Here is a 61974-nt window from a genome sequence, read left to right on the forward strand (position 1 = left end):
AAATTCAATTAAATCATAGCACATAATTCAAACAAGAGCAAATATTCAAAAACATACGCAATCATTTTATTTGTGTATAGACTCAAATGCCCTAGACTCTAATTCGAGCATATCTTAGTTAAGCTCTGATACCAACTGTGGGGGCCCGTGCTCCTGATTAACGTTTAATGACCAAACAAACAGGATTCATTAATGTAAACAGCGAAAGCGATTAAAAATTTTCCTTTAGGGCCAATGGAAATTTCGGCATGACCTCTCTGTAAGTAGGACATCCCAAAAATTTCCAAACAACACAAACAACATTTATATACTCGAAATAAAGTCATAATATCAATTTCAAAAACCTATAGCCGTACTGGCCAGACTAACACATACAGAGCCGATAAGGCTCAATCACACAACTATCAATCCGAAATATCGTAAAAGTAACACTACAACTACGCAGGGTATCCCCTGGCAAATATATAACTCGATAAGATAATGCATACATATATTTACTTATATAGATGGGAACTATCAACAACAATCCAACTACTGGGCACCGCTACCTGACGCTCCACCAGAAGCGTCAAATCCTCCTGGATAATCTGCTATGACATCAAAAACAACCACAGCATAAACAGAAAAGAGGGGTCAGGCCTGATGAAACTTAAAATTAATAATTTATTATATGTTAAAACATGTATTTTAAAATTTAAGTTTCATTAAAATTATAAAATTATGTTATTTTAGTATTGTTTGTTTATATTTAATTGTTTTATTAAATATGTTTTATTTTCAGGTTTTCTACGTGTTGGTAAAATAATGATAACTCAAGCTAGAAAATTCAAATGGAGGTGACTCAAACATGTTTAGAATCCTTGAGAAATTATCTACAACTTTGCAGAAGACATGATTGCCTGAAAAGTTCATTAAGATGATCAAATTGTGCAAATATCAAAAGGAGGACAAATTTACTTTTACTATGACCAGCATATAGTAAAAAAATCATAACTATTTCAATATTTAACCAAATGAGGTGAATCAAGTGGCCAAATTCATCTACAGATAATTCCCCGCATGTTTACCGTTTTGAGCAGATTCAAATTCGGTGATTAAAGTCGTGGAACAAAGCATTGAAAGAAGGGACATGGAATTGAACTTGGAGGAGACAAAGAATACTATTGCAACTACATGGCATTAATAAAAATTTTGATCCTTTCTCTCATTTGGCCTATAAATAGAGGCCTTGTGCTAGCTTGAGAATCATTCTATCTCATTGTAAAATATAGTGTGAGTGTGTATCAAAGTTCTAAATTCCAATATATTTTCTTTCATGTTCTCAACTATGAGTGATATTTTAGTGTTGATCAAAAGTAAGCTTATGGCAAGCTAAATCTATTATGTCAAGGTGAAGAGGATGCATTCTTGGTGAGTGTTTATATTTTGTATATTCTTTCTTTATTTCTTTTCATTTAGCTAACTTATTTTTATTGTAGGTATAAAAATGAATTATTTGTTGTTCTCAATTTACATCAAATGCTTGATACCATTAAAGTGATTATCTTGATTTGTTGTTTAATTTTGATACAATAAATATTTCATCACTTATTATTATATATATATAGATATATATATATATATATTTATATAATAATATCATAATATTTCATTTAGACGATAGCGTGGCTCTGCCGGTTGTTCTAAATGAAATATTATGATTTAATACTAACATCTAACAATCTAACATTTACTTTATCGCAACTAACTTTTATTTTTCGCATCTAACTTTTACTTTCTCGCAACTAACTTTTACTTTTCCGCAACTAACATTTACTTTATCGCAACTAACTTTTACTTTACCGCAACTGACTTATTAAATCAATATATTTCATTTAGGCAATAACGTGGCTCTGCCGGTTGTTCTAAATGAAATATAATGATTTAATTTAACATTTACTTTATGCAATTATTTATTTATATAGTTATAATTATAATCATAGGTACCATATATAAAATATCGGTTAATTCGATATTTTCTATAGTGGGAACTATATTATATTATGTGTGTGTTTAATTTTCTTGGAACCATTATTTATGGTGGTTTCTTTTGTTTTACTTTTAGTTAAACAATATTACATAAACCAAGAATAAATCCTCAAGCTTTGACAAAATTTATAATTTTTAAACTTCATTCTTGCATTTGGTGATCTATAAATTAATAAATTTAAACTCAAAATAACCTCTCTGAGGAACGATCTCGTACTTACGAAATATATTACTTGCAAACAACCTACACTTGGGTGAATTATTATTTAAGTAGTAGCAAGTTTTTGGCGCCGTTGCCGGGGAGGTATAAATTAAGTTTATATTTGTTAATTATGTTTTATTTATAAGTATTGTGTTTTTTTTTTTATGAGTATTTGGAGTCGAAAAAAAATTGGTAGACTTATTCGAGTATCTGAAAATAATTTAAACATGGATGATAATTCAAATAATCAAGATAATGATAATAATAATAATAATAATAATAATAATAATAATAATAATAATAATAATAATAATAATAATCAAGAACATGATCAATTAAGAACACTTAGGCACCATATGAACCCTATTAGAACTAGTGCCCCATCTTGTTTAGTTTTTCCTCCTGATGCATCTAATTTCAAATTCAAACCTCAAATTATTCAACTTTTACCAAATTTTCATGGCTTAGATTCTGAAAATCCATATTTGCATCTAAGAGAATTTGAGGAAGTTTGTAACGCTTATAATGATCAAAATTGTAGCATGGATATAGTTCGATTAAAGTTTTTCCCTTTTTTCTTTAAAAGATAAAGCTAAAACATGGCTACAAAATTTAAGATCAAGTTCAATAAGATCATGGGAAGAAATGCAACAACAATTTCTCAACAAGTTTTTCCCTTCCCATAGAACAAACTCTTTTAAAAGACAAATTACAACTTTTTCTCAAAAACAAGGAGAAACGTTTTATCAATGTTGGGATAGATATAAAGAATTACTTAATACATGCCCACATCATGGTTTGAAATATGGAGAATAGTTTCTCACTTTCATGAAGGTCTAATACCTAAAGATAGGCAAATGATAGAATTCATGTGTAATGGAACTTTTGAAGATAAAAACCCAAATGAAGCTATGGAATATATGGATTCATTAGCAGAAAATACTCAAAATTGGGATAATATAGGCACAATAGAACCACCAACAACTAAAAACAATAATTCAACAAATGGGGGTGATATCTATAATCTTAAAGATGATATAGATATTCAAACTAAACTTGCATCTTTAGCAAGAAAAATTGAGTCATTAGAAATGAAAAAGAGTGGTCAATTAAAAAGTATTCAAAAAATTGTTTGTCATATATGTGATACACATGATCATGCTACAAAAGATTGTCCAACATTACCTTCATTTAAAGAATGTCTCCATGAACAAGCAAATTATGTTAACAATTATAAAAAACCAATACTAGATCCTTTTTCACCATCATATAATCCTGCATGGAAAAATCATCCTAATTTTAGTTGGAGGAATGATAATAATGCACAACCGTCACAACAATATTTTCAAAATAACCAAAATCATCAAGGTTATATTCCTTATGTTACACCTCCAAGAAAAAACTTTGAAGATGTAATTCATGCATTTATCCAAAAGCAAGAGTATCAATATTCAAAACAGTCAATATATGAGTGATTTAAAAGAAACTCTTGCAAAATTTGCATCTGCACTTAATATTCATGAAAAAGGAAAATTTTCATCTCAACCTCAACCTAATCCTAAAAATCAAAATCAAGAATTAAAAAATGAAAAAATTGATCAAATAAAATCTGTTATTACCCTTAAAAGTGGTAAAATAGTTAATGATCCATATAGTAATGAAAACAAGGATCATTTAAAATCAAAGAGTAAGGATGATAATCCTGATACTTTTGAGAATGATGATACCTTAAATTTTAAGAATAATATGGTGAATGATAAATCATCTGGAATAGTAAATAAGTCAAATAAACCTCCACCATTTCCTCATGCATTAACAAATCATAAAAAACAAAAAAGTGATTCTGATATCTATGAATTTTTTAAATAAGTGAAGATAAATATTCCATTATTAGATGCTATTAAACAAGTACCTTCTTATGCAAAATTTTTAAAAGACTTATGTATTGTAAATAGAAAATTGCATGTGAAGAAAAAAGCATTCTTGGCTGAACAAGTAAGTTCTATTCTTCAAAATAATTCTAGTTTAAAATATAAAGATCCTGGTTGTCCAACAATTTCATGTATTATTGGAGAAAATAAAATTAAAAAAGCTTTGTTGGATTTGGGAGCAAGTGTGAATTTACTTCCTTATTCAGTTTATGAAAAATTTAATTTAGGAGAATTAAAACCCACTTCTGTTACTCTCTTGCTAGCGGATAGATCAATCAAAATACCTAGAGGTATTGTAGAAGATGTGTTGGTTCAAGTTGATAAATTCATATATCCTGTAGATTTTATTGTTTTGGATACACAACCAATAGAAGTACATAATGAAATTCCAGTAATATTGGGACGACCATTTCTAGCAACTTCAAATGCTTTAATTAATTGTCGAAATGGAATAATGAAATTGTCTTTTGGAAATATGACTCTAGAACTTAATGTGTTCAATTTATGTAAACAACCAAGTATTAATGAAAATGAATATGATAATGAAATTGAAACAATTGTGGAAGAAAATATACAAGAAGAAAACTTAAATCAACAATCTGAAGTTTTTTCAATAGAAAGTTTTGAGTCTAAAAATAATTTTAAAGAAGATGATAATACAAAACTTGAATTAAAAGTTTTACCATTAGAATTGAAATATGTATTTCTTGGTGAAAATAAAACATTTCTTGTTGTAATTTCTTCCACTCTTTTGCCAAATCAAGAAGAAGATTTGATTAAATTACTTAAAAAATATAAAAATGCAATTGGATGGACTTTGAAAGATATAAAAGGTATGAATCCTTTAATTTGTACACATAAAATTCACTTGGAAGAAAATGCTAAAACATATCAACAACCACAAAAAAGGTTAAATCCACATATGAAAGAAATTGTTAAGAATGAAGTATTAAAACTATTAGACGCTGGAATTATCTATCCAATTTCAGATAGTAAATGGGTAAGTCCAACACAAGTAGTACCTAAAAATTCCGGCATCACTGTTATAAAAAATGAAAAGGGAGAGTTATTACAAGCTAGGATTCCATCTAGTTGGCGTATGTGTATTGATTATAGAAAATTAAATGATGCAACTAGAAAAGATCATTTCCCACTACCATTTTTAGATCAAATTCTAGAAAAATAGCAGGAAATTCTTATTACTGTTTTCTTGATGGGTATTCGGGGTATTATCAAATACCTATATCATTAGAAGATCAAGAAAAAACTATTTTTATTTGTCATTTCGGAACTTTTTCATTTAAAAGAATGTCATTTGGTTTATGTAATGCTCCGGCTACTTTTCAAAGATGTATGTTAAGTATTTTCAGTGATATGATTGAAGAATATGTAGAAGTTTTTATGGATGATATAACTGTTTTTGGAAACTCATTTGAAAATTGTCTTAAAAATCTAGAAGAAGTATTAAAAAGAAGTGAAGAAAAAAATCTTGTTTTAAATTGGAAAAAATGTCATTATATGGTTAAATTTGGGATTATTTTAGGACATGTGATATCTGAAAAAGGAATTGAAGTTGATAAAGCCAAAGTTGATGTTATTGCTAATTTAACATCACCAAAAACGGTCAAAGAAGTTCGATCATTCCTGGGTCATGCAGGATTTTATAGAAGATTTATAAAAAATTTCGGCATAATATCTAAACCAATTTCAAATCTTTTAACAAAAGATACACAATTTGAATGGACTCAGAAATGTGAAAATGTTTTTTAAAAAATTATTAATCTTTTAGTTACATCACCTGTTTTACAACCTCCAGATTGGTCTTTACCATTTGAATTAATATGTGATGCAAGTGATTATGCTATAGGAGCTGTGTTAGGACAAAGAAAAGAAGGAAAATCTTATGCAATCTATTATGCTAGTAGAACCTTAAATAGTGCCCAAATAAATATTCAACTACTGAAAAAGAATTACTTTCAGTAGTATTTGCATTAGATAAGTTTCGATCTTATTTAATTGGTTCTACTACTATTGTTTACACCGATCATTCTGTCATAAAATATTTATCAAATAAACAAGATGCTAAGCCAAGATTAATACGGTGGATTTTATTGTTACAAGAATTTGATATTATAATTAAAGATAAAAAAGGAAAAGAAAATGTTGTAGCCGATCATTTATCTAGAATAATGACTGAATCATCTCATAATGAAATACCAATAAATGAAAATTTTCCAGATGATCAGTTGTTTTATGCTACTATTATGCCCTGGTTTGCTAACATTGTAAATTTTCTTGTGACAAATAAAATGCCTTCTCATTGGAATTCACAGGATAAGAATAAATTTTTGATAGAAGTTAAAAAATTTTATTGGGATGATCCTTACTTATTTAAGTATTGTCCTGACCAAATTTTTCGACGATGCATACCCGACAATGAAGTAAGTAATGTTATTAAATTTTGTCATTCTGAAGCATGTGGATGTCATTTTTCATCCAATAAAACAGCTACAAAAATCTTACAATGTGGATTTTATTGGTCGTCTTTATTCAAAGATACGCATTTATTTTGCAAATCTTGTGAAAACTGTCAGAAGATGGGATCAATTTCAAAACGAAACATGATGCCATTAAATCCAATCATAATTATTGAAATATTTGATAGTTGGGGGATAGATTTTATGGGTCCATTTCCATTATCTTTTGGATATACGTACATTTTAGTCGCTGTTGATTATGTTTCAAAATGGATTGAAGCAATTGCATGTAGAACTAATGATCATAAAGTTGTTATAAAATTTTTAAAAGAAAATATTTTTACCCGATTTGGAATACCTAGAGCAATAATTAGTGATGGGGGAAGTCATTTTATAAATAAATCATTTTCTTCTTTGTTAAGAAAATATGGCATTACACATAAAGTTTCTACCCCATATCATCCTCAAATTAATGGTCAAGTTGAACTTGCAAATAGAGAAATAAAACATATTTTAGAAAAAACAGTTAATCCAAATCGAAAAGATTGGTCTTTAATATTAACTGATGCATTATGGGCATATAGAACTGCATTTAAAACATCATTAGGGATGTCACCATATAGGTTAGTTTTTGGTAAGCATTGTCATTTACCGGTTGAACTTGAACATAAAGCTTATTGGGCAATTAAAGCATTTAATATTAATTTAGATGATGCATCTAAATTAAGAAAATTGCAAATAAATGAACTTGAAGAATTAAGAAATGATGCATATGAAAATTCAAAGATTTATAAAGATAAAACTAAAGCCTTTCATGATAAAAATATTATGAGAAAACCATTTGAAATTGGACAAAAAGTTTTGCTTTATAATTCTCGTTTGCATTTATTTTCAGGTAAACTAAGATCTAGGTGGTCAAGACCATTTATAGTCAAATTTGTTTATCCTCATGGTGCTGTTGATATTGAAAATCCTAAAAATAATGACGTGTTTAAAGTTAATGGGCAAAGACTTAAGCCTTTTATAGAAAATGAAATTCTTAATAATGAGTTTATGCCTTTATATGATCCACAATAGTTGTTTGATATTTTCATTTTTTTTTTGCAGATTCTAGTTCATTTCCCGGTTAAGTGGCGGATAACGGTACTCCGTGACTGTTTAAGTCGGTTTCTTCAGTTTTTCCAAAATAATTGAAATATATATAATAATAATATGGATGCGTGTATTATGAATCTTCGTAAATATTTTGCTTTTTTACCTGATAATTCGTTGAAAAAAATTTATAAAGCTAGATGTGAGCGGCTAAGGTTGATGATGTCATATGGCATACCGAATGATGTCCGTTTGATAATTGAAGCAAAAGTTCGATTGGTTGGGGAAGCAAGTGAATTAATAATAAGACATATGCCAGGATTTAGTAAAAGCACATATGCCAAAAAGCGAAGAGCTAAACGTATAGGTGGATGTCATAAATGTGCAAGGTGGACTTGTAAGGGAAAATGCAAAAATGTTGGAATGACATCAATGAATAGAGAAGATAAAATTTTATTCATTAAGAATGGTCTGAGTAAAGAGCCTTTGGATAATTTTCTAGAGCTTCTTGATACGCATTCTAGTGGGTACGTGCAAAATGAACTTCTTAAACTATGGTGGCAATTTCAACAGGAGGAATATCAATATGGACGGTGGAATCAGCCTTACAAAGATCCTACTATAGTAACGCATATCTATTTAGATAAGTAAATATATATACACAATTCCGTCTTGGGAATCTGACGTTAAAAGACCATGTTTGCCAATTTATAAGAAAATTGGATGGGAAGCATATCCTCGACTCATAGAAGGCGTTGAAGCCGTTACTGAACGTAAAATCAGAGGAGATGTGAGCCACAATCACAACTACGCTGTATATATTTGTTTTAATTTTGTCATTTTTATTTTCTTTTAATAATAATAATTTCATGTTCAAATATTGACTTTTGGCATGTTACGCTTATAAATTCATATGCTGTGATCTAACAATTACAAAAAACATATTTCTCAACATGTCAACGTCCACGGTAAGTAAAATCAAAAATATTTGTGTATTTTGTGGATCTAGTGCAGGAAAAGATTCAATTTATGAAGAAGTAGCATAAAATCTTGGAATAACACTTGCTAAAAAAAGATTCATTTGGTATATGGTGGTGGTGAAGTTGGCCTCATTGGAAAAGTTGCAAAAGCTGCGTAGGTGGAAGTGAAGTTTTAGGCATTATTCCGATTACCTTAGCCAATCTTGCAGGACCAACAATAGGAGAAGAAATGAAAGTGGACAACATGTATGAACGAATTACTCAAATGATTGAACATTCAGATGCTTTCATTGCTTTGCCAGGAGGTTTCGGTACTTTGGAAGAAATATTTCATACTGTTTGTTGGGCACAATTAAATATCCACAATAAGCCAATTGGTTTGTTAAATGTTAACAATTATTATGATAAACTGTTATCGTTTCTTGATGATGTTGTGGAACAGAGATTTATTTCATTAGCTTCGCGAAGGATGTTCGTTTCTGCTACAAGTGAAGGTGAACTTATTAATTTACTGCAAGGATTTAGTCATGAACCAGATCCATCCTTATCTCAACTTAATTGGCCAACATCCAAAAGTAAGAAAAGAAAATTCATGTGATTCTAAACTTGTGATTCAACGGTATGTTTTAATGTTTTTCTTTAAGGTATGAATAATTTCTTCTTCTTCTCCTATTAGTTTTTTTTATATAAAAATTAAAATATATACTTATATATAGTAATAATAATAATAATTTTTAGTTCAATGTCGAGTAAGGTGTCAGTAAAATGCACCTGAGACGCATTAATTAATAATTATTGGAAAATCATAATACACTAGATTTTAATATTCATTTTATTCAAAATACAGACTAAAAGAAAAATTAGTTTTTCATATGTACCAATTTATATATATATTTTGATTAATTAATATAAAATATATAATAGATGTGTTCATATATATATATATATATATATATAATTGTATGTATTTTCAAATAAAATAATTTCTAGGCCCCAGTACAACGAAACAGTAAAATTATGACAATTATAACTGATATGAAATAAAATCAAGTAAAATTCAATGAAATGCAATGCAATGCGTGTCGGTAACAACGAAATAATGGATACCAAAATGGAGTCCAAATGAAACGCATCAGCAACAGGAACAGTGGCCACCCGTGCCAGGAATGCAGCAACATAATATCATGCCGCCGCTCATCCATGCACGTAGCATCGAGGGTCCGGTAGCCGCCCGGTCAGTCCTCGTGCAGTCATCAAGAGTGTGCTAATCCTATCACTCATTCAATCGATGAGATGTCAAGAGTGATCTAATCCTATCACTCGCTCCATAGATTACTCAACAGCTCAACAAATCAGTAATGATAGCAATCAACGGAGTCAAGGCTCGAAATGTTAGGTACTAATAGTATCAACTCAAATAAATGCATGAATGCAATCACGTTATTTACAGAAGCATATAAAGCATATCACAACTCATTACAAAATATTTAACGTCATTTCACGTCACTATAGACGTCATAATAATACAGTTCATGCGTACCTCAACTGAATGCCTAATTTACCATCGAAATATCTTAAGGATTTCTCGAAGATTCCAACTCTGTGGCAAATAATACATTTCATATCAAATTCCATTTACTTTTCCAATATTCACTAATTTAGCCTAAAATTCCAAAAATTCATAATTAGGCAATTTAGGCTTTAATATTTCTAAAATTAATATACGACAATTCTATAGCATCCAAACACCTAATTTTTTAACACTAAAATTCGAAAACTCAATAACATAAATCTGAATTTTCGAATTTAATCCAAATAACTTATAGATACCTCTAATTTGATTCGATATATCACCTACAATCAATAATACAATATATATTAATTGTTGGAGCTCAAATAAATCAAAATACCCAAAATTCGAAACCCTAAAATCTGAATTATACCTCTGAAAATTTCGAATCTTGTTCTAAGCTTCTAATTCAAGCTTCAAACAACCTAAATCAAGGTTTCCTCCTGATTTTCCGACGAAAATAGGCGGCGGTCTCCGACGGGTTTACGGGAGTCGCGATATTTCCTAGCAAAAATGGTATCAAAGGATAGCCCTTGTCGAGAGGTTTCTAAATATGTATTTACTTTAATTTTTCGTTCACCGGTGTGGCAAAAATCGACGGTCAAAACTTCGAAATTGAAAAAGAGAAAAAAAAACGAACCTTGCGGCAGTTACGGGAGAAAGAAATGGAGATGATTATCATTTCATTTTTCATTTTTTTTTACTTAATTACTCAAATTGGGCCGGGATTGGGGTATTTATTTGGGATTTGGGGATATGGGCTCTCACAAGAGAATTCAAATTTTGAATGATGAATGTTATGTTTAATGATAGGCTCACATGTCCTATTTATAATTAGTCACCAACCTCGTTTTGTTTACTTAGTAATTAACTTGGACAAGGAATTGTACACTACAAGTCCATCAAAACTTTCCCCATGTTTTATAACCTACTTTATATTAATTTCATAATATTGATCGAGGATTCAATATTATAGATGTGCAATTACAAATCACTCTAATTAGCCACATACTATGCATTGACTCCATGATCATAATAATGTTAGAATTCATTTTTTGTTGGACCTATCGAATAATAGTAAGAGCGTCTAATATCATTGTCTCATGATTCTCTAGATATCACTGATATTGTCTATAAGAACCAGTCGATTGTTGTTAGATTACAGTATGATCCCTTCATCGCATATATCATGGTTGAATCTACAACCAGTGGTATATCGAATGTTGATCAAGATTCATTAACAATGTAAAGCTTCGAGTGTGTAACTAGAGAACCTTCTCTCCAAAGCACTCATCTTGCTTTGGCTAGATGATCCATACACTATTATCTCTTCAAATCACATACAATATCCACGTCCATAGGGAAGTGGTTAATCCCCGACTACAATGCACTACCTCCTATATGTTTCATAACAACACCCAATTTCGCCAATTGATTTTTTAGAATAGATTCCCTACAAGCTGATTATTGGCCGGAGATTTATTGACTCTTTGTAACAAAAGATCTTTATTATACTATATTTTACATTTTATTCATTATAACATTTACTTTATTAGTATCCTATGTAAGATGCAAAGATAAAGACCTTGAATATATTATAGTGCATTTAATATGAGTTCGTTCATATGATCCAGCCACTTAAAAGAATGATAAAGGTCGCTCGAGTTATTGTATATTCTAGTTATTATATATTCTAAAAGAAGGGTAAATGTCATTATTGAATTTAATTTAAATATAGTCTAGTTATTGTATATTCTAAATGCATTCCTAGTCAATTAATCAACCTAAAAGAAAGATAAAGGTCACTCGAGCTAGAGAGTAGCATTTATGATATTATATGTACCACGTTTCATTAATATGGACATACAGATAAGTTCTCATATGATGAGTTCACTGAACTACCCTCACTCGAACTTTGCAAGTGGTTACCATTAATTGAGTGGATAAGTATACGGTAGTGGTTGTACATCATTAGTCCTCATGACCGGGACAACACTAATGTTCTACATACAAGTGTTACACTTTCACTCTTTTGCCAGCTCCATGAGGGTTGTAAGGTGGTAAGTTTTTGTGCAGTGGGACACATGGAGGAGCCATTGCATTGTAGTCAGAGAATAACCACTCACCTATAGGTATGGATATGCTATGTGATTTGATGAGTTAATAGTACATGGAATCTCTGGAAAGAGTATAAGATGTGCTTTAGAGTAAAATGTTTCCCTAGTTGCACATGCGATGCCACTAAGATTATTAAAAGATATCAAATCTTTATCAAACTCATGTGAAACTCTCGATATACCAATAGTTGCATATTCGATCGGGACCCATAAAATGAAGGAATTTTACTGTACGTTAACTGAAACAACCCTACTTTTAACTTCATTTAGTTTACACTAGTTTTTTTTCTTAAACCATGCATAATTAATTCATCATAAATAAACTAGCATAAATAATCAAATAGCAAAACTCCATATCATTCATAATCATTCATGGGGAATAAGTAAAATAAGCAACAAAAGTCTAAACTATAACTCAATAAATTCTAGCATCCTAGCGGTCTATAAATAAAAGCGATAATCCATAAAATCATCAACGGTTTTTAACATATGCGGAATTTCTAGGTTCTTGGGTATGCACTGCACCTCCCGGATGACTCGATAGTCTGCACCTCATGGCTCAACATCATCATTACCTGCAACTTATTCAAACCTAATGAATCTAATAACTCAGCATGCTCAAACCTAATATAACAAATACTTACATATAAAATCACATGCATAAAAATTTACTTTTACTAAAAATAGTCTTTTTCATGGAAGCATGAAACTTTCAAAAATATGCAACTTTTGAGATCATTCGTAGTATGAATATTTCCATTTAAAATTTTCATTTTTAAGCGAAGTCCGATCCTTGAAAGTGACAATATTCATTCGATTGGTCAATCTATAAACCATAGTACTAGGCCACCGGGTTCAACGTCCACTTCTTCGGCGATCCCTCGGACTATCATAAAATAACTTTACCGTTCACTTTTTCAACGGATCCATTATCATTGAGATTCATGCCCTCATTTTCGATGGTTCACCCCCTTTTCTTTTTAAATTCATTGATTCCATTTTCAACGGACCCCTTACTACTTTTACGTCACGATCAATTCACATTACTCAAAAATATTTTTCATTTCCTTATATTTATAACATATCCTATCATTCAAAAATTGTAAAATAGCTTTTTTCGAGAAAATCGTACAGTTTTTGCATATATCATAAAAAAAATCGTAGATTCAGCATAAACATTTAAAATATCATTTTTCCACGTATTATGAAACTTCGGCACGCTGCCAGACCTTTCTAACTACTCAGGACGTAAAATGACCATTTTACCTCTTGACCGAAATTTCCCAATTTTAACTTTTTCTCACTTTTATTGACTCGAGCCTATCCAAACCATCGTACAAGCTTAAATTTGACTTCTAATATTTTTTTCTTAGACATAAACCCGAGCCTTTCCATTTAATGTCTTAATAACTAAACAGTGAAGCGTTTTATACACGAATAATTTCAAAACTTAATATTTCCTTGCCAAATTTAAACCTATCCTTTTCATCTCTAGTCTACTATCCAAGCCCCTAACCGAGACCCGAATCATGCTCGAACCACCTAAAACGTGAACCCACGGCACATGAAATAAACTGCTGAAAGAGACGCATTTCGACACATAAACGCTTCTAATGACTTCATGCTTAAACCGACTCGAATAAGACCCGAACCAGGCCCTATACCCGACCCTTAGACATAAATTAAGACCTTGATCAACCTCTTTCAAACTCAGAACCAATGCCTAAGCCCCAAAACAAGCAAGAGACGTGACTAGCTTAAACCGACTCCCATCTGCATAGCTGGTTGCTTCCTGGTCCAGCCACCTTCCCTAGCCAACCCAGCCCTGAATCAACACCACCATGCCCTCCCTAGGACCCTAAGGCAAGACCCAAGACACTGACCCATGCCCTGGTCCCGTCCAGCAACTTCCCCAAACCCACTGCCGCGACTTGCTCTCACGTGAACAAGAACTGCACAGCTATGGCTTTCCTTGCTCAGCCTCTTAGCTGCCACTCCAGGCCATGAACCACCATAAAGAGACTCATCCTAGGGCCCTTAGACATGTACCAGACCCTAGCCCCCGGCCCCCGGCCGACCAATACACCAAACCGTGCAACAAAACCATCACCGCGACTGAAAACCAAACCTCACACGTGGATGACTTCCCACGACCTCTTGGTGTTCCAGATTCGGTTCCAATCCTTACCAGACCCTCTACCACCATCTAGACACACTCCGTAATCTAGCCATACACCGTAGCAACAAGCCAGAGGGATCCACCAAAGGTTCAAATCAAGAAAGCCAAGAAACTCAAGAACAACGACAGTTTCATGCACAAGAATTTTCAGAAAACATTTCCATGTTTTAATCTTAATTTTGCATATAACTAATAATTTCATGCATAATTCGACAATCACAATAATATGGAATGAATGGTGCATAAAGAAATGTTTAAAAACATTCCTTGTTCCTTTATTCTTACGAAATATGAGCGAGGCACGACGAGATATAAACGAGATGCAAAGCTTTCTTCCTTCCATTGATTTGAGACTCACGGCCACCTAGAGTCCTAGTGTGTGCTGGTAGTGTGTGAGAGACGTGTGATTCGGTGGGTGGAGGGTAGGAGGGTAGGGTTTTAAATAAATAAATCATTAAGTTGCTAAGTGCGCTTCAGGATAGTTTAAAGACCCTAATTATTTTAAATAAATCCTTGTTAATATAGGACCATTAAGGAATTAATTAAATATATAATTATTCCACTAGAATCTCAAACAATAATTAAAAATATTTGGTGCCCCTCATTTCTAGTATTGTAAAGCCGAAACTTCTTATTTTCTTAACAAAAGCTCGTTATCGATTAAGTTCGTCCCTTGCTATAAATAAATTTGCTGCTTTCCTATTTTGGATTAGTAATCCCAAGTTTCCTATTTATAAATTTCTAAGAATAGAAACTTTATCAAAATCATAATCGATTCTTTCGCATTTTCCATACATTGCGTATTCGACTGCAAAAAGTTCACATTCATAACAATTGGTTAAAAATACATTCAATCATACCGATATTTAAACATACCTTTAAACAACTTTTTAAATAAACTTCTAATTATTTTTCATAAATGTATGTGGTTATTGTGTTGGGGTTTTCGGACGTTACAGAATCCAGATTCGACGACTGTCCTCACTGTACCAAGACGAGTCTTTTCAGCATGTTTATGTCCTCACTTACACGCACCCAGGGAGTCACCCATCCCAGAATTTCTCCAAGTCAAGCACGCTTAACTTTGAAATTTTTCGTGATGACCTCCCGAAAAGAAGATGCACGTTCATAATAGGAGTAGTACCTATCAAATCTTTTAAGCCATCCTCAACTGCACAGTCTCATGCCTGAACAGTTTTGGAATCCCTCTCTTTCCGGTGTAATATCAGTTCATTCATGTTCCATTCGCCTGAAAGCCTGCTAGGAGCCGCTCATTGTCCGTGCAACCTCGTGGCACCGGCGATCACTTCCCGTCCTCTTCGGCCACGGGCCTCACATGCCCACCAGCTTCCGCTTGGTTCGTCCCCAAACCACACCGTACTAGGAGAGGTCGGCTCTGATACCAACTGTAACGCCCCAGATTTGACGACTATCCTTACTGTACCAAGACGAGTCTTTCTAACGTGATTATATCCTCACTCACATGCACCTTAGGAAAATTTCTAGGGGGCACACATCCCAGAATTTCCCCAAGTCAAGCACGTCTAACTTTAGTGTTCCTATGTGATGAGCTCCCGAAAAGAAGATTCACCCTCATGATATGAGTAGTACATATCAAATATTTTAAGCCCTCATCAACTGCACAGTTTCATACCTGAACAGTTTTGGAATCTCTCTTCTTCTGGTGTAAGATCGGTTTCTTCATGTTCCCTTCGCCTAGAAGCCTGCCATGAGCCGCTCATTGTCCGTGCAACCTCATGGCACCGATGATCACCCCCGCTCTCTTTGGCCCCGGGCCTCACATTAACCATAATCTATTGATTCTTGTAGGCAATATCAGTGATACCCAGAGAATCATGGGATGATGCTACTATGCACTATTATCTTGATTAGATGAGTGCATTCATAAATGAGTTTTGAAGTTCTTATGATCAGTGAGTCGATAAATAGAACGCGACTAATTATGGTAAGCCCAAATAAAAGATAAATTTTATCATGAAGCACAATGAGTTGTGAACCGACAATTAGTTGTATCCATGAACAATTGAGGGTCACACAAGTTTTGGTTTTTTTGTTTTTTGTTGAGTTGTTAAAATTCAAAGACTTGAATTTGGCGATTAAATTTTGATATGATCAAACATTTTATAGCTTATAAAAGGAGTTTATAAGCATGTTCCATTTATGAAAATATTAGATATAGAGTACAACTTCTAAAAACGGTGTGGAGAGTATATTGGCCTAATTTGTGTTGAAGTGTTCCAAAATTAGCAGCTTTTATATTAAGATCAATGATTTTCAAAAAAGTAGGACTTTGCATCACAATAACGAGCATTTTATAATCTTCATATTGGTAATATCGAATCATCAATCAGGATTGTGATGACACCACTATGATAGAATAAAGTTCATGATCTTGGAGTGTACAAGCCCATCAAGGAACTTACTAGAATCCTACAAGGAATCTATAGCCCATCATCCTAATTATAAAATACAAAGTTTTGACCTATATTTCCATTCTATTTTTGACAATTGATGAGCCTCCACAATAGACTTGCAAGACAAGAAAACTATCTCCTCCCTCTCAAATATTTGAGCACACGTCCCCTTTCTCGTCCTTAGGGAGTTCACGTGCCTTGTTGTTTCCTCATCCTCTTAACATTGAAATCTCTTTTAGCATTCTAGTGAAACTAGAAGAGAAACAAATTCTCATTTCGTGGACTTGATAGAGGAGTTTTAAAGAAGATTCAAGGGTATTTCGAAATTAAAAAAAATAAAGAGTTGTTTCTTCTTCGTCATTCTACCTTTGGAAAGCTATATTCGTTAATCTCGAAATAGTTGAAATCATTATCAGACGTTTACGTTTGGAGGTAAATTTCTAATAAACACTCTATTGTTGATATTTAATCATATGAGTGTCCAAACTAATATTTTGATTCTCAAAATAAAAATTTAAATTCTTTGTTGCGTCTTGGACATGGGAAAAACACACACCAACAATGATTTCAAAGTCTAGATTCTCTAAATCATATGGTTTTTGCTTGTTTATTGCATATCATGTGGAGTTTTTTAGTTTCTAACCACATAATAAAAATTCAGAAAATTACTGGTTGCCCAGGAAAAAAGTTTATTTTCAGAAAACAAAAACAATAATTTTGTTGTACGCTGCCCTCCAAATGCAAAGCATAAAATATATTTCTTTTTGGTTTCAGGCATGGCTGTACGTGCAACCCTACCCAAGAAGGGCTGCTCGAGAATTTCGGGCACCTTGCGGCGCATACAAAGGGTTGCTCGAAAATTGTTTCGTGCAATCCCTAGCCCACGGACCCAAAACTTTTTGGGCCTGGGAAATTTTTTTTTATAATTTTTAATAATTTTTGGGATAAAATAAAGTTATACTGAAAATTTGAATAATTTACCTTTAACTTTGATTTGTGGTAAAATTATGGATATTTTCACATAAAATAAATAATCAGAATGTGATTTTAATTATTTATAGTAAAATATGATTTTACAAAAAATTTGTTATAAATAAATTAATTAAAAATTAAGTAATAGTATTTTTTAAAAAAATATATTGTATAATTATTTTTGTTAGTGATAAAATTACAAGATACATGATTTGATCAATTAGTTAAATTTAATAATTAATTGATCATGACATGTGATATTATATGATATAAAAGATTATCGAGAGTCATGACCAATATGTTTGGTGTATGCTTGGATATTTCACAGTTTTTAGTTTATAAATATTTGATATTGTAAAAGTGGGTCTGTTTTATGACATATTTTCCCCCCATGAGATATATCTCTCATGTGTCATGGCTATTAAAATATAAACCATTAGAATTAGTGAGAGATCAAGATTAAAAGATGATGAGGACGATGATATAGAGTTTGAAGACTGAATATATGTAAAATATTGGAAGTTTATATAATATTGCATTTCCATCCCTATATTTACCTAAGATTTGGACTTAGATCCGTTTTTGGCTCACATGGATTAAATAGATCTCGAAGAACGGTCATCTTTGTTATATTATTTATGACATATGCGATATATAATAAATAATAAGTATGTGTGTTATTTTATAATAACAAACTTGCATGATCCGACAAATATAAAAAAACATGATGTGATTTTTAAATTGAAATGACGAGATAAATTTTCGAAATTAATATCTCTCATTCTGAATATAATTCAAATTTTATTTCAAGAACAAAAAATTTAAGGAGTTTAATTTTCTTGCTTTCTATCGGCGGTAGTTGTATGATAAACACTATCTGTGGTCAATGTATGATTCATATTATCGAGGAAGCCTGGAGGCCTAAAATTTGTGACTTCCACTAACATATGTGACGTGAATTCAGTGGAACACACATAACTTTGGCTCATATTGTTGGGAGAACTCATAGCGGTCCTCCACTACAGTTCGACATTGATGGGTCAGCTTGAATCGCGACGATAAATGACGTTATATTATTGAGTTCTTATCAAACGTGGGGTGGATTACTTGGAAGTTTCATGTGATGCAACTTGGATCTATCTTTTTGAAATTGTGATTAACTGATATTATTCGTGATCATGATTGACTAATTGGGATCAAATTACTCATTAAGAAATACGATTTCTCGTTTTCATTAGAGAGTGGTGTAAATGTCAAATAATGGGAGGCAAATTAAAACAAGATAACCAGATCAAACTATAATTGTGATGCAATATATTTTTGATGTCGTCACATAATCTAATTTCCATTATTCTCGATCAAAACAAGATAACAGGATCTAACTATAATGATTGGATGAGAAATCTGAAAATTCATTTGAATTCGGAGAAAATTGCATATACACTTACAAAAGTCCTTCCAAAAATGCTAAAGAAAATGCTAGTGCTGAGGAACTAGCTAAGCTTGATAAATGGGTGAGACCATGATATCCAAGAAAAGTGTTATAACTTCGATATCAAATGAACTACAGAGTCAGTTTAAAGATGTAAATGTTTCTGACATTTACTTGCACCTACAAAAGTTGTATCGTGCACATACTCGTCCATTGAGGCACTTAGCTATCAAGGAACTCATTACTACATGCGTGTGAGATAAGGCTTTAGTCAATGATCATGATATAAAGGTGATTGAGCTCATCAAAAATCTTGTGGGCCTAGACATAATCATAACGAGCGAATTGTCTATTGACATTCTACCGTTGTCGCTCCCAACCTCGTTTTATGGATTTTTGGTGAATTTTAATATAAACAAGGTTGAAACCTCCCTTAAAGAGTTGGTCAACATAATTACTATATATGATGCCACAATAAAGAAGGATAAGCTTGTTTTTTCTAGTGGGATCCTCGTCTGGATGAAGAAGACGTCAAAAAATAAGACAAAAGCATTTTTCCCCTTTAAAAAAAACATGCCCAACAATAAGCTTGCTTCAAAGCCCACGGAAGGACCATAAATTTCGACAAGTCAGAGAAAATTTGTTTTAACTACAAGAAGTTCGAACAATAGAGGCGCAATTGTATGGATTGTCTGGCCCATTAGCATTCTAGAAATAGTATGTTCCATATTGAACTAAATGTTTCTATAAACGCTTCTTCTTATACATTGGATACCAGATTTGGATCTCATGTCATTTTGCAATGATTTGTGGGTTATAACAAGAAGTAAGAGGCTTAGAGAGAGTGAGACTTTCTTGATGATGGGAAATAAAGTAAGATTTGCTGCAAAAGCCATTGGAGACATTTATTTAATTTTGAACAATGATGTTAAGTTATTTTTTAGATATGTTTTATATGTTTTCGATTCGGTTAAAAACATTTTTTCGATTTCTATGCTTGATATAGTTGAATATTTTTGTTTTTTCTAATAGTTCTTGAGATATTTATAAGAATGAATGTTGAATTGGAACTAACTTATAAATTAAAAACGATATCTAAAACTTAATTGAAAGATATTCAATTTAACAATGTCCAAGCTCAAACGATTTAAAAAACCACGAAAACAAAAGAAGATAGTCAAAACTTGGATACATAAACACACTAGACTAGGCCATGTTTTCCAAAAAAGATGTGCAAACTAGTGGGAGATGACCTGTTTTACTTATTAAACATAAATTATCTTCCTACTCGTGAGTCCCGTATGAAAGAAAATATGACCAAATCTCCTTTCAAGTGAAAGTAGAATATGTTCATGACATATTAGATTTGATCCATACGGATGTATGTGAGTTGATAATTGCTGGCAAAAAATATGGATATTATTACTTCATTACCTTTACTGATGAGTACTCAAGGTATGACTACATATATTTGATGAAATACAAATATGAAAGCTTTGAAAATTTCAAAGAATTCAGAGCTGAACTGGCGAAACAATTGGGAAAACGTATTAAGACACTTCTATATGATCAAGGTAAAGAAAACTTGAGCACTGAATTCTAAGACTATCTAAAGGAGAGTTAAAATTTCTATCTTCTATATTTTGTTTGTCTTATTTTCTTAAAAGATGACTCTAAGTCTTAAGATTTGGTGTCCCTCTTTTACGGCTCACAAAGATGAACATATCATATAACATCGTCAGCATGTTGACGCAACCTACTAAAGGAGTTTACATCGTGGTCACTCATCTCAGTAGCACTCTCACGCAAGCACACTTAACCCCTAAAACATTATCGATTTCAAATCTCAATCCATATATGATTCTCATTTTAAATGTACCTAAAATTAATATAATTTTAAATTTAAAACTAAAACTATTTCTCTAAATTAAATCCTCCAATCTATATTAATTAAATCTTTTTAATTCAAGCATAATCTTAAAATTTTTCTAAAGTATGCATTAACTTTTTAAGGAGTTTTATTTAAGTATGAAAATTTGCGAAATATATCATGGTTACAAAATTAACCTTTTAAGTTGATACCAAGATTTTTTAGTACTGTGCATTTGGAAGTCTAAATAAAAATTTAAAAAATTGATCTAAAGATTGGTACTTTATTTGAAAGTCTGAATAAAAAATTATAAAATGAAATTTGAAATTCTCTCCATATAATTTTTTCGAAAATCTTATTAGTTAAGTTACCAAATTAAAATACATCATCGGATTCCCATTATAATGATGGATAATTACAGGAAATCTACGCACTCAAGCACATAATTTGTGTTTGCAAAATAATACAATATAAATTTATATGTATTAATTGAATATTTTATAACTCTAATTAATTTGAAGAAAAAATATTTTTAGACATAAAAATAAATTAAAATAATTTAAAATATGATGGATTATTTAAACTACAATTTCAAAACCAATCATTTATCCTTGACAATATGATTGAATTGGATAGAATTAACATGGTATTTGTTGTTTTTGTGTCGTGCAGTAGATAAGCTACTATTGGATGATTGATGACGATAAGGGGCATTTTTGATGTCACACGGTCGATGGACTAGAGCCACAATGCCAAGGAAATAGCGCAGCAACACTAAGGCTTCAAGTAGGAAAAGAAGCGCCTAGGCGCCACACTGCAACACCGCAGCACAAGGATATTCGAATCACATATGCCGCAGTGCCACAAGGAAGCGCCGCAGCGCCTGAACCACCGAAAAAGAAGCGCCTAGGTGCTAATGCACAAGCACCGCGACACTACGTACGAAACTGAGGGTGCCTACGGCGGTGCCACGATGCTATTGCCTACGTGAATCAACAAATGAGCTTTAACTCACGGGCCGAACAATGCATACAAAGAAAAGATAGGGTTTTCAGAAGGAAGCAGCCAATTTTGAAGAGAAAAAACATGAGAGACGAGAGTACACGCTTGGAGACGATCTGGAGCGCAAGGATTGATCGAAACGACAAATCTGGGGACAGAGACGCCACTTCTAATTTGCTATTTAATATTTCACCTTTTTATTTCTTGTGTTGAGATGTATAAACTTTCAAACATGTGTTGTTTTTGTTATATTTCATCATGAACTAACTTTTCCGTTCTAGAGGATGACATAGCTTTGTTAACACGATAATTTTGACTCAGCTGTTTATATGATTGAATTCTCTTTTGTTTAATTGTGCTTTCTAGTTTTTATCACATTCAATTTACTGGCCATAAATTGTTTGTTATCTGATTAATCAACTCGGAAGAAGGATTAGAATTATGGATCTTTGGAGACACATCGCTAAATGTTTATATTGTTCGGAAGGCGTATAACTTTAGCGAGGCCTAGGTAAGATCATCGTATGCATATATCATTGGAACTTAGATTCTTATTAGGAATATTTGAATCGAAGTCAGAATGATACACTTTAGGCGTCACTTGGGAAAGGGGTAATAAAATAATTATGTGGTCTTGGCCATTAAATGACTGAAATTCTTGAATATAAATGCAACATGGAATAATTATCTTGGAAACTAAGTGAAAAAATAACTCCTCTAGATATTTTCTATCATTGATATTTTCTCAACTCGATGATTCAATTACTATTTATTTGCAATTAATTCGTGTTAAATAGACTAAACCTGTTATTGATTCTTCTAAATAAAGTCGTGACTATTTTAATTACAAGCACTGATATACTTTTATATATACACTCCTCGTGAGAACGATACTTTACTTTCATGTATTAAACTTGAGGATCGTGCGCTTGTGAGCGGAAAATACGCAACAAGTTTTTGGTGCCATTGCCGAGGAGTGTCAAATTTAAATTTATATCAGTATTTTTACTCATGTATTAAAACTTGACGATCGTGCGCTTGTGAGCGGAAAATGCTCAAAAAGTTTTTGGTGCATTGCCGAGGAGTGTCAAATTTAAATTTATATCAGTATTGTTACCAATTAGTCTATTTTAATTTAGAGTTGTTTTTATTTTATTCTATAATCACTGATTTGTTCATTTTCTCTGTTTGACAGTGCATGCCAAAATTTCAAAGTACTAACTTGCTTATCTTTGATCCTGAGATCGAAAGAACTGCACGGAGATTAAGAAAAGCAAGAAGAGAAGATATCCAAGCAATGGATGAAAACAGAGAGGACGCTAGACATAACCCACCAGACGCTATACCTATCAAAGATCACTTCAGATTAGTGATCAACACACATTATTCTGTCATTGCTCGGGGGACAATAAACGCAAACAATTTCGAGGTGAAGCCTACACTGATAAATAAGGTTCAACAGAACCGGTTTGCAGGAACTGCCACTTCAGACCCTCACGTTCATTTGAGAACTTTCTTGGAGATTACACATACGGTAAAGATTAATAATGTACCTGATGATATTATTAGACTGCGTTTGTTTCTGTTTTCTTTCATGGACAAGGCAAGAGGATGGCTCCAATCACTTCCCTTGGGGAGTATTATGACATGGCAGGAGTTGCCAACGAAGTTCCTTGCTAAGTATTTTCCCCTTGCGAAGTTTTCAAAGTTGAAGATTGAGATCAGTACTTTTAGGCAGACTGACTTTGAGCAGTTGTACGAGGCATGGGAATGGTATAAGGAGTTTTTGAGGAGGTGCCCGAATCATGGTTTTGAAGACTGGGTACAAATTGAATTATTCTACGATGGTCAGAATGGGCAAACACGAGGAACTGTGGATGCAACTGCTGGTGGCACTATCTGTGGGGACCCGGACGCTAACTCCATCTTTTCAATCATCATTGGGATAAATGGATCAATTAATTAAACTAGGTCGAATTTTTTTTTAACTGTTGAACACTTAATACACAAATGTTCAAAATACGACAACAAGTTATGCTTCTTCTTATTAATTACAAGACCAAGTGCAATCTACAACCTGATCAAGATACACATCAGTTCAAAATAAAGTCATAACAAACTAGTGTTTATCAACTACATTGTCATGTGTTGAACAGCAGCTCTATTTCTAAGCGCGGATCAACTCTCTAATCTCAATCTATCATGCTCTTCTCGACCCTGATCCTGTTCCACCTGTTGTCATGCACACATACAAACACAACAACAGTCGGATAACTCCGGTGAGAAATATATTTCCCAGTATAAATAATGTATACATGCATTTCATACAATCATATACAAAAACATATAACATTTGTAACACAATATGCATCGTAATCTACGAAAACATAAATCAATACAAAGTTGTAAATCAAACTCTTTAACTCTTACTCTTTGACTCGACTCTTATCTAGGGATCCTGGTTTGAATAAGAACGTAACAAGTCTCCCACCTACTCTCTCCTTCTAGATGGTGGTACGTTCTTATTCCCGGACTTCGGTTCACTATATCGAATCTCTACAATAGGAGTCGATCTTCTCCTAAGCACATCAATATAAACCAAACGTTCAGTGACTTGGCACCTCTGTCAAAGACTCACAATACATTCTTTGCTATAACTTAATAGACTAAGCATATCAATCTCAAGAATTGTAAACACATCAAAGCAATAACAATATAGTATGTGGTTTTGGGAAATTCATGTTATCTCTTACTCGAGTTATCTCTCCCGGTTTAATATTGATTTATACATTTCTTTTCGTAGTTCTTGGTTGATCCGACAAGTCTCAATCTGGCTTTGTTCGTTCTTCGAAGCCTTCAATACCAAATCTGGAATGACATATTCGAGAAGTACAATATCAACATACACCTCAAGGAAAGACATGATTTGATCAATCTCAATCTAATTCTGTTTCGACGGCATAACAGTGCAATCTCGATATATCCGGCAACTCAGACATCAACAGATACAAATCACAACTCATAATCAATAACAATTTCAAACCAAGATTCCAGAAATCTGCAAAACTCCATTCACATAGGCTGGAAATTAATAACAATTGTATACGTGGTTCGTTCTTCGATCCAGTTTCGATTATATGATTACCATAATCTCAAGAACACGTAATATCTGTCAAATTATGATTTCTTCAATACCAAATTTTCGAACCATACAGGAAGGTAATAAAACTTACATCCTTTCGAATCTCTTGAAGAGAGAAGCACGAAACTAAACTCGGATTGAAATTCGGACGGCCGGATCTTGCACAATCAAATTCTAAAATTCAAGAAACTTGAGAATTCTATGGAGGCTTATCGGTTCCCTTGGCTGAGAGTTCTGAATGAAAATGAATGAAGATTGAAGAGGCTTATACATGTTCCCATGCATGGCATGACAAGTGGCAAATTCTGATACATCAGTGCTCGCGCATATGCGCGCCCAGTTCTCACGCATATGCGCGAGACCTACTGTCTCGGCGCTTGTAGATTCCATCTGCTCGCGCATATGCGCGCCTCGTCTCCGCGCATATGCGCGAAACTCTCTATCTCGGCATTTGGCTGTTTCACATGATTGCGCATATGCACGCCTAGTCTCGCACATATGCGCGGGGTCTTTTGCCTCGGCCTTTGCTACTCGCACATATGCGCGTCTCATCTCCGCGCATGTGCGCGAGTTCTGCTGGATTCCACACACACAATATCCATGCTTTTCCAAATTCTTTCTCGGAGTTGTCCTTTCATATTCACATCAATTCATAAATCAATAATCTCGGATTAACAGGATATAATCTCGGCCATTAAAATTCTCCTCCTCTGAGACATGATTTCGTCCCCGAAATCGCAGGCAATCAAATCACATAAAACAAGAAGATATAATAGAAGCTAAATAAGAAACTCACATCAATGAAACAATTCTGGAAATTTCTGTCTCATATCTGATTCAGTTTCCCAGGTAGCTTCTTCAATGCCATGACGACTCCACTGAACTTTCAATTCGTTCTGAGCTGCTTTTCTTTAAGATCTAGAATCTGGATCGGTTTTTCAAGATAACTCAGAGTTTCATCAAGTTCGGCCTCGTCAGGCTGAAGAACATGAGAAGCATCAGGAAGATATTTCCGCAGCATAGACACATGAAAGACGTCACTTATACCAGATAGAGAAGGAGGAATAGCGAGTCGATAGGCACGATTACCTATCTTCTCAAGAATCTCATAAGGAGCAATATAACGTGGAGACATCTTTCCTCGTTTGCCAAATCTAACAATGCCTCTGAAAGGAGAAATATTCAGAAATACTCTATCTCCTTGCTCAAATTCTAAATGTTGACGTCGAATATCTGCATATTTGGCTTGTATATCCTGAGCTATCTTCATTCGCTGCTGAATCAGCTTTATTTTCTCAGTCATATCTCGAATCATATCAGGCCCAAGTTCAGGTACCTCGGAGATATCATCCCAATAGAGAGGGGATCTTGTAATGCCCCAGATTCGATGAGTGTACTCACTGTATCAAGACTGGTCTTTCCAGCGTGCTTATGTCCTCACTCACACGCACCCTGGGAAACTTCCAAGGAGGTCACCCATCCCAAAATTGCCCCAAGTCAAGCACGCTTAACTTTGGATTTCTTATGTGATGAGCTACCGAAAAGATGATGCACTTTCGTGATATGAGTAGTACCAATCAAATCTTTTTAAGCCTTCTTCAACTGTACAGTTCATTACATTGAACAGTCTCGAAATCCCTCTCATTCCGGTGTGGGATCGGTTCATTCATGTTCACTCCACCTAGAAGCCTGCCAGGAGCCGCTCATTGTCCGTGCAACCTCATGGCACCGGCGATCAACCCCCCGCCCTCTTCGGCCCAGGGCCTCACATGCCCACCAGCTTCCGCTTGGTTTGTCCCCGAACCACACCGTACTAAGAGAGGTCGGCTCTGATACCAACTGAAACGTCTGCCTTTTTTATTGCTTTAAAAGTACTAGAATTTTTTTTAAACCTCCCTACCATCGGCCGAATCATAAAATATTTTGGAACCATTTTAAAAGTAAAGTAACCAACTATTTTATCAACCCAAAAATATTATTTGAAAAGTATAGCTCATACTATAACCTCTCAAAAATCACTCATAAATAAATTTTCGTAAAAATATCTTTAACATCACGTAAAATCATAAATCATAACTAGTGCGGAAAACTAGCGTAGGTCCTCGGGTTATGTGCACCTTCAGTCCAGTCAGATCAACCATCAAGACCTTCATAAACATTATTATCATAATCAGTTGCATCAATCACACCTAGTGAGTCTAAAGACTCAACACGTCATATCCTTGATAACAAGTAATACGTAATACGGTTAACATATAACAGTGAAAAATACTTGTACTTAAAATATCGTTTTCATGAAGATGCATAAACTTTAAACAATAACATTTTCGTAAACATTTTCATGATGCATAAACTTTAAATAAAAACATTTTCATAATGATGCATGAACTTTAAACATAAACATTTTCATAAACTTAATCATATCATCCTCAACATATTCATATTCATATTATCATCAACATATACATATTCCTTTTTCCTTTCGTTGAATTCAGATCGTTAATTGTGACTTTCGTGTTCATCTACGTCTACGTCTACGTGTTGGGCGATGGATCACTCTACATGTAACCACAGTACTGGGCGGCGGGGACACCAGCAACACTCTCACCGATCAACTGGGCCTTGGCCTTACGTATTAACATAGCATCGTATACATCTACATGTCTGTATCTAAGGAAACACGATCGTCGGGCTCCCACTGGGACCATAACCCTCACGAAATTTCCAACATATCATCGTATTAGTCACAATTACTTCACTTCCTTCAACGTTTCATATTCTCATCACTTTATAAATTTTAAACATGCATATAACGTTTTTCTTTTAAACCAAGCATGCAACATGTCTTTTAAATGTCCAATTAAACCATAAAATCCATAAACGTTTTAAAAATAACATTTTAACATATAAAAATTCAATCAACATCCATAACCATTGAAAATATTCATATTAGCACATAAAACAGTATTCAGGGCACTGTCATGACGTTTACTAATTTTTAGGTGTAAAAAGACCGTTTTACCCCTGGACGTAAAATTTGTCGTTTTTGACATTTTCTTGAATTTATTGACTCTAACATATCCCAAATAATTATTTAAGCCTACATGAATTTTCTCATAATTTTATTTAGCCTAAATCGAGGACTTTCAATTTAATCTTTAAATATAACGTATTAAAGCGTTTTAACCCCGAATTAAACTAAAACTTAATATAAAATTTCAAAATTAAAAACTTAGACTTATAATAATTAATTAAGATTAAACCTAATTTTTCATAATTTTATAAAGCTTAAAACTAGGCGTTTCAATTAACTCGTTAATTAGCGTTTCGTGCGGCGATTAAATCCTGAATAAATACAAACTCAATATTTTGATCCCAAATTTTAAACATAACCTTTTTATGATTTATTCTACCCTTCTAAGTCATGAGCCACACCCATGGGCCCATGGATTCAATTTTGTTCTTTAATTTTCGTTTTTGACACATAACTGAACCACCCGAGCCAACTCCTAATTTACTCGAGCCACGCCTGAGCCACCTTGAGCCAAAACCTAACCAACCCACTTAGGGACCCTCTTGACGAAGCCCAGCCCAAAACACCAGCCCTGGCCCGCTCAAAAACCCCACGGAACTCGCCCATGTTTCTGCACGTTTGTGTGTGTGTGACTCTTGCAAATCTAGGACTCCTAACCCAACTAGGACTCTCCCAGCCAAGCCACCACCGAGCCCACCTGTCCCTAACCTTCCCTGGACCACGCCCAGGCCATAGCTAGACCAACCCAAGCTCCAAAACCGAAGCCACATCTCAGCAGTTTGTCATGGCCGAGAAAACCCACATGCACATGGACTCCTGTTTACACTCTTAGGACTCTAGCCGACCAAGCCACCCATGAACCAACCTATTGTGCACTTACCTAGGACCCCAAAGAGTCACCCTAGCCCAGCCCGAACCCCCTGGTCAACCCCCTTAATCCCCTGCAAGCTTGGACTCCTTCCCCAGCCCATGACTTGAGTCCTAGCGTGGCTAGGACTCTACCCCTGATCCATAACAGACCCTAGCCATGACCTGGTCCCAACCGCACCCAAGCTAGACCACCATCACATGAAAACCGAACCATAGGATCACTTTCTGTCAAGTTTTGGTTCCAGCTTAGTTTCAATTGGCTTGCAGCGTTTGTGTGGTTTAGGACTCTATAAATCGTTTAAAACCATGCTTAATCATAGCCTATATAATGGCAGCCCTTAAACAATACAAACACATGTTTTTGGTAAACAAAACCCAAGTTTTAAAACCCATGTGCATGCAACTTCGAAAATAATCACCATGGTTCTTAATTTTTCATTCAAAATATGCAATAAACCATAATATGGTGTGATGATGAGTAAAAGAAGAATATGACGTGCCTTTGCGTATTTAACGCACGAAAAACCGTTGACGATTTGCGAAGAATGGGCAAGAGCCTTGGCTTGAATTTCCCTTGAGCTTTAACCAAAAATTTCTTCAAAATATGGTGCTGTGTGGTGTCGTGTATATGGTGAGGAAATTCAGAATTGTAGGCGTGTAGTTTTGTAGGGTTTTAGGAGACTTAATATATTATATATACTAATTAAATACCAACAAGGCTTTAGGCCTATTAAGCCAACAATTTAGGCCCATTAGTCTTGATTAGAATTTAATTAGAATACTAAAATAGTTTTGATAAAAATAGTTTTGTTTAAATAACTCTGCGAATTTATTAGCCGGGTTGCCAAAAAATTCGTATTTTTGTTGAAAAACCAACACCGATAAAATTTACGTCCCATCGTATAAAATCACCTCCAAACCCCTTATTTTCAAAGTAATAAAAAGCATCACCCATATTTTAAATAATTAAAAACAATTATTTAATAAAATCATTTTACATTTTCAGCCCTCGGTCTCCGTTCTTCGATCGCAACTCGAATAACCTTTTAAAAATATATTTTAATGCAACCATGTAAAAAAGTATATTTAAACATGTCAATATGCACAACATAATTAATTTATGCAATTAATAAAATTAATTAAAATACAAGAGAATTTAATAATTGCATGCATGTGGTTCGCGTAGACCTTTAAATTTTCGGGACGTTACAGATCTGCACTTCTTGCCGTACAAAGCTTCAAACGAAGCCATCTCTATATTCGTCTGATAGCTGTTGTTGTATGAGAATTCACACAGTTGTAAGGAATCTTGCTAACTAGTGCCAAAGTATAGCACTACAGCTCTAAGCATATCCTCCAATGTCTGGATAGTCCTTTCTGATTGTCCGTCGGTCTGAGGATGATATGAAGTACTCAAATGTAATTTCATACCTAGAGCTTGTTGCAAACTGTGCCAAAAGTGCGAAGTAAATCGAGGGTCACGATCTGATACAGTGGACTTTGGCACGCCATGCAATCTGACCACTTCTCTGACATAAATCTCTGCCATCTGGTCGTGTATGTATGTCGTTTTGTAAGGAATAAAACATGTTGATTTGGTCAATCTGTCAATAATGACCCAAATCGCATCGCAACCTCGGGAGGATCGTGGTAGCTTTGTAACAAAATCCATGGAAATGTGATCTCATTTCCATTCTGGAATAGATAAGCTATACAACAAACCTCCTGATTTCTTCCTTTCTGCTTTCACCTATTGGCAATTCAAACATCTAGATACACAATCTGTTATATCTGATTTCATCTGTTTCCACCAAAACTGTTTTTTCAAATAATTGTACATCTTTCTGCCACCAGGATGAATACTAAAACGACTACAGTGTGCTTCTGTCAAAATCTGTTGTCTCAAATCTGAAACATCTAGCACAACAAGACGATTATTCACATATAATACATTATCACGAACCTGATATTCTGATTGATGTTCTGATCTGACCATCGCATTCGAATTCTGAATATTCTGATCAATTTTCTGTGTTTCCTTGATTCTTAAAATCAACTCTGGTTCAACTTGAATGGTATAAAGTCTCAGAGGTTGACAATCTGTCTCAAATACTAATCCAGAAAGGCAGTAATCTTCAATCAAACTCGAGACACCAATCGTCGATAGGGATAAAGAACATACCTTTCGACTAAGTGCATCAGCTGATGCATTTGACTTTCCCGGATAATATTTGATTTCACAATCAAAATCTTTCAATAAACCAAGCCATCTACGTTGTCTCATATTCAGTTCTGACTGTGAAAATAGATATTTCAAACTCTTGTGATCAGAATAAATTTCAAATTTCTCACCATATAGGTAGTGTCGCAAAATCTTCAATGCAAATACGATGTCAGCCAATTCAAGATCATGAATCGGGTAGCGAGTCTCATGTGGTTTCAATTGTCTCGAGGCATAAGCAATAACATGTCCTCGCTGCATCAAAATACAACCTAATCCCCTGTGAGAAGCATCACAATAAACAACCAAATCACCAGTACCTGACGGGATAGTCAACACCGGAGCACTGGTTAATCTCTTTTTCAACTCTAGAAAACTGGATTCACAAGCCTCTGACCAAACAAAAGGGGCATTCTTCTGAGTCAACTGAGTAATCGGCTTAGCAATACTGGAAAAATCTTTGATGAATCGACGATAATAGCCAGCTAAACCCATAAAACTGCGTATCTCTGGCACTGATGTCGGTCTAGGCCAACTGATCACAGCCTCAACTTTGCTAGGATCAACAGAAATATCATCTCCAGACATAATGTGCCCCAGAAATACAACTTGTTTCAGCCAAAACTCGCATTTTGATAACTTGGCATAAAATTTCTCAGCCCTCAGAATATTCAATACAATTCTCAAATGCTCAGCATGATCAATCAGATTCTTCGAATAAATCAGAATATCGTCAATAAAGATAATCAAAAAGTCATCAAGATATTTCTGAAATATACAGTTCATCAAACCCATAAATACAGCTGGAGCATTCGTTAAACCAAACGGCATGACTATAAACTCATAGTGGCCATACCTGGTTCTGAAAGCTGTCTTCGATATATCAGAATCTCTGACTCTCAACTGATGATATCCAGATCTCAGATCAATCTTGGAATAAACAGAAGAACCATGCAACTGATCAAATAGATCGTCAATACGAGGCAAAGGATATTTATTCTTTATCGTAGCCTTGTTCAATTGCCGATAATCAATGCAGAGTCTCATTGAACCTTCTTTCTTTCAGACAAACAGTAATGGAGCGCCCCAAGGAGAAACACTCGGTCTAATGTAACCTTGGCTAGTAAATCTTCTAGCTGATATTTCAATTCTTTCAGTTCAATTGGTGTCATTCTGTATGGAGTTTTAGAAATAGGTACTGTACCTGGTATCAGTTCAATGCTGAAGTTTATTTCTCGGACTGGAGGCAAACCCGGAATTTCATCTGGAAAGATGTCAGCAAACTCATATACCACTGGCAAATCTGCCAATGAAGGGCTCGACTTCAGTACATCTACTGAATACATAAGGAATCCCTCTGCTCCCTTCTGTAATAGTCAATTTATTAATTCACTAAAATATTTAATGGGTAGATAAAACTCTAAAGATTTAAAATAAATTATTTAAGCAATATTTTCCCTCCACTATCTTGTAATTTTCGGCCATTACCCTTATAGGATTTAATTAAGCTGTCAACTCTCCATTTTTGATATATTTCCTTATCCTTTCATGGCCTAGTTAATTCCCTCATTTTAATCCTCAATAATTATTAATTAAGCAATTTTCCTACCCATTTTTGAAAGCAAGATCTCGGCCCCCTTAAAGAATTCAAAATTTGTTTTGACAACTCACCACCTTGGATTCATTTTCTTATTCTTTACTTGGTAGATAATTCCCCCACCTTTTAATCACCAATAATTAAACAATTAAGCAATATTTCTATCCTTATTTGATAGAGAGAATCGTCCCTCTCACCCCTCAATCTCCCTCAAATCCTTTGATATGTCATATCATTCCTTATCTCACAAACTAAAAAGATAGCAAGACTTATTCTCTCCCTTTTATCTTGCAAACTTCCATTCATCTCCTAGCCATTTTCCTCTCCTCAATCTCGAAAATTTCAGAGCATCATTCAGCAAATAAATCGTGGGAGAGCATCAAGAAAATAAGAGAGGAAACTAGTAAGATAAGAGAACTCCGTCTCTGCCGCGCCGCGTCGTCATATTGATTTGCTTTCGTTTCAAACAAATCCAAGGCATGTATATATGGTTTCTTTGCTCCTCAATCAAGTCATATAAATATTTTAAAACATCACATGTTCATGATTTTAATAGCAAAAACCGAAATCTTTGACAGCAACTTTCGGAAACTTGCACAGATTTTTTTCGTTTCTTCCTTTTGCTTCACGGGTTTGGTTGTTTTGTGGTTTCAGGAGGTTGGCTCGATTCTAGGCACCCAAGACTGCATCTAAGCATGTAATAGGGTGAGTTAGGATCATGTTGGTCCATTAGTTTAAGACCCCAACTCGCTGGATTCAAGATTTGACAACAACTCCTCCATAGTTGCAAGTTGAGTCTCAAAATATTGGTTTTTTGGTTGTTCAAGGAGTGGGCCTGTAACCACGGTTAGGACCCTTCCTTAGCATGTCTAGGACATGACCAATATGACCTTTCATGGCTTGGTTCATGGCCCCATCGGTTTTTAAAGCAAAACAACACAAGTGTCCCTCAGTTTCTATTTCTGATTTTTGTGAGTGAGTTTCGGCTCTTGAAGTTTTTGATGGATCTTGTTTGGCTTTTAGCCCTTAACCTTGGTTCATACAACACTTAATCATATCTAGATAGAGCCATGGTCAATCATATGACCACTGGAACGACACATGACAGCAAGCGATCCAAACAATCGCATGGTACATAATTTTTCTTTGTGTTCTCGGTTTGAGCTTTGTGTTGTCCTAGGTGTTTGGGTGGATTGTGGTTGGCCTAGTGCCCTTAGCCACGGTTCAAGCCACTCCTTAGGATGCTGGTAAGAGGCTCTGGTAGGTGGTTCAAGCCTCAATGACCGATAGCCTCGTAAACGAAGCGATGCAAGCACAAGTGCTGCTGCTGCATTTTTTTTGACAGCAACTTGAGCTTCGGTTCAGGAGGCTTGTTTGAGTTCTTGGTTGGCTTTTAGCCTATGGACTTGGACTGAAAAGTACCTCAATGAGTTAGGAAGGTCATGTTTTTGGCCGTTTGTGATTTGGTTAAGTTTAGAGGTCGTACGAGAATTTACGGTGCGATGTGCCAAAGTGACTCTCGAAAGAGCGTTTCATGATTTTGGCCTCCATGCACAATTTTCGTGTATTACAGCCCTTGGTATTTATTTTCTAGTATTTTAGGCCTATTTTAATCATGACTAAATGATGGTTCAATATTGGTTCGGGTTGGTACGGAGTCATGGTTAGATACTAAGTTTGTTGGGCGTAATAGTCTCGTTTTTAGTTCGATTTTGAAGTGTTGGTCAAGTTAAGTTTATTTTCATGTTTCTCATGTTAGAATTAGGTCGCAGCGAGCCTGGGAACGATCAACCACATTTGGTAAAAAAAATAAGACAGGATTTTTAATTATATTCGTGCATAAAATATAAAATGTTTATTTTGAGATATATGAGATATGTCTTGTGGCCACTTCACGCTTATGAGATTGCAGCTTATGGGATTATTACTTCACCCGGTGACTTACGACCAGTTCATGTTCATGTATGGGTACGGATATCCAGTCCAAGGGCTGTGAATATTCTCTACCGCCCAGTATACTGTGGTTTAGTCTGATCAGACAAGCATGTTATGTTACGTTACGTTATGGGCCACTTGCGTAGAACATTATCTCAACAGAAAATTATGATATGCTATTTTATGACAGGGCTCTATCGAGCAAACATTTTTACGTACGATTATCAGTTATACACGTATTTATAATTATTCATGGCACGATTTTCACGTTACGCTTTACGATATGATATCTTTACATGGCATGAAATTTTATGATATATTTTACTTGTTATTCACGATATATGCATGCTGAGTCTTTAGACTCACTAGACTTGATTGTTGTAGGTACTGATGAGGTCGGGACCGAGGGCGGGGACCAGTGAGCTAGCTTGGGTCGGCAGTAGTAGGAACCCGAGGACCTCATGTTTCAGTTTATTTATCATTTTTATGCTCAAACTCATTTTGTCTTGTTGAAATATTTTTAAGTGATTGTTTTGAAACAGTATTTACTTCCGCTGCAATTTTGACATTTAAACTTTTATTCCGCTGTTACATTAAACATTAAAACTTTTATTCAGTTTATTTTATGAATGAGGCAAGTTATTTACTTTTAAAAGGAAAATTTTAAATATTTCCGCAAATTTTCAAATACGAAATACGGGCCTTTACAACAGTAGATAATGACTCAACAGAAAAATCATGTATCAATGCAAATCGCTCAGAGATAAAGTATGGGATGCACCGGTATCTATCAATACATAAGCAGTATAACCACAAAAAGAACAGTTACTTGCAATCACATCATCAGGTGCTTCCTAGGCCTGTTCCTCAGTCAATGCAAACACTCTGGCCAGCTGTCTCGGAGGCTGGCTAATAGTCTGGCTTCCTCCTAGCCTCAGCTGTGACTGAGTAGTAGGTGGCTGGAAAGAGTGAACAGCAGATGATCGTCTATCAGCCTGAGCCACTGATCCAGATGATTCTACTCCATGGGATCGTTGAGAACCTCGTTGTAGACAGACTCTAGAAAAATGTCCCTGCTGTCGACAAATATTGCAACTACCAAGCACTCCTTGGCATTGCTCTGTTAGATGTCTTCCTCCACATGTTCTGCAATAGACCCTTGTATAACTCTGGCCAGAACCGGTCTCTCATAACCCACTGGAGCTAGATGAACTACTTCTAGACTTCTTAAACTGTTTCCCTCGGGCTTTCACATTATCTTTCTTCCCACTGCTGCTACTACCACTATCAAATCTGGGAGGTGGTTGGTGGAACTGAGATGAGAGTTGTTGTTGTTTCTGTGTCTGAGCAACATACGAAGTTCCTCGTTGTCTGATCAGGCCCGCTTCAGCTCCTTTGGCTCTATTCAAGGCATCAGCAAAATTATTCGGTTGCCATGTATTTACCAGTGTAAAAATATCTAGATTCAGCCCATTGATGAACTGATCAGCCATGGCTTCATCATTATCAGCAACATGAGAAGAAAATCGTAACAAGGTAGAGAATTTGGCCACATATTCTTCAATGTTCAGATGACCCTGTTTCAAGTTGGCAAACTCTGCACCCTTGTCCTTTCTGTACGATACTGGGAAGAATCGTTGATAGAACTCAGCTTTAAAGATCTTCCAAGTAATAACTGTACCTCGATGCTCCAAGGCTCTCTTAGTTGTGAGCCACCAGCTTTTTGCAACTTTGTGTAACTGGTGCCCAATCACTCTGACTCTACGCTCATCTGTGTAGTCAAGTGAATCAAACAACATCTCTATATCATCAAGCCAACTCTCGCAATTGATAGAATTCTCAGTGCCCTTCAAAGTCGGCGGTTTGAATGATTGAAATCTCTTCAGCAATGTTTCCATGGGTGTCGCTATAACATCCATCGGATTATTTGAAGTACTACCATGTTCTGGGATTCTTCGAGGAGGCATATCTGATTATCAAAATGGTTAGTAATCAAATCTAACAAATCTGTCTCAGTCCTCCTCTGATCATCATACCTCTGATCAAGAATCGGTTCTGATTAATTTTCCAATAATACACGTTTCCAATCAAATCAGATAATCAAACATGTATTTTCAAAGCAGTAAAACATGCTAGCACCACAAAAGCACGAAATAAAACTCAATCTACCCCGCTCACTCGCTTCTATCTCAGTCTAAGGAACGTACATCTTTGATACCACCTGCTGTGAGGACCCGGACGCTAACTCCATCTTTTCAATCATCATTGGGATTAAATGGATCAATTAAATAAACTAGGTCGAATTTTTATTTTTTTTAACTGTTGAAAACTAAATACACAAATGTTCAAAATACGACAACAAGTTATGCTTCTTCTTATTTAATTACAAGACCAAGTGCAATCTACAACCTGATCAAGATACACAGCTGTTCAAAATAAAGTCATAACAAATTAGTGTTTATCAACTACATGTCATGTGTTGAACAACAACTCTACTTCTAAGCCCGGATCACCACTCTAATCTCGATCTATCATGCTCTTCTCGACCCTGATCCTGTCCCACTTATTGTCATGCACACGTACAAACACAAAAACAATCGGATAACTCTGATGAGAAATATATTTCCCAGTATAAACAATGTATACATGTATTTCATACAATCATATACAAAAGCATATAACATTTGTAACACAATATGCATCGTAATCTATGAAAACATAAATCAATACAAAGTTGTAAATCAAACTCTTTAACTCTTACTCTTTGACTCGACTCTTATCTAGGCATCCCGGTTTGAATAAGAACGTAACAAGTCTCCCACCTACTCTCCCCTTCTAGATGGTGGTACGTTCTTATTCCCGGACTTCGGTACACTATATCGAATCTCTACAATAGGAGTCAATCTTCTCCTAAGCACATCGATATAAACCAAACGTCTGGTGACTTGGCACCTCTGCCAAAGACTCATAATACATGTTTTGCTATAACTCAATAGACTAAGCATATCAATCTCAAGAATTGTAAACACATCAAAGCAATAACAATATAGTATGTGGTGAAACTCAAGTTATCTCTTACTCGAGTTATCTCTTACTCAAGTTATCTCTTTCTTTTCGTAGTTCTTGGTTGATCCGACAAGTCTCAATCTGGCTTTGTTCTTTCTTCGAAGCCTTCAATACCAAATCTGGAATGACATATTCGAGAAGTACAATATCAACATACACCTCAAGGCAAGACATGATTTGATCAATCTCAATCTAATTCTGTTTCGACGGCATAACAGTGCAATCTTGATATATCTGGCAACTCAGACATCAACAGATACAAATCACCACTCATAATCAATAACAATTTCAAACCACGATTCCAAAAATCTGCAAAACTCCATTCACATAGGTTGGAAATTAATAACAATTGTATACGTGGTCCGTTCTTCGATGCGGTTTCGATTATATGATTACCATAATCTCAAGAACACATAATATCTGTCAAATTATGATTTCTTCAATACTAAATTTTTTAACCATACAGGAAAGTAATAAAACTTACATCCTTTCGAAGCTCTTGACGAGAGAAGCACGAAACTAAACTCGGATTGAAATTCGGACGGCCGGATCTTGCACAATCAAATTCTAAAATTCAAGAAACTTGAGAATTCTATGGAGGCTTCTTGGTTCCCTTGGTTGAGAGTTCTGAATGAAAATGAAGACGGAAGAGGGTTATACATGTTCCCATGCATGGCATGACAAGTGGCAAATTCTGATACATCAGTGCTCGCGCATATGCGCGCCCGATCATCGCGCATATGCGCGAGACCTACTGTCTTGGTGCTTGTAGATTCTGTCTGCTCGCGCATATGCGCGCCTCGTCTCTGCGCATATGCGCGAGACTCTCTGTCTTGACATTTGGCTGTTTCACATGCTCACGCATATGCGTGCCTAGTCTCACGCATATGTGCGAGGTCTTCTGCCTCGGCCTTTGCTACTCGCGCATATGCACGCCTCATCTCCGCGCATGTGCGCGAGGTCTGCTGGATTCCACACACACAATATCCATGCTTTTCCAAATTCTTTCTCGGAGTTGTTCTTTCATAATCACATCAATTCATAAATCAATAATCTCGGATTAACATGATATAATCTCGGGCATTACACTATCTTTGTCAAATCTCCTGATCAAGAGTATGATTTTCTTGAACATATGACTATTAATAGCTACCATTGGCCATCTGAGAGGTCAGGAGTAAAGAGGACAGCGAGAGCATATGCTGTGGATCCTATTATATCACTCACTGCCCAAGTTTTAGCATTGTCTACGTAGATTGCAGCTATGAATAAGGTGAGCACAGCATAGGGTGGAGGTACACGTGTTGTGGTTGAAGAATCACATGTTCCTGAAGAAGCTCAATACATCAACAACAAGAATTTTGGTGGCTATGGATGATATCGAGGTAACCCTCCCCCTAATACTTATCATCCTGGTTTAAGAAATCACAAGAATTTTTCTTATGCAAATAGTAAGAATGTGTTGAATCCTCCACAGGGGTTCAATACATCAAATGGCGAAGGGAAGTCATCATTTGAGGATTTAGTTGAGACATTTGTTGCTGAATCTAGTAAGCAGATGGCTAGGACTGAGTCTAGGCTTGACAACCTAGAGACACAGATGACAAATATTGGTGCTTCCTTGAAAATCTTTGAATCGCAAGTTGGGCAGATAACAAGGCAACTCACGTCTCAACCGTCAGGCGCAACACCAAAGATTGCAGATCCAAATCTGAGAGAAGTGAATGCTATTTTCATACATCATGAGGAGATTGGAATGATAGAATGAGAAGAGGAAAATGTTGATCCCACACTCATCTAGGAAGATAAGCCAACACCAAGAAAAGGAGTCCGAGGTAAGAAAGGTAAGAGTTACGATTTAGATCAGTGCATTGATATTTTCTTTACTTCCCTACCCCCAAAGATTTATACAATTGAATGCTGAGTTTCAAAAGAAAAAGGTCTTGAAGATCTCAAGAACCTACACACTAACATTCAGTCTGCAGATCAGGAGGAAGTAGCACTTACCGAAGTAGGCGATGAAAGGATACAAAGAAATCTTCCACAGAAGCTGCAAAACCCCAGGGAATTCATTGTACCATGTACAATAGAGGACCAAATAGTGGGAAAAGCAATTAATGATTCAGGAGATAGCGTGAATGTAATACCGAGTTCTCTTTACGAGAAACTTAGACTGAGCAGGATGAAGCCCACGAAACTAATCTTGCAGCTGGCAGATAAATCGATCAACGTACCGTTGGGTTTTGTGGAAGAGGTTGAAGTTCACATCGATAAATTGAGGCTTCCAGTATTTCATTGTGCTCGACATGGAGAACAGTCAAAATGTTCATGTCATTCTAGGACGACCATTCTTGGCTACTGCTGGAGCCATTAATGACGTGAAAAAAAGGAAAGTTGACCATGGAGGTTGAAGGTCAAACAGTGGAAATCAAATTGTTGGAAACTTAATTTCGATTGTTTGACAAACTAAGTGATTAATTTATTGGGCTAACTGATCAAGTAGCTTGAAGTAACTGAACTACATAAATCAACTGACAGTTGTCTAACTGAAGATTAATACGCAGTTTATCGAAGGCAACTGAAACCAGCTGAACTGAACTTACGAAGAAAATTGACTTATCCATTGGAAACTGATCAGTTGATATATTCAGTTGTGAGCTTATCAGCTGATCATTCAGCTGTACACGTCATCAGTTGTTGAAAAGGACATTAAATCGACAACAGTACAAAGAAGACTGCAACTCGTAGTGGAACGCCGCATTTCAGAGCTTACAGTGTACGAATGTAAGAGGAATATTGACGTGACAATCAACGGATATAATGATTCAAATTATATTTAATGTTAGCGTTGAAGAGAAGCCTACAAATAGGTAAGAAGAGAAGTTGAGCAAATAATCGATCTATCTATTCTCTCAAGCTTGCTGTTACCCTGCTGAATTTATCGCTCTTACTCAAGAATCAAAAAGCTCACACTTATCTGATTTATTTGTAGCATTTGACGCTACCTTTCGAGCTTACAAGAACAAACCGTTTTATTGTTCATTTGATCTTAACTAGATCAGTTGTGCTAAGTTCAGTCGAAGAACTGTGAGATATTTAGTATACTAAGAGTTTCAGTTTTGTCAGTGTTTAGTCCAAACTGAAGTGGGTCTGTACAAGTTTTGTATCGATCAAAGTCTTTTAGTGCATATCATATCCTTGTGATAGAAGGGATGACATAGGAGTTATTTCAATCTCCGAACATCCATAAATCTTTGTGTGTTACTACTTCAGTTATTTATTCTATCTTTCAGTTAGTTTATTTCCGCAACTGTTATCAGTTAAACTGATTGTCATTGACTGACAAGATTCCTAGTTTCAGTTTGTCACATAACTGACACTTCATTCGAAAAGATTCTAAAATCGTGAGTGTTTATTCAACCTCCCCCTTCTAAACACATATAAAGCAATCAACCGATCCTAACACAAAGCATCCAAGAGATCACATGATCCACCTTGAACAAGAAGGACAGTCAGGCTGACGACGTTAAACCAATCTCTTGTTGGGAGGCAACCCAATCAGTATCTTTTAATGCTTTCGTTATTTTATTTATTTGCAGTAGTATAATAGTTTTGCATTTTTATGTTATTGAATTATGCATGTGAAGATTAAACATTGATACGTCTGTTATTATATAGGTAAAAGTTGAAATGAGGTGTACAAAGGAGTTCAAGTATTCGTAATCTCGAGCTTACAAGCTCCTAGGCGCCACTTGGTCAGTGTCACGGCACCATTTAGTGCGAAGAACAAGCGCCTATGCGCCAGTCATTCAGCGCCGCGGCGCTAATCACCCAACACCGCGGCACTAGGTCGTTTATAATAATAATAAAAAAAAGGTAACCAAATTCATTCTACTCTAAACTAAGAGCAGCGCCGCGGCATACCCTTCTTCTCCACCAACGAAAAATCGCTCCCCCTTATAATTTTCTTCTTATAAACAACACAATTCACAACACAAATCATTCTCAAAGATATTCTATTGTAATCTCTCACTTGCAAGGCATCCTTTGGCGTAAAGATTTCATCTAGAATTCTCAAAACGAGTCAACTCCAGACGGATAACAAGGAAATTTCGGTCCTATCACAAGGTAATCATTTTTGTTGTCGTGATTCTCCATTTTCATGCTTTGGATTTGATTGAATTGAATTATTGAGTTTTGCACATAAGATATTCGATAAATTGCATAAGTGAGTTTGTTCTTGAGGATTGTTGGATTTGAGATATTGCATGTTATAGCAGTACTAGTGCTCGAAAGATTAGTTTGATATTGATAGAGATATTGTTGTAATTGTCATTGTGTGAGAAGTTGTGGGGACAATTTTTATCAAGTGAGGTTGTTATTCGAAGGAGTCATGCCGCCGAAGAAGAAGAGAAAGCATGGTCAATTTGGGGATGTTGAGTCGTCTTCGGCTAGTTTTGATAGACGACGGTTTTGAGATGTTGTTGCCGCTGAGAATTATGCTAAATTGCATGAAAAAAATATGCAGCGGGAGAGAGATATGGATCAGAGCTACCCAAATTGTGACATATTGGTTCTTGCCTGGAATTTGAATTAGGATGAGTTTGTGACGCCCTTTGCAGATGCTGTGATGTCCCTTGTTAGGGAATTCTATGCAAATTTGAAGGTAAAGCATGAGGACTATCATATGAAGATCAGGGGGCAGATGGTTGCCTTCGACAGTGAGGCGATAACTCGTACTCGATGCCCAACTCTGACATCGACGAGTACACGACGTTTATGAGAGATGCCTACCTATATGAGTCGATCATTACTACACTTTGTGAGCTGGGCACGATTTGAAAGCTCAATAATCAATGAGCCCCGGTCACATTCCTAGTGACATCCGTGTAGAAGGAGGCATATATTTGGTATCATTTTGTAGACTCGTGGTTGATGCCATCTGGGCATGTGTTTGGATGTGACGAAGACGAAGGCAGCTTGGGTTTACTGTATCATCATCTGCAAGACAGTGGATGCGGGCCAGGTGATTATCAGTTCCATCTTGCAGGCTGCCCGGGGCACTTCCACAGTTAGCATGCCCCATTCTTCGACCATCACGGATTTCTATCATCTAGCGGGGGTTACATGGGATGACAGTGAGGGAGTGTTGCAGACGGAATTTAATATCTTATTTGTTGAATACCTCCCGAGAGACAAGAGGCAGAGGCAGAGGCAGACTGCTAGTGGTCCATTATTGTAGCCATGAGCCGTAGCCTAACATTATAAGCCTACAAGACCAATTAATCTTGTCACATTGATCTAATATATTAGTGGAGAAAAGTTGTTCAAGTTAAGCTTATGGATACCTGAGAAACATGGTTAGAAAGTATGTACTTTAATCATTTGCATATAAGCATCTCATTGTTTGACATCAAAATTTTTGTGTACTTGTGTTGAATATCTTATGAGCCAAATAATCTCTATTAAAGTCCTTTGATATGTGTGAGTGAAATTGTACTCTAATGAAGTGTGGGTTGAACTGAGATAAGAATTTCTTGAGTTTATAAGGCGAATGGGTGTTGTGAATCTATTTGAGCATTCGATTGGCTAAATGAACATTAACAGATCAGACATGCACATGACTTTTGAGTAATTGTAAATTATATGGAAGTGGATAAGTTGGAGGCCAAGGTCAATATCTGCATATCCATGCCTTATAGTTGTTAAGATTGTTTTTTTGATTGAGTTCTTATTTTTATTTTGCTCGAGACTAGAAAAAGTTCAAGTTTAGGGGGTTTGATAAGTGCAAGAATTGCACTTAATTTATATGAGAATCCATTTGAATTACGTTAGTTTCTGACAGAATTACGCTTGGTCTTTGTTGTTTTTGTGTCGTGTAGGAGATAAGCTACTATTGGATGATTGATGGCGACTAGGGGCATTTTTGATGTCGAACGGTCGATGGACTAGAGCCGCAACACCAAGGAAATAGCTCTGCAGCGCTAAGGCTTCAAGTATGAAAAGAAGCGCCTGGGCGCCAAACTACAGCGCCAGGATATTCGAATCACAAGCGCCGCATCGACTGAACCACCGAACAAGAAGCACCTAGGCGCTAATGCACAAACGCCACGACGTTACCTCCGAAACTGATAGGAGCCTGCCGCGGCGCTAGTGCCTGTGTGAATCAACAAATGGGCTTTAACTCACAGGACGAACAATGCATAAAAAGAAAAGATAGTTTCAGAAGGAAGCAGCCGTTTTCGCAGAGAAAAAACGTGAGAGACGAGAGTATACGCTTGGAGACGATCTGGAGCACAAGGATTGATCGTAAACACAAAGAACAACGAATATAGGGACATAAACACCACTTCTAATTTGCTATTTAATCTTTCGCCTTTTTTATTTCGTGTGTTGAGATGTCTAAACTTTCAAACATTCGTCGTTTTTGTTTAGATTCCGTCATGAACTATCTTTTCCATTCTAGAGGATGACGTAGCTTTGTTGACATAATAATTTTGACTCAGTTGTTTATATGATTGAACTCCCTTTGGTTTAATTGTGCTTTCTAGTTCTCATCGCTTTTAATTTACTGGCCATAAATTTTTTGTTATCTGATTAATTCTACAACTCGGGAGAGGGACTAGAATTATGGATCATTGGAGACACATCGTTAAATGTTTATATTGTTCGGAAGACATATAACTTTAGCGAGGCCTAGGTAAGATCATCGTTTGCATATATCATTTGAACTTAGATTCTTATTATGAATCATTGAATCGAAGTCAGAATGATACATTTTATTTGTCACTCAGGAAAGAAGGAATAAAATAATTATGTGGTCTTGGCCATTAAATAACTGAAATTAATGAATATAAATGCAATAATGAAAAATTATTTTGGAAACTAAGTGAAATCACTCCTCTAGATATTTTCTATCATTGATATTTTTTCTCAATTCCATGATTCGGTTACTATTTATTTGTAATTAATTCGTGTTAAATAGACCAAACTTTTATTGATTCTTCTAAATAAAGTTGTGACTATTTTAATTACAAGCACTGATATGTTTTTACATATATACTCCTCGTGGGAACAATATTTTACTCTTATATATTAAAACTTGACAACTGTGCACTTGCGAGCGAAAAATATGCAACAATTATAGATTTGAAATTCATTATAGTTTTAGTGTTAACAATGAAACAATAGATGAAATATTAAATCCATATACTATTTATTTATATATTAGTTACAAAAAATAGAATTAATTATTTGGTGAACTTGAAATCCTTCCTAATTAACAATGTTACTTAAACATGCAAATGATAAATCTGAAATTGATGGTCTCATTTATCTAAAACTACCAAAATATGATTGAATATATTTGAAATCCATAAATTTAGAATTCATGGTTCCATGCTTATACTATATTTGTGTTTAAATGATGTAATAGGATTTTCAAATTTAAATATTTTCAGGTGTCAATAATTTTGTAATAAGAAAATTAATTTATAAAAAATATTTGATGCCATGATTCATTAAAAAAATTTTTGAACTAAGAAACATAAATAATATAAAATAATTTTTTTTAATTTACTCCACTTTTCTCCCTATTTATACTTTTCCGACCGCACTGCAATTTAACTACGCTGCCTGAACATTACGGTTGGTGCACCACGCGCCGCTTTTGGTTCACCAGCGAAACGGCGGATCACCATACGTAAAACGACACACTGTTCTTCCCTCCCAAAACCCTCGTTGCAGAACATCGTTATACGGGGAGAAATACTGCTTATACGATCGTTTAGTTCCATGTCTTCAGTGATTGCAGTCATTTTCTTTATTCTTTCATCATCATGCGCGAGTTCGATTTCAGCTACAGCTTCGATCGGATCTCGTTCTATTTTGCGATCGATCGACGATGATAAAGCTGAAAAACCAGATCTTGCGGTTGAATTGAACCCCTCGAATTTCGATGCCGTGCTTAAGGAGACCCCAGCAAATTTTGCGGTTGTTGAGTTCTTTGCTAAGTGGTAAAGTTACTTCTTTTTTGTGCAATACTTAAATCCTTGTTAAGGGACAAGGGGTGAGGTTTGTTATGTCTTTGTAATATGTATGTATTTGTTTATATGTGAGGATTGTTATGATGTAAAAATCTTGGTCAGATGGAAAATAGTGATTCTTCGGAGGCCGTGAAATGGTATGTTCTCTGGACATATGCTTTTTCCAGTATGATCTAGTATATTGGTGTTGTTCTCAATGGAAGATGAAGCTCTTTTGAGAGGTGAAATGTCATAATGTGGGAGAATTGCGATTAGAAGTGTTAGTGACTAGGAAGTTTCTTTTTTCCTTTTGATGGACGTTGGGAAGTTTGAGAAAATTGAGCTAATGATGTACTATGTTTAACAAAATTGACAATGTAAATACTGAGAGGGGAAGTAACGCCCTGAGCTAATGGTTTGAGATAAAACCCAATTGAAAGAATAGATCTTATGTGGGGGAATTTTCTTTTTCCGTTTTCTTAAATCCACGAAATTGGACAAGATTCAATTGCTAAAACATAAAATGGACCTTAGTGGTTTTGCAGTATCAAAAAGTGAGAGGTAATAGAGAATACACATACATTCAACAATGTTTCTTGTAAGTTGAGAAGAAGAAACAAGAGTGAATTATACATTGTACTGCCTTGTATCACACGTATGAATCAATCAATAAAAGTGCCTTTGGTGGAATCAATCAATAAAAGTTCCTTTAATGGCGAACCACCTTAAATCTCACATCGTTTATTCGTATCAAATTTCTCTTCATATTAGTTGTGCTTGTTTCTGCATTGATAATTGATGTCCATTACTGAAAAGATTTTATAATCTTGATCAATTCAATTAAACAAAGTAAATCAATTCCCTACACATTTGTGCCAGAATCAGTTGCGCATGAGAATTGGTAGACTTTAAAATTTATGTTATTCATTTTTAGAAAAAGGGATAAATCAATCGTTGACCTCATAATTTGTTTGGACTTTGCTCATAAAATAGTTCTATCTTTATTTTTCAGGTGTCCTGCTTGCAGAAATTACAAGGTATGTTTGGATTCTACTTAGGTGGTTATATTCCATCTCGTTGCTATGTTTCTCATTGAAATTTTCAACTTGGGCAGCCACAATATGAGAAAGTTGCAAAACTTTTTAATGGGGCGGATGCAGTCCATCCAGGGATCATATTGATGACTAGAGTAGATTGTGCCTTGAAGGTACTCATGTTATGCTTCCCTATTTCTTCAAGATTGAGAGAATTCAGCTATTTGTTGAGCTAGGTTAGGTGTTTTATGCTCTGTTGGTAAGTGAGCATTCTTTAAATGGTAATCAACAATGTCACGTCTGTGTTTATATTTTAAATATCAATTTTTGTATTACCAAATATGGTTTGACACCTATTAAGGTACATGTGCCTGGGAAGAATCACAACAAGAGCCGGAAAAGAATAAAAAAGGAATCCCAACCACTATTTTTGCAAAAATATTTAGATATCCACATCTTTCATTGATAAAACAATATTACTTTCCATAGTGGAGCAAGGGAGTATGGTGGGCCCGTGTTTAATAGCCATTTGGCGAACAAGCTGATATAGAGTCAGAGAGCATGTGTGCATAATTTGGTGGCTCCTATTTTATTGTATGGAGTTGCAATTTTTCTCACCTTGTTTTTAGTTCCAAGGAGAGCAGAGTGAATTATTTTTTTTTTTTTTACTTTGGAGTTCATAAATTTAATAAGAAAATTCTCTGCTTTCTTAAGAGTGGTCGTGAATCTTGTGTATATTCCGTTGAAAACTTGCAAGCAGAAATGCGTGCAGATAGACAAACTTATGCAAAACACTCACATCCATTGCTACTTCGATTCTGCAATTGATAATGGCATTTGTGCTGTTAACAAGACTAGCCGACATTTAGCATTTAACATTAGAAGTATAGATACAATGTTAAACTTTGGATATCTTTTGAGTTTATTTTATAATGTTGATTTAAAATAAAAACTAGTAATCCTGATAATTGTTATTAAAGATATATGAGTGCTCAGCGGTCAAGGTATACAGCGAATTTGCGCCTCGTTGAAGCGAGACATATCTACGCATGATATTACCGAATATTTATGTGTAAAGGAAGTTTGTTGCATGATGTCCAATATGTAATTAGCAAACTATTCTACAAGCATAGAAAAGAAATATTATTTGATATACCAGGAATTATGAGTGCTAATATATCACTTGTCATTTTGAATTCACAATCCTTGCCATACTGTGAGGGCAACCTTTGAAGCGAGCATCAGGTTTTTTAGGACAGCCGATGTGCATGTTTTACAAAAGACCTGTGCCTAAGCAAGCATTTTACAAACCTTGGCTTGTCCGTTCAATTTTTTTAACTATGCTCCATATAAAGTTGCTTAGACAGTTTGACTTTGTACTACTGAAAGGAGCATTCTAGGACAGAGTGCTAATTTACCTGGTAGTGAACAGCCTCTGTCATCTTATTATGGTTTCTTCTTCTTATTTTCTTGGCAACACAGGTGAATACTGACCTTTGTAGTAAGTTCTCTGTTGATCACTACCCTATGCTTTTATGGGGTCCACCTTCTAAGTTTGTGTCTGGGAGTTGGGGCCCAAAGCAAGATAAGAGCGAAATATATTATGTTGAAGATATGCGGACAGCTGATCGGTTGCTAAATTGGATCAATAAGAAGATGAATAGGTACAATATATGTTTGCTTTTACTTCTTGCTTTTGTCAGTGGAAATATGACCCCCATGTTTTCTGACTTTTACACTAATCACTCAAGTTGGGGGTTGTAAAACATAAGGTGCATGAGTGGTTTCACTATAAGAGACCCTGATTTATTTGTTAATTTTTTTCTTCTGTGATATCAAATTATTCCTGTGCTTCTATTAGTCTGTCAATTGATGCATTACTAGACAAATATTAGCTTCAAATTGATTTGTATTTGTTCTTTTAACATATGTTGCTTTACGATACAGCTCATATAGCTTGGATGATTCGAAATATGAGAATGAGCATCTTCAGAGAAATGCTTCAGATCCTGGACAGGTACTTCTGAGCTCATGTTCTGAACAGTTGACTATATCTGAACACTTAAAATTACATTATCACGTACCTTTCTGACTTGCTGTCACGTATTTCTTGTAAAAGATAGCACGTGCTATATATGATATTGAGGAGGCAACATCCACTGCTTTAGATATCATTTTGAAACACAAGGTGCATATATACGTCACTTTGGTTTTTTGCTCACCTCTGACTTCATCAACTAACTTGTTTACTGATTAGCTCTCTTATTCATTAATAATTGTCAGATGATCAAATTAGAGACTCAAGCATCGCTTATAAGATTCTTTCAACTTTTGGTGGTCCATCACCCATCAAGAAGGCGGGTTCCTTTTTTTTCTCCTTTTATATTGGTTATTTATTTGCAACATTCCTTTTAATTCGAATTTCAATCATAGGTGCCGGAAGGGAACTTCACAAATACTAGTTGATTTTGACGACTTTTCAGTTAAAACAAAGGAAGCTGCAAGTGGTGAAAAGAAAGATGTCCTTGGGAATTATCAGATATGTGGAAATGATGTTCCCCGTGGTTATTGGGTATGTATGTCGGTTATTCTACGCTCTTCTTGATGTGTTTTGCAAGTCCATTAGCTGAATGTGGGGAAATTCACTTTTCTCACGGAAATTTCATGGAAATGTGTAAGAAAGAATGCATCATAATTCAAATTTTTTTTTTCTCTTAAATAGTGTGTCTTGTAGTTTAAATCATATCCATAAGAGGATATAAACTTAATAAAATTCTTGTACACGACGTGTAAGTAGACACCAAGATGAATGTCATTGTTTATATACCCTAAGGGATGATGTTTATTTTGATTTCCTTGTTACCTGTTTGATTTCCAGTAAATCACTTCCCCAGATATGGTTTTCTCTGTAAAAATATGAATTTAATTTTCGGTCTTTAAATGAATCGGTGTGATTCTCTCTTATAAATGAATCAGCAACTAACTGATTCCTATCGACATTTGGATTTTCCTTGTAGATGTTTTGTCGTGGCAGCAAGAACGATACTAGAGGTTTTAGGTAAGGCACATTCATAATCAATTTCTCGAGTATCCGCTTTTTTCTGATTTTGTTGATCTAGTGCTGAGAATTTTGATAATTACACAGGCAATTAACTCGGATATTAAACATTGTGTTGGCGTGGATGTGTTTGAGAATCAAGCCCCTTGGTTCTTGTTTTGAGAGATTTTTTTCCTTGGATATTCTTTATTGGCCCTTAGCATTCTGTCTTTTGCTTAAAAGTAAACTGTTTCAATGCATGAATAGAATGCATGTTACCTGTAGCTTCGAATGTAACTAAGATGATGCTGGTTTATCCTGAAGAACATCTTGTAAATGTCATGCCAATCAAACCTGGAACCAGCATTTCACATAACGTTTTCCGCTAGATGTTTCATGGAATATACCTGATTTTAACTGGTCTCTGGTCCATTAAAGCTACACTATGATTAATTAAACGGCAATCAAAATGGTGACACCTTTGAAGTTGTAGTAGCAGGCGTAACTGATATTTCTGTTACCTTTGCAGTTGTGGATTATGGGTTTTATTGCACTCACTTTCTGTACGAGTTGGCGATGGAGAAAGTCACGCTGCATTTGCAGCTATCTGCGATTTTATTCATAGTTTCTTTCTCTGTCAAGAATGCCGGCAGCATTTTCATGACATGTGTTCAAGGCAAGTCCAGTGTGACCTTACATACTAATTTTGCTATAGAAAATACTACATATAAGCATATGAATTAAACTTTGCAGTGTTACCAATCCTTTCAAGAAAGCTCGTGATTTCGCCCTTTGGTTGTGGGATGCACACAACAAAGTTAATGAGAGACTTATGAAGGAAGAAGCAAAAGAAGATACCGGTGACCCTGAATTCCCGAAATTGATATGGCCTCCACGACAACTTTGTCCTTCCTGCTATCATACGAAAACTACAAAGGATGTTGATGAAAATGGGGTCAAATGGGATCAAGACGAGGTTTATAGGTTTTTGGTCGACTATTACGGAAAGACACTTGTATCCCTATACAAGGATAAGGAACTTGTTTTAGACAAGACTAACATATTACCAGCTGATGATATAACATCCTCAGCACACGCAGTTACAGTGCCTGTTGGAGCTGCTTTGGCCATTGCTGTTGCAAGCTGCGCATTTGGAGCCCTCGCCTGCTACTGGCGCCAACAACAGAAGAGTCGGAAGTATAAACATTATCTTCATTCTTTAAAAAGTATTTGACTATAATGAGGATGATAGTGAACTTCTGCCTCATAACTTAATAAACGTAGTTATTTCGTTTTTTTATACGAAAATTTCAGGCCAAAGAGAAGCTGGAAGTGATGTTTACAGAAATTATACTTTTAACATTGGTTAGAGTTGACCAACAAGTGAAAATCAGATGTATATCAGAAACCAAGATGAATTCTTTCTCCAAGATTGTAGCTTTAAAGCTTTTATCTGTAATTGGAGTGTAAAGATTTTGCATTTGGTTGTAATATAGGTGAAAAATTGATATTTACAGTTGTTTTTTTCCAGAATGTAGTTTTATGTGAGATAAGGTGGATATGATCTTGTTTACATAATCAGTTGTAGAAGTTGTTTGATACGATTCACGAGGTAGATTCAACTTTTTGGACGTGTCTTTTTTGTATATTTTATTTTTCATTACAACATTGGGGTGAAGTTAGGGTGAGGGTGTTGGATTTTGTCGGTTTTTGCGTCGAACTCATTTACGTTGTTAGCTGAAACCATGGTTTGTTGATCATCTTACGATTATTCTTGTCTTAATTACCCGTATGGCAGGAATATATTTGTACAATCTAAATAAATGTAGAAGTTTCAAATTGTCAAAATGGTTTTAAGCAGCATTATAGGAAGACATTGAGGCTGTTATATTTTGATATGATGTGTGTAAATCTTGACAATTGCGGAGGAGGAAATGGCCAGCCGTGGTATCTGAAGTATGCCATTTTACCAAAAAAATAACTACTGATAAATTGATTATAGCGCGATTCAAATATTTTGAACCGTATCATAGTTCTCAACCATTATGTTTTGGTTGCATTCTCAGCGAGACAAATTTATTGCTCTTTTCCCAATAATTGTACGCTAATCAAAGACGTGACATTGATTCTGATAATAATTTTTAATCGAAAGTGTTATTTGATCATGGAATGCGTATTTACACATGTACATGGTATCCCTTAAACTATGGACTATATTATATGAGAAAATGCTGAAGATTTATAAGCTGTTAAAGTGTGAAGAAATAAAACAATAACTTGATTCATTATCTTTGATGAATCCAGATTGGCACTTCCTTGTTTTCTCTCTATCTTTGATTAGTATCATTCCAGAACAAGTTGATCAAACGCAAAATCATAGTCACCATACTTCAACAACGGTTCTTAATCGAGTGGCGATGGATACGATAACCTGCTGACAACCAGCCAAAGAAGATTCAGAAAAATTCAAGCTTTTTAGTGAATTCAAACTAAATCTTCCACATCAAATTAAATTTTTTCTTGGAAGTGGCAGTGAAAATTTGCAAACAATCTTGTGCATTTCTGGAATCTACGGTTTAGTATAGAAGCTACGGCTTTCAGTTTTCAGTATGATGCAGATTGACAGAATAATCACAGCAACTACTAGCTTCAACTGTCAGTTTTGAGGAAAAATGTTGGGAAAATCAGTGGAGACTTACATTTCAAGTTGTCCCACATTTTCGTTACCTAGGATCTTACCTTCAAACGTGGAAGGTAATAGTGCCCTGCTCAAATATGGTCCGCTCGGAATGGTATACAGCAGCAGTACCATAGCTATGAACTGTAAGGAATAAAGGTTAACCAAATAAAGAATGTGTTAGAAAGGACAAATAAAGAATATGTGTTAGAAAGGATGCTAGCTAGCTATACTGTATTGTTGGTGTACGAGAAATTTAAATTTTTAGTTTCGACGCTCGAAACGTTTTTTAAGTGTCGTATATTATTCAAACATCATTAGGGTATTTAGATTGTATACCTGTGCATTTTAAACATGGTCTCTAAACCAATCCGAGATTAGCAGACATGGCCCTTCTTATATCTCCTTCCGAATGGATATATGCATTTTGATCGTCTAGAGACTGTGTTCTTTGTTTGGATTGCACTAGTAATCGCAAAAAATTTGGAGTTGAGAGTGGGAACCCCAAAATTTTGGAAATCCGGAGTCGGTGCAGAGCCGGCGGCGGAAGCTACTCTTGGCCGAAATTTTTCTCAAAATTCTTTAAGGTGGCTGAAAGGTTTCCTGGAAGGGGGGATAATTTTGGTGAACTTTTTGTGTGTATTTGTGTGCAAACTCTGTTATTTTTTTATCAACCCTTGATACCATATTTATAAATACATAATTGTATCCCAAGTTTGTACTACTAATCTAAGATGCAACTCATGATGTGGGCATCTCCACAGTAAATCCTTGTAGCGCTCTCATGCTTCATAGAGTGACTCCTGCTCAAATTGGGCGAAGGTAGTAATGTCAGCTCGCAACTTCATGGTCTTCAATGGAGGAAAATATTGAATGAGGAATGCCTCGGCCATGGCTTCACAAGTTGTTATTGAATCTACAAGCAGACGATTCAACCAAACTTTACCTTTGTCTTTTAATGAAAAAGAGAATAAGAGTAAATGAATAACATCATCAGAAACTCTATTGTGCTTAAAATATCGTAAATTTCATGAAAATCCGCTATGTGAGTGTTGGGGCTCATCCAGTGCATTTTACCCTAATTGGACCGTATTCTGAATAATTGGATGATGGCTGACTTGATTTCAAACTTATTTGCCCGCACAGTCGGTCTTACTATGCTTGGGCGTCTCCCGTCCAGGGAAGGTTGTGCATACTCTAATATGGGTATGCGTCTTGGCTCCTCGATGCGTTGCTCTTCATTATGCTCCTCTTCATGTTCGTTCCTGTCCATTATGTCTTTGATTCGATATTGTTGTCTTATTCTGCGAAAAGTTCTTTCGATCTCAGGATCAAACTGCTCAAATTTGACGTCAAGTGATGTTGCCATACATCGAAAGAGATATTTAGAATAACAACGAGGTATCAGATCAAGAAAAATGAAATAAAAAATAATACTAAAATAAATACCTTAATATAAAATTGTGAATTAACAGTCCCGGACAAATGTGCCAAAAACTTGATCAAAATTTTCTTGCACAAAAAATCCCAGTAAAAATTATTTAAAAATTCAAGCTCAAAGTGATCGCAAGTGCATAATGCAAGTTATAATATAGTTTAAAAAAATACGGATATCATTCCACCCAGACTGTAAAACACAAATAATATTTTCAATTATATATTCTTTAGCAAACGATAATTTGCAATGATATATTTACAACTGGAATTTAATTAACTAACTAGCCAACTATTAACTAAGCAATATAAATGAATGTTTATATCAAACGGGAAATAAATTTGTTGGGAATCTTGGTTCACCTACCCTCGCTATTTTCAACACTTAATCTCCACCATTGTTCGTTTCATTTGACAAGATTCCCAAAATAATTAATACACTTTCTCAAGTTATATTAAACTAATTTGACATAATGAAATAATTAAACGTCATCAAAGGTGAATTGCATGCACGATTTATGGAATCTCCTAACTTTTGACCTATTGGACTGTGACTATCAACGTGCATTCAATTTCATATGCCTATGCAAATTGTAAATTCACTGATTATATTTGTTTTCCTATTGCAACTTATTCTCTCTAACTCAATCGCAATATAAAATATTATCAAAGTTAGCTAGACATCAATAATTCAAGGAAGAATAATAATATAATAAAGAATAAAGCAAAAGTCGATGATTAAATTTATTAAAACAACCGTTCGAGGTAGGATCCCCTTGAATCCCAACAATAAAACGAGTTTAGCTACTAAAATCTATACTAAAATATGCAAAAAAAATAATTAAATGGAAGTTCTTAAACTAAAAATACTAGAGTAATTGAATAACGGAAGACATACTGCTCGAAAATCTCGAATTCTTCAAGTTTCCTTAACTCTAGTTGTTTTCTCCTTGTATGCGGCAGCTCTCCCCTACTGATAAAAACTGATCCTCCTCTAAAAAAATGTGCTAGGCCTTTTCTAAGTAGATATCATCAAAGAATGGAAAGAAATCAAACAATGTTTTTTTCTTATTACTCACGCCGGGGCGGCTGAAATTGCCCGCCCCAGTACTCATGTATCGCAAATTGGCCAAACTCTTTTCCTCACGCGTGCTAGGGTGGATAAAAACAACCATCCAGCACACCTAGCTCGTATATATTCTAATTTAAATTTCGTGTTGGGGTAGGTAAATTCACTCGCCCTAGCGCGCCTTGCTCGCATTTTTTTGCCTCAATTCATCTTTTTTTGATCAACTTACCTATAAATCAAACCAAATCCTATAAGATTTGAGCATGACGCATAATAGGACTTAAAACAACTAAATTCAAATCAACATAACAAAATATGCATAAACAAGGCTTTAACGACTCACAAAATACGTGAAAACGACACATATCAACGGTATAGCATATGACAATCTCGCTTGGCGTTTTGATCAATGGACTTGAGGCGGTGGAGGAAACACCTGGTTCACTACAGAAAAACCAGGCAGATTTTCAACATCAATTTCATTCCCGAGTTCACCTGGAGCAATCGTTTCAAGAGGAGTTGGCATCTCCGGTGCGGAAACAATTTCCTTGGCCGATGTATGGATCTCCACTTCCGGTTTTTTCACATTGGGTATAACATCCTTCTTATAACTCATCTCACTTCGAATATCGTGAGAGTCAAAACACTTTCCTGTCATTGTTAAATTTGGAGAGAGTGAGATTAATCAATAGAATTTATGCAGAGAGTTAATCAGAATACAAGAAACATCTGAGCGAATAATATAAGAAGAATATGAATAAGTGAAATTAATAGGCAAGGGTTAAACAACTATCTGTTCAACGGTAACAAAATTAGCGTAAGAGTAGTCCTTCATCTCTTAACAGATTGCACAGAACTCACAAGCGGTAACAAAAATTTAACGGGTGAATTTTTAAAATTTTAGAAAAATATCAGCAAAAGTAAGGCAATAATCTAGCATATTGTTTCCCAAAATTTTTATAAGAATAATTAACTAACGTCGATTTAAATCCACTCAATCATCAGAGATCATAAATATTTATTTTTAGAAAAATAGGGTTTTTCACCAAATTTCCCATGTTGAAAATTTATAACCTCCTGAGCAGAAAATATTACAAATCTATATATATACATTACCTAATTATGCCTAAAAAAATAAAAGAACGTAATAGAAATGTCATAACACGAATGTGATGTATTCACAAATGAAATGTTTTCACTAATGCTGGCAACATCTCCTGAGAGCACTTCCAATCTCAAAAAAAAAAAATTTGATTTTCCTGCACACACAGAGCCCATTCGCACTTTATTTTTATCCAGAAGTGGTAGCTATCACGCTAGAGGAACAATATTCATTGGACTCCTCTACGTAGCTTTTTCCATTTTCTTTTTTTATGATTTCTGTTTTTGATTCCGAAGAGATAGCTTTCATACTAAAAGAACAGTCTTCATTTGGACTCTCTTAAGTATCTTTGCCATTCTTTTCTTCTGATAGAGAACTGAATCCTCCTTCTTTTTTAATTGCTTAATCTTCTCAAGCCACTTTTAACATGAGACACATCATGGAGTACTTTGTGACTAAGACAGAGCACATCTCATGACCCAGTGTGTTGATTGAAATAGAAGTGAAAAGTTGAAAGCACATAAAAAATTAGCCAGCATCATACAAACTTCACATAGGACAAAATAAATGAAAGATGTATAATTCCTAATGTCCTAAAAAGCTCATGCATATTGAGTGTTGTCTTAAGTAACATTCAAGACAACATCCGTGAGTGATCAGAATTCACACATGATGAGAGATTTCCTTAGATTGGAAAATCTTTTGAAATCTAATGTTTTTGTTAATATATCCATCAATTGGTTATTAGTCCCAACAAATTCCATACGAATCAAATCTTTCTATAATAAATCTCGAATAAAATGATGCTTAATGTCAGTGGTTTTTGTTCAAGAGTATTGTACTGGATTTTTTGAAATGTCATTTTTTCTTGAAATATCACAGTACGCAATGAGAGTCTCACTCTTAAGATCATAGTCTTCTACCATTTGTGAAACGTCCACTACTCGTTTATCTTTAAAATATATTAGAAATTTTTTTTATTCCTATACTTTCATTCGGCCGAAATATACTATACATATATATACACACACACACACACATATATATATGTATATGTATTTTTAAATATACTTTTGCAGCATTTAAAATAAACCAATCAACCTATTATTTGAAAATCCAAAAAGAACGTATGCAAAACATAAAACCATAAATCGTAAACAAAAATCTAAAACAAGCATTTATCAAAATAAAGCATAAACTCTTAAATCTCTCAAAAGCATAAAGTCATAAAATATTTAAAGTAATCTTAATGCGGAAAACTAGAAAATGTCATCGGGTTATATGCACCATCAGTCCAGCTAGTTCAACCATCTAGTCCTCCATCATCAACAACATCATGCTTACCTCCATCGATCACACCTAGTGAGTCTATTGACTTAGCAAACCTTAACCATGATAACAAATAATACATTTATGTTTATAAGAAACAGTGAAAGATACTTTTAATAAAATAGCTTTTCATTAACATGCATAACTTTAAATCCTTTTTCCTTTCATCATGCCCTTTCTCATTTCATCATATATGTATAAATTTCTCTTTTATTGAATTCGGATCGTTAATTGTGACCATAATTTCATTATTCGATCGATTGATCAATCTCAGCTGTAACAATAGTACCAGGCGACGAGGCAACATTAACCACTTTTCCATTATGTTCCTTGGCATATAGTCGGTGGGGACATCAGCGACATCCTCACTCGTTAATTAAGCCTTGGCCTTACTTATCATCATATCCTTTCGATGGAAATTCGATCGCCAGGCTCCCTCTGAGGCCTTCTCCCATAAATGGGCTCCCTCTGGGGCCTAGTCAGTCACGAACCCCCATTTTCTTATCTTCACAATTAAATCACTTCTTTCCAAATATTTTTCCTCGTTTCAATCACTTTATAAAAATACATGCAATAATATCATTTTCTTTTAAACCAAACATACAACATATCGTTTATCATTTATTGTTTCTCATCATAAAATCCCAAAAATTTCAAAATAAACATTTTATCATTCATTACAGTATTCAGGGCACTGCCAGGACGTCTAAAATTTTTCAGGTGTAAAATGACAGTTTTGTCCCTGAAGCCCTAATTTTCCTAATTTATCATTAGACTTTAAAACGACGAACTAAATCCATCCAAACTTACCATAACACCTTAAAATACGCCCATAAATATTTTTTAGACGTAAAATTAAGCTCCTCAACTAATTTCCCAATTTGTTTTAAAACTTGAATCTACATCCCGGTTTTATCCCGAATCGACTCGAAACTTAACCAAGCTTGAACCATAGCTTATTAACACCTAACTAACCCTTTTTGAACCCAATTCAAGTCGTTTAGAACCCTCGGAAAGTCCTCAACCTACTAAATTTTTCTGCACCTTTTTCGAAAACACTAACTTGAAGAAACCATGAGTTCTTTCAAGCCTACACTCTAACCACCATGTCCAGCCCACCAACCATCCTATGACCATGCCCGACCCTAGAGACCCTGCTGGATCGAGCTTAAGTAGCTTACAACCCACAGCCCCCCAACCCGATCCTTACATGTCTTGGGCGCCCAAGCCTCACGGCTCCAGCCTAAGCCCTTGCACCAGCCTTCCCTTAGCCTGTCTAGTACCATGACTAGACCCTATTAGGACAGGTGAACATGCCCCAACAGCAGCCCACATCCATGCCCTTCTAGTATCCAAATTCCAAAACCCTAGTTCCTTAAAACCCAAGTTTTCGTTCAGCTCTTGCATCCCTACTGTCCAGCCCTTGTACATGCATCTGTGGACCCTTTAACATGTTTAAAAACGTCCCTTCCCAAAGCCCTATCATGGTAGCCTCTTTGTGCATCATAATCATGAATTTAGAAACATAAAAACTCAAGGTTTAATCATATTTTGCCATAAAAACGAAAATAAAAGGAGGTGAAACGTCAAACACTTTTAAACCTTAAAATCCTACTTAATTTTTTTCTTTTATACTCATAAATTTGAATCATTCATTTAAAATAACTCAACATTAAAAAGTTTCTAATGCATAAAAATACATAAATCATCAACCACTAACATCATACGTGAACCTTTAAAATACTCCAAAATTTAAACCTCTAAATAAAGCATGAAAATCTCTAATCACTTTTAACAAAATCATTAAAATTTAACTATCAAGCTAATGCGGGAAATAATGTCCCTCAAGAGTATACTGTCGGACTCGATCCACTCAAGCGTCAGCGTCTTCCTCAATCTCATCTTCACCTGCAACATTCAAACCTAGTGAGTCTAATGACTCAACACGTTGTAAACATAAGTAACAAATAATACTTATTCAAGCACATGCATTGAAAATCATACTTTTATTCAAAATAAGCTAGCATAAATTTGTAAGCATAATTTAATCATAAATCGTCAATTCATAAAGCTTTCCATCATTTATCGTTTTGGGTGAAGTATAATCCTTGAAAGTGACTAGCTGTCTCATGTGGTCGACTGATCAGTCTTAGCTCATCGTTGCAAATTGGGAAAGAAACTAGGCACCTACGTAAAATGAAAATACGATCGTTGGCTCCTTCTGGGGCCTTCTCCCGTAAACAGGTTCCCTCTGGGACCTTCTTCTTCACGATATTCCCAATAATCATATATCATATCTTTTTTGTTACAGTCAATTCATATTCTTCAAAATATTTTTCATTTTATTTTTAATCATAATTGTTATACCTAAAATAAGCTAAGCCCACAAGATTTACCAAAGCCCATGGAATTCCAAGCCACAGCCCAACAGATACCAAGCCCACAAAAGTTGCAGGCAGTTGGTACAAGAAAAGCACAATACGAGGAGTTGAGCCATGACCCAACGTGAGTGATCGTGGAATGTGGTTGAAACTCCCCCGTGGAGTGTGACAAAAGCAGAAGAAGTATCAGAAAGAAGAACACAACAAACACATCCAACAAAAGCTACGTCATGAAGAATTTTCTCAATTCTATGTCTGTTTATTTCAATTTCCAGCAGTCAAATATTTGAAGTTTTACATATTCCTTCAACTTTCTTGTAAAAGTGTTGACCAATTTCACAACAACATAATTATATTTGATGTTGTTAATGGATTCCTCCTGTAATTTTTTCATATTCCTCATTTTGTGTTTGCGTTTTTGAGCCATTTCGAAGGAGTTAGAACTTACGACCGAATTGAGACATACAACGTTTGGTTAAAGGAGTCGGATCATTTCACAACTTTGACACGATCACGTGCCTGGCATGCCTCGCAATTTTTGTGAGAAATAAATTGTCACGCCCAGTGGGACCAAAGGCCTCCAAAGCGTACTGAGAAGAATAAAGAAATTCCTCCATCACAGGAGAAAGTTCGTCGCTCACAAGAGGAAGAAACTGATGCAGATGGAAGAATGGTTGAAAGACTCGTACACTTCGAAGAAGAGGCTGTGAAGAAAGGAGTTGCAGTTTCTGGTGGCGATGGGGCTTCAAAAAAATTCATATTGACCATGGAGAGAAATATTCGCAGTGATCTTAAATAAATTACCAAAGCTCTCACTACTTTCATGATGGAATTTGTGGCAAAAGTAAAGTAATTGAGAAAGTCTGCAAAAGGCGAGATTATTACACCAGAAAAATATAAACTTCAAGAAACTGACACTAAACTGTTTTAAGATCAAGGCCAAGGATCGAGATTTCTCAAGCAGGTGAAAATCGCCGCTTGGGAGAAGCACCGATTCCTGAATATGCCAGGGAAGGAAGGTACACTCCTCCGCACAAAAGGGATGAGGAATTGGGGTTGAAATACCAAAATTGCAGTAACAATAAACAAGTGACCAGTAATATATTCTTTGTGACGTCTCCTAACTTGCATCCAGGGATGTATGGTGATTATGGAAATGCGCGGGTATGCAGTACAAAATTTGGGGAATAACCTTCGAGGGGCAATCTATTCCCCACATCAGTTACAACAAACTCCATTGTTGGATTTTGACACGGTACATGATGTTATTCAAGAGTTGTATGGCCCAGGAGTGAGGCCAATCAACTGACTAGAGTTTCAAAAACCATATCCCGACATTGTTGATCGTTACAACCCTTATCCACGAGGATACCACATTCCAGACTTCATTTTTACTCTGGGGAAGATGGTCAATCTAGCGTGGAACATGTAGCAAGGTTTACGATCCAATGTTGGGGTTTAGCAAATTTGGAGAATTTTTCTAGTTATAAGTTTCGATTGTTCCCCAATTCTTTGACTAGCACTGCTTTCACTTGGTATGCGACGCTATCTCAAAATTCTATTATGACTTGGCATGATATGGAACGTCAATTCCATACACAATTCTTCGGAACAGTACCTGATATTAGTATAGCGGATTTGTCAAGGGTGGTCCAAAAACCAGGAGAATCCGCTAATGATTTCATTTGTGAATTAAATAAAGTGAGAAGTAGATATCGAGTTTTCCTTCCCGAAT

General features: G+C 35.2%; 1 protein-coding gene, 1 non-coding gene and 1 pseudogene across 5 annotated transcripts; 2 read left to right on the forward strand and 1 right to left on the reverse strand.

Moving 5' to 3' along the window:
* Positions 1-2919: 2919 nt before the first annotated feature.
* LOC142523525 (small nucleolar RNA R71) lies at positions 2920-3030 on the reverse strand. The gene has a single exon (XR_012814714.1). It is a non-coding gene; the product is annotated as a small nucleolar RNA R71 (small nucleolar RNA).
* A 42711-nt stretch (positions 3031-45741) lies between these two features.
* LOC142521697 (sulfhydryl oxidase 2-like) lies at positions 45742-51878 on the forward strand. 4 transcript variants are annotated; one of them, XM_075624832.1, is made up of 12 exons: positions 45742-46167; positions 47189-47213; positions 47291-47383; positions 48693-48874; positions 49158-49227; positions 49330-49398; positions 49494-49567; positions 49644-49782; positions 50228-50268; positions 50777-50923; positions 51001-51444; positions 51562-51878. In XM_075624832.1, exons 1-12 carry the CDS (start codon positions 45947-45949, stop codon positions 51581-51583), a joined length of 1527 nt encoding a protein of 508 aa, XP_075480947.1. In that variant the 5' UTR covers positions 45742-45946; the 3' UTR covers positions 51584-51878. The 4 variants fall into 4 exon arrangements, with proteins under 4 accessions (XP_075480947.1, XP_075480946.1, XP_075480948.1 ...); XM_075624833.1 differs by adding an exon at positions 46300-46334 and having other exon boundaries at positions 46029-46167; positions 51001-51878; XM_075624834.1 differs by adding an exon at positions 46271-46334 and having other exon boundaries at positions 46032-46167; positions 51001-51878.
* Positions 51879-53662: 1784 nt separating this feature from the next.
* On the forward strand, positions 53663-53761 carry LOC142523553 (small nucleolar RNA R71; annotated as a pseudogene).
* The last annotated feature ends 8213 nt before the right edge of the window (positions 53762-61974 follow it).

Source organism: Primulina tabacum, chromosome 13 (assembly GCF_025594145.1).
Source record: "Primulina tabacum isolate GXHZ01 chromosome 13, ASM2559414v2, whole genome shotgun sequence".
Lineage (NCBI taxonomy): Eukaryota > Viridiplantae > Streptophyta > Magnoliopsida > Lamiales > Gesneriaceae > Primulina > Primulina tabacum.

Excerpts from the sequence above, each read along its gene's own strand:
- LOC142521697 (XM_075624831.1), top strand. The coding sequence starts at position 45,947 with ATGTCTTCAGTGATTGCAGTCATTTTCTTTATTCTTTCATCATCATGC. Across the intron at positions 47,384-48,692 it reads GAGTAGATTGTGCCTTGAAG|GTGAATACTGACCTTTGTAG; the intron begins GTACTCATGTTA and ends TTGGCAACACAG. Across the intron at positions 49,568-49,643 it reads GTCCATCACCCATCAAGAAG|GTGCCGGAAGGGAACTTCAC; the intron begins GCGGGTTCCTTT and ends TTTCAATCATAG.